Genomic DNA, 68,844 nt, shown 5'->3' on the forward strand with positions numbered 1-68,844 from the left:
TACCTCTCTATCTTGAAATTGTGCAGTTTATTATTCTACATTAGGCTAACCCATGCTTCTTAAAGAAGCAGTGAATCTGACAGACCTGCATGACCTTGGCCAAGTTGCTTTACCTTTCATTTCTCATTGCCCTCATTATACATCCAGGTGTATACAACAGCCCAGAATGGCTGTAAAACTAAATGGAATGTTTGGAATAGATGCTTGGAACCTTCTTGACACATTCTAAGTCCTCTGTAACTGTCTTCAGAAGATCATGTTTCGGACCTACTCTTACATGTGTATCCTCTGCTCGACAAGTTGATCCTCACTTGTGATTTAAACTCTTAGTCTTACACAGATAACTTCCAACTTTAGACTATAGGATGGGCCTCTTATTTGAATTCCAACACTGCTTTTCCAAATGTCTCCAGGATTTCCTCACTTGAATTTACCTAGACCAGTTTCCTATGTGATGTATTTATCTAAAAGATGCATGCCTGAACACTCAGCATTATTCAAAAAGTGCATATTCTAGAAAACTTTCTTCCAAAGAATAAACATAATTTAGAGAAGATGAGTTATGGATTTTGTTAGGCAGAGGCAGATCAGAGGGCAGCCGAGCGTAGGGATGGAGCAGGAGCTGATTCACAGTCACCCGTGACATCTCTGTGATCTGGGAGTGGATAAACTTGAGGAGGCAGGGGGCTAGAAGAAAAAAGACACAGATGAGAATCAGGGGCCCTATCATGGGTAGGACCCAGGTGGCTAAGGGGCTTTGGAACCAGCCGGAAGGAGAGTTGTCCTGGAAGTGTCCTGCATGTAGTTCTTCAGTCAGCTTAGTCAGGGTCTGTATGTTTACGTTTTGCTACTCCGGACTCATTGATGTAATAACAGCATTCTTCCCGAAGGAATATACAGGTTCCTCCTTTTTCTGCAGTCAGAAGGTCTGAGGCGCGCCGGTTCTGTAGGGCTACTTGGGCTACTGATGTCACTTGTCACTGTAGGGAGGCTAAAAAGAGGCAGTAGTAGACTCCAGAGCTAACTGGAGCTTGTCATTAAAGTACTGAGCAGTGACCAGACTGTTCCCGAGGGCCCCCCAGTGAGGCCTACCTAGGTAGCGATACTCACCTCTAACATGATAGGGAGGAAGGCAGCCCAGCGGGTCCAGGGATGGGATGGAGGGAGCAACCAGTGAGCTCTGACTCTCCATACAAGGTTAGTTGAGGAACTACTGTGACCACGAAGCAAGGCCCGGGGTCAGAGGAGTTCATGCAGTTCCTTAAGGTGCCGTTGCACCAAAAGAAGGTACCCGGGCTGGCCTTGGTGAGACTGGCTGCAGTGTGGTATGACAGTCTCTCCCGTGGCAACCCCATAGGTGCTGACATCTTGATTACATCTGTCTGGGTTCCACTGGTTGTAAACAAAACAGACATAGGGTCAGCCAGTTTTGGACACTGACTGGATGTCGACAGCCATCTGGATCTTTGTCTGACATCTGAACAGAGGGCAGTCCTGAGATCCTACCTGCCAGGTGACTTGTTTGCTGTTCTGGTGGTGGGTTTCACAGACCTTGAACCTCCACACATAAGCGGGTGGGGGTGGGTGTAGGTTGCACACGGCAGGGAGGAGAAGGAAGGAGGAGGGGAGGGCGGTTAAGGCAGACCTCAGTGGGGCCCAACACCTCACATTTATAGATGTCATGCTGCTCCGGGTTCCTCTTGAGTCTGGAGAGGCGGTGCCAGGACAGGTCGCCAAGCAGCTTGGCCACAGTGGGGACTGTGAGGATTACAGTGTGAAGTCCCATCCACCTAGCCTCCAAGGCTTGTGGTTGTAGGTTCTTAAGGAGGACCGAGTCACCAGTGTGAAGGGCTGGACTTGGGAGTCCTGGTCGGTCGGCTCTGGCTTGGGCAGAAACCTGTTCTCGTGTTCTCAGAGCAATTGCCTGGTTAAAGACAGATATGGGAGATACGTACACAGGGGAGGGGGATCAGTAAGAAGACAGTGGTTGAGCAAGAAGAGCCAAAAGGGCTCAAGAAAGTGGGGCTCCTTGGTGTAGCTGGATTTGGTCAGGGCCATGGGCAGGAGGTCCGGCCAGGAGCTGCGAATTTCTAGAGAGAGTTTAGTTAGATGGTTCAATAGGTTGGAATTGAGTGGCTATGATGAGGGTTTGAGCCAGTGACAGATATCCAGCAGGATGTAGAGGAGGAGGGATTGATGTTGGAGACTAGATGGAAAGTTGTGTTGATGAGAGTGGGCATAGGAGTAGGTCCAGGGTTCGTAAATAGAGAGTGACATTAGAGGATTTTCCATCCAGACAGTAGAATTGATGACTCCTTCATCATTCCATGTCCATTTCACCTGAAAATATGAAAAACCTGAGCAAAATTGGAGGGTCCCTTGCCAGGTAAGAGCCTGTGAGGAATGATGGGTCATCCGGTCCTGGATGGTGTCGCCGAATCTTCTTCAGGGATGGTGGGAGGCACTTGGTGAGCCTGAGAGAGGTAGGTATTGCAGCGAAAGTGGGAGAAAATGTTAGAATGCGCTGATATCCAAGGGAAAATGGAAGGAGCAGTGGAAGCCAGGGACCTGGAGGCTGGAGAAAAGGCGGAGAGAGGGAGGGAGCAGGTCGCGCAGCCTGTTCCCAGGCCTCTAGCCGCTTGGATTTTAAAACTGCCGCATTTTTCCTTTGGGGAGGGTGGAGGGGGATGGGGCGAGGTCAGAGCCGTTTTCAGTTCAGAGGAGGGGACAGTCGTGGCAGAGAGAAGGAGAAAAGGCATTCATGGTGAAGGCTGAGCTAGGCGAAGACTGAGCTAGGTGAAGACTGAGCTAGGCGAAGACTGAGCTAGGCTACTGTGGTCTGGGACAACTGGGCCCCATAACGGGACGTATGGCAGTGGGGAATCGGTGTCCCTGTAAAGGGAGGGGGCCAGGAGTGGGAGGAGCAGGGAAGCTGAAGGGCTCAGAGTGGGCTGCAGAGTGGCCACTAGGATGGTGAGGATGTCTCGTCCTAACAGGGGCATGGGGCAGGCTATCATCAGGGAGGCAGGGAAGGGGTCCAGTGGCCAGAGGGCAGGTGGATTTGCCGTCAATACCCATGTCTGAGATCTTGGAAGGATAAAGGGGCCCTAAAAAGGAGGGCAGGACAGAGAAGGCAGCCCCCGTGTCAACCGGGAAGGTGACCTGCTACCTTCATTGTGACCCGAGGCTCAGCGAGGGGATTGGAGTCATCGAGGCTGGGCTTCTTCAGTCTTCAGCCAGTTCCAACATGGCCAGCGGGTGGGTCCTGGACTGGAAGGGTGGTCCCCCCACGCTGAGGCGTAGGAGGTCCACCACTTTTCCAGGGACAGTCACTCTTCCAGTGACCATTTTGACCTCACGCCGGGCAGGGCTTGGTCGGAGCTCGGGGCCAGGGGAACTGCATTGCCCAGTGGCCTTCAATTCCGCATTTGAAGCATTCTCTGGTGGGGTGGCGTTCCTTTCGTTGCACCCCCACCGCTCACAGCCCCCTTAGGGCCATGGCGGCTGCCGTCCACCTCAGGGCCACAAACAACTAAGGCGTGTCTGCAGGTCTACCTCCTGTGGAAGGCAGGCCTCCCATTCTGACTGTGCCTGCTCCTCCAGGGCATTAAGAACCTTCAAGGCCATTTTTCACTCGATCTCGGACCTGGGTTTGAGGACCAATAAAGACCTTAAAGGTCGGGTTAGAGAGTGGGGGGCATAGATTCAGACTATGCCCTCAGTTCCTGGACTGGACTATGGCAGGGGTAGAATGGGCGCAGAAATGGAAGAGGCTGTTTTGGAGCTGACGTTCTTAGGATTTGGGCTCTAGGGGAGAAGGAAGCTTCTCGTTAAGAGGGTCTGAAGAGAGCACAGCTGCAACCTCTCGCAAAGGGAACTGGCCGGCCACCTGTGAATTAAAGTGCTGGCAGTCATGGTGGCGGAGTTTCAGCGGAGCGCACAGAGGAAGGCGGGCGGTTAGACCTTACAGAGGGCACTGCGTGGGGTACGGGTTACTAAAGCAGGCTGTAAGGAGAGGGGAGAGAGCGGGAGAGGTGGCCTGGGTGGGCTTGGGAGAGGTATTGGCAGTTGAGTTTAAAAGCCGCAACCTCCCAGGGGCAGAACGGAGGAGGAAGGACAGAAGGAAGGTAGAGCCTACGGACGCGTGTGTGCACCGACTGGGAAAGCAGGCAGGGGCGGCAGGGGACTTGAATTTCCCGGTCCTGCAGTGGCTACAGCGTTAGTGGCTTCGGCGGTGCGCGGAAGGACCGACTGGGAAAGACTGCGCGGCGGCGGAGGCGTGCAGGGGCGTGGGGTTGTGAAAGGCGGTTTGAGTTTTCGGCTGCGGTGGGGCAGGGGGGGGGAGGGGGGGAGAGGGGAGACGGGGTCAGTGGGTCGATGGAAGGCGTGGCTGGAGGAGAGTCCAGCAGGGAGGGAGGAGGGGAGAGTGTGGACGGAGAGGGGCACGAGGTCCGCGGGAGAGTGGGCGGCTTTCACTAGGGGAATTCGGGGGAGTTCTCCGGTGGAGGGGGTGAGGGGACGCGGAGACAATGGCGGTGCCGTCGTCGCGTCCCACACACAGCACATGAACTCACCCCCACATGCACCGCACACATGGCGCGGTGCAGGGACAGCCTGGAGGGAGGAGGAAGGGCAGAGCGAGGAGAGATGGCCGAAGGAACTTTGGGGGAGGGACGGGGACGCAGAGAGATGGAGAGAGGCTGAGAGAGAGACTGAGAGAGAGACTGAGAGAGAGAGACTTGGGCAAATTTCCCAGTTCGCTGGCAGAAATTACTGAGATCGGTGTGACGGTACTGGGGCTACAGAAAAAGGACGCAGGTCCGGGACAGGCCCGTGTTTAGCCAGATCGGTGAGCCGGCACCCTAGAGGTGTGCTCAGGTCAGGTTTGGAATTTGGATTCTCCCTGTGCAATACCCGTGGCCTGTAGCGGGGCTAAAGGCTGGTGTCCCAGCGGTTTAACCCACGCTACGGAGGGACGGAGGGACCGTGGGCGGGGTAGAGGCGTCCCTGCTACCCCCCCAGGTCCGGAGGAGCCTTCCTGGAAGGGTCCGGAGAGGCAATCTCTGACGTGGCCACGTTTTACGGACAGAGATGCCGGCGGGCGGCACGGGGCGGGGAGGGACTCACCGCTGATGCTGCCAAACTGGGAAAAGTTGCTGAGCTGAAGAGATGAGGTCCTGATGGGTCCAGAGCCACGAGGAGGGAGAGGCGGGCACCCAGAGCCGGGGAGGGACGGCCAAAGGGAGTGCTCGCGCCACCCGGGTTTCAAGGCACCAAATGTTAGGTTAGGTGGCTCAGGAGGCGGTGCAAGAAATAGAGTCCAGTGAATCCGAAAAGAAAGGAAAGGAAAAGGTTTATTCTGTGTCCTCAGGAGACCCACGTACCCCAAGGACAGGGCACATGGATTCACGCCAACAGGGAGGGGGGCGCTTTTTTTATACTGCGGTTGGGTGAGGGGCGGGGACATGAGCTGAGGAATTCTCTGCTGCAGGGAATGGGCGGAATATTCAGGACGAAGTTCTTATCTGTGTGGGGGTATGTGAATTCAGGGAGAAGAAGCTGGTATCTGTGTCTGGCACCTTGATCTGTGAGAAATTCCAGGGGAAGTCCATTATCTTGTCATGTCTGCATGTATCCGATCCTGGGCTCTCTCCGACCTAACAGATTTATTAAATTTACTTTGCTTATTGCACAATTTTTGCATTAATGCTGCTTTATATTTTTTCAAAATCATTTTGCAGAGTGCTCTCTCTTAAATTAAGAGCATTGCATAAGTCCCATTTATTTGCCTTCTTCATGGCTTTTTAATCACATCTAACTCGTGTACTAAAGTTATTGAATTTCAGGTATGTTTTTCAATACTTGTACCAATTAATAATAGTTGATGGATGTTAGGATAATACAAACATTAATTTCCCAAATAATCCTTTTTGTTAAATATTGCTAGGGTTGACACAACTCTTATCTCTGCATTGGCTTTTTAGGATCTTTTACCACCATCCCGAAAATGTTCATTTTTCTCTGTCATTGGGATGCCCATTTCCATCTTATCATTATGACTCTGACACCCTCAGGGACTACCCCACATTCACCAATGGCTTTAGTGTCTCTCCTCTCTAGCCTCAGCCAACTTCAACACCCCATGGCCTCCCTCCCAATCTCTCTCCCCGATCTTGCCTCCTCTACTGTTTCTTTGTTTCTGCCACCCTCTTGTTTCCATTGTCACACCCTCACAGAGCAGTTGTCCTCATACTGATGACAAATCTACCTTTGCTCTGCCCTTATTCACCTTTTCTTCCATCTCTCAGTCACCCTTGATCAGGTTAAACTGGTTGTTCAGCCTTACTCAGAACTTCAGCCTCTCTATTTTTATGTATTAGTTCACCCCTCAGACCCCTCCTGGTTTCACTTCCTTATCTGTGAGCCCCAGGCCCCAGTCAGTGATTTCAATGATAATCACACAAGCATCCTCTACGAGTCTTGACCTCTGTCCTCTGTACCACATGCTTTTCCAGGGCCCAACTCCAGCTGGACCTTTCCATTCCTGTTCATAGTCTGCCCTGTCCAACCGAAAGGCTTCCCATAGCGACGATGTTGATACCCTGACAAATGTTGCTTTCCATCCTCAGATGGTACCATGAGGCTACCAACCCTCATACACCTCATTTTTATTTTATTTCCCATTGCACACAATGGCTCATCCATACATTTGCTTCTCTCAAGTCCCTGATCACACTCCTACACCTTGACCCTCAATTGACTGAAACTCCCAGTTTCCAAACTAAAATAAATGTTTCCAAGTAAAAATTCCCTCCACTCCCCTCCAGTATATCTCCAAAGTCACCAGTTGTTTCTTTCTTCTCTCTAGCTCAGATTAGATGTCTTTCTCTTCTCTCAAGCTGTTGCCCCACCCTACCCCACCCCTCATCTTCCCTAATTAGTATGGCCTCCAGAACATCCTTTTTAGCCTTATATCAGCCTCACTCTTTCCATTGACCACGAAGACTATCACATAATCCCCATCCAAAAAGGGACTCTCCGCTTGATTCTGCATCCCTTCCAAGCCACCTCCTTAGCCCTCTGCTACCTTTTACTATCAAACCACCTTTTAAAAAATGCTTAATTATTTTTTTAATGTTACATGCCCACTAAAGAAAACTTGGAAAATACTGAAAAGCTGAAAGAATAAAAATAAGTGCATCATTTAGTCAGTCCTATGTCTCAGACAGAGACACTGAGCATTTTTGTATTATATTCATTTTACCTCCCAACCCTACTCTATAGAGGTGCTTTATGAAACAGTATAATTATCCTGCATTTTCAGTGGTCTATCCAGCTGATATGCTTGTAACTTAACATTAAAACATAGACATTTCTGTCACTATATAGGCCCCGCAAACGTAATTTGTAATGACTAGTCAGTATTCCAGCAAATGGACATACCATAGTTTACTTAACCATTCTCCTATCATTGGACATTTAGGTGGTTAACACCTTTTTACAGTTGTAAGTGGCATGGCAATTGTTAACCACAAGGCAACAGGCCCAAAATGGAGTTACTTATGTTAAGCCCCATGTCACCAAACCAAGACAACTTACTTACAGTTTTGGCTCTCCCAAAAATGAAATCTTAAATTAATCAGTCAGGAATCTCCTGATGAGTACTAGTTAGGTAATGTGCCTGGTAGACCACTGCCATCCCTAAAGGAAAGTAAGTTTGCAATAACTAACCTGCTCTTTTGCGTAGTATAACTTCTTTTCTCACTCCTTCTTGCTTATAAAAGTCTTCCATGTTGTACAGCTCCTTGGAGCTCCTTCCTATCTGCTAGATGGAATGTTGCCCGATTCAGATCAGTTTTTGCTTAAGTAAATGCAAAAATTTAAATACGCCTCCATAAAATTTTTAATACAATAATTTACTATTATGCATAAAATTTCCAATACTTATGAATCTTTTCTAAGAGTAGGGTCTCAGAAATAGAATATTCCAAAGTGACTATTTTAAGATTATCAGTATTTATTGTGAAACTAGAGGCCCAGCGCATGGATTCATGCACCGATGGGGTCCCTTGGCCTGGTCTGCGCCCTCTCGCAATCTGGGACCCCTCAGGGGATGTCAGAGAGACAATTTCTGCCCAATCCCCACAGGCCAGGCTGAGGTACCCCACTGGTACACAAATCTGTGCAAAGGACCTCCAGTACGCATATAAGATCTTTGGTTAATCTCTTCCCGCCTTCCCCCTTCCCTCTGAAATTCATCAGTCTGTTCCATGTTTCCATGCCTGTGCATTGACTGTCTGCCCCCTGGTGGTCAGTGTGCATCATACCTATTGGTTGAATGGTCCCTTAGGCTTTTGTATATATAGACTAGAGGCCCTGCTCTACTTTCTATTTGGAGCCCTGTCTCTGTTTCCATCTCCTCCAGCCATCTATAAAAAGTTAGGGTCCCTGGGATTTTCATCTTGGCTCTTCTCACTTTAGTTTCTCCACTTGACAATCTTATCTATTCCACAACTTCAATTGACTGACTGTTCTTATTCCATAAAATTATCTCCTTCTGTTGTAGTTTTAATCTCCCCCTCTCTAGTGACCCTAAACCCTCAGCATATAAATGTCCTCAAGTCTCTTCCATTTTCTTTAAGAGGCCCTTCCTCAATGCTATATTCCTATTTCATGTGTTGTTCTCTTCTATTTGCAGCCAAGCTTTTAGAAAATAGTGGTCTTAATTCCTGAATTCCCATTTATTTTATTTTTTAATTTTCTTGTTGCCTGGCCAGTGTGGCTCTGTGGTTCAGCATTTACCTATGAACCAGGAGGTCACAGTTCTATTCCCAGTCAGGGCACATGCCTCAGATTCAGGCTCAGTCCCCAGTAGGGGGCATGCAGGAGGCAGCTGATAGATGATTCTCTCTCATCATTGATGTTTCTGTCTCTCTCCCTCCCCCTTCCTCTCTGAAATCAATAAAAATATATTTAAATTTTTTATTATTTTCTTATATGTACACAGCTAAGATTACAGAATTTGGGATGAGTTTGAGGTTAGTAACAAACTACATCAATGGAGTTAAATATTTTTGTGTGTTGAATGGGCTCACTGGCCACAGCCCTTACCATGTTCAGAAATGAGAATGGAAAATACTAGCAGGCTTAATTCATACTAGGATTCATTACATTATGTCATTTGGTGCGGTATTATGTTTGTTTCACTCTAATTTCAAAACTATAAATTTTGCACTCTTTTAACCTGGCCTTAACCCAAGTGGTCTCCTTTTTCTTTTAACTGCAGTTTGGTTTTAATCTCCACTGCTCCACTGAAACTATTGTTAACAAAGGCCACCTGGGACCTCCTGGGTGCTGAAGCCAATGGACACATGTTTAGCTTTTTATTTTTAAAATATGTTTTATTGATTTTTTTTTAAAGAGAGGAAGGGAGAGGGATAGACAGTTAGAAACATTGATGAGAGAGATACATCAATCAGCTGCCTCCTGTACACCCTCTACTGGGGTTGTGCCCGCAACCAAGGCACATGCCCTTGACCGAAATCCATCCTGGGACCCTTCAGTCCGCAGGCTGATACTGAGCCAAACTGGTTAGGGCTAGCTTTTTATTTTTGTTCAAGTTCTGGGGTCATCTGACCTTCTGATACTCCTTTCCTTTTTGAATTCAATCCTTCCTTGTCCATGAGCCTTTCTCCTTTGTAGCCTTCCAATCTCTGACTTTTTCTATTATTTTTTAGCTCATTTTCCCTCTGCTTGTCCCTTAAATATTAGTTTTTTCAGAGTTTCACCTTGATAGTTATCTTATTACCTTACCTGCCTCCCAGAGTGAGCTCATCACTGTTGTGGTCTTTAGCCTCCATGTGGTATTGATGATGATCTACTCATCCCCTTTAAGCTTCAGGTCCATAATTCCAGCACCTATTATAAATCTCCACTTAGAGATCCATCAGCCCTTCAAATTTAACAGTCCCAAACTCGGCTCTCCATCTCTTCCCTTTCCATATTGGCTCCATTCCTTTGAGAGCAGCACAACTCCACAGCCCAGGCATAGAGCCTGAAACCTTGTGGTTATTCTGGATCCAGCTCTCCTCCACACTGCTGTTTTGGATGGGACATTGGGTCTTTCTTTTCTACATCTCAGATCCACCCCTTCCTCTCTGTTACTTCTGTCTCTGCAGCTGCACCACCTCTGACAGGCCCCCCTCCCTCAGGAATGTGTCAGGAGTCAACCAGAGGAGGTATACAGGGGATTGGCTTAGGCAACAATACCCACGTTATTGTGGCAGCTGGGTAAACAGGATTCTGTAAGGCTGTCACTATCTGATCCTGTAGCCTGAAGTCCACAGGGCAGGTGCTCAGGAAGAGAAGATCAATGTGAAGTGGTGGGATCGAGAGCAGGCTGACCCCACAAGTATGAACTGGAACTCCATGAGGACAGACTGACACTGTTTGTTCTTTTGCCTCTGACTCTGGTGATGAGGGTGTCCTGCAGAAGTTGGCATCATTCATCACTGCTACTTGGAGAGATCTTTCTGACAACCAAGTCTTTAAAACCCTTCTGTGATTCCCCAGTGCTTTAAGAATACTATGCAAATCCTTACAGGAGGGAGGGCTCCCAGGTCCCTGACAGCCTACTTCTCTGGCTTGGTATCTTGTCATTACCTCTTCCTTCCCTTTTTGTCTTCTAATCTACACACACACAGACACACACACACACACACACACACACACACACTCAAGTGGCATAAAACTACAGTAGAAAAAAATTAACCATACTATTTGGGGCCTGGTTTATTTAAATTTAACAGTACTTCTAAAGTTTAGATATTTAGTTCCAATAGAGGGGAACAATTGAAAAATTATCTCACTACCTGTTAAACTATAGAAAAAGCTGAGCATTGTCACAAATTATGAGTCACAAGCCAAGCATTCCCCATATCTCAGGGAGATTTCAATAAAGGAGCATGGCCCTATGCTCCTATACAGGGCCCTGTTGTCATTGGTCATTTGCAACCATATGGTGTCTGTTAACTGCCACATGGCACTGAAGCAAATGATTATCCAGTTGGTACAATGAAAAGGATTGAAAAATAGGCACTCACTTAAAAAGCCTTTTTTTAGAACATTTCTGGGTTTGGATTCATTGATGCTTAGATTCCTGGTATAATTCCCCTGAATCTGCAAGCTCCCACTTCCAGGTCTTGAACTGTGATTCCCTCTAGCCTTTCACACTTCTTGGAACTAACTCCTATTCACTCTTTAAAGCTTATCTAAGATGTTAAACCTGCTCCAGGAAATCTTTACTACTTCCTATTGCCCCCTCTGTCTGCCCAGGCCTAGGGCAAGTGTTAACCCCCTAGACTTTCTTGTGGTTAGACTTATCACACTGTATTGTAACTTGCTCCTCAGAGCAAGGAATATGTTTTCTTAATTCTGTATTTCCAGTGTCTAGCATTGTGCTAGTCACAGAATGACTTTACTCACTGGAGAAAAAACTTACCATATTAGTTGAATGGAGGAACCTCCTTCTAACCCTCCAAAGTCCTGATCTATCTGTCCACTGAGGAGCGGAGAAACCAAGCTTGGGACATTCAAGTGAAGATCACTTGCTAGTGTTTTATACACTGCTGTGAACACTATTTGTTATAATTTGTTTGGAGGGCAATGTGGCAAAATATTTAAAAAACCTGAACATTAGGAATTGTCTTTGACCCAGGAATCCCATTTCCAGGCATTTGTACTAAGGAAATAATTAAGGGTGTGAGCAAAGATTTAGTTATAAGAATGATAATGGTAGCATTATTTATAACAGCAGGTATTTGGAAACAATCTACACATCTATCAAAGAGAATTGCTTTGAATAATTGAACCAGCTGTCAATGGACAACTATGTAGTAATTAAAAATTAAGTTGTACCAGTGGATTTATATGTTAAGATGTTCATGATCTATTGTGGGATTTTAAAAAACAAATTAGCCCCAGCTGGTTTGGCTCAGTGGACAGAGCTTCAGCCTATGAACTGTAGGGTCCCAACTTAGATTCTGGTCAAGGGCACATGCCTGGGTTGTGGGCTTGATCCCCAGTGGGGGCATGCAGGAGGCAGCTAATCAATGATCCTCATCACTGATGTTTCCATCGCTCCCTCTTCCTTCCTCTCTGAAATAAAAATATATTTTTTAAAAAGCAAGTTACAATATAGTAGGTATAGTACTATGCTATTTTATATATAAGTGCGCATGATATATTCATAGAAGAAAATCTAGAAGGATATCCATCAACTATTAACAGTGTAATAGAGAGAAGGAAGATGGCTGCCGATGGGAAGGCAGACTGCAAGATAGTGCGTGAGTGAGAGAACGAAAGGAGAGTGTGTGGTCGCACAGGGAGTGTTAGTTCCTGAGTTGAGGGACAGCTATACTCCAGGGGACTGTGCGGGGATTGCAGGATGGGGTTCCCCTGACGGGGCAGCCTCCACTGCTGCTGAGATTCCTCCTAGAGCGACTGGCTCTGACACCATGCCATGATGCCCATGATGGAGGCCATGCCATCTTGAAGGGGAGAGTGGATGTTTTTGGAAGCCTGAAAATCCAGGGAATCTACAACAATGGCACCCAGCGAACAGCTGGGAACCCCGGAACACCGGTCCCCAAGCTGCGCAAGCAGCGGATTCTGAGGAGCTCTGCACCCCCTCACAGAAAGGTCAGATTTCACCTGGGATAAGGTGAGGTCTGTGGTCCAGGCAGGAGAGAGAAATGCCCACGGCGGGCGCGGCATGATCCGCTGGCGTGATCCGCGAATGTGGAATGGGATCCACAGAGGTGTTAACAGAAGGAAACTCTAAAAAGCAACCCATAGCTGAACTGGGCGAAAAAGGGCAGCCTAAAAATTTTAACAGTGTGCTGGCTGCTTAGACCCAGGGGGAAAAAAGACTGCACAGACTTGCACCGCAGCGCCGGAGTTCGCGCACTTACTCTGGCTCTTTTTTTTTTTTTTTTTTTTTCCCTCTTTAAATCCTTTCTTTTGATTACTAAGCCCAATACATAGGATCACCCAATTGGGGCCACTCTAAGAAACTGCAGGGGAAAGTTGTTTTTGTGGAACCTGGGGATCAGAGCGGGGAATAAGGATCAGAGAACCAGCTCTGGGGCAGCCCATTCCCCCAAACCAGTATTAAGTGTGACAGGGAAAACAAAATCTAAACACTAGCTAGAGAGGACCTATAGACCCGGAGGTCAATCCAGAAACACTGCCACCCAGGGGTTGAATCACAAATTGACTCTTGTGTAAATATAAATGAAGGAGCGTAAGAAACGAAGAAATACTGCCTGCTTGAAAATCAGGATGGTGGCCTACAACACAGAGGAGCAGTGGAACACAGGGAACTTCAGTACTAACCTGACTAAGAAACAGGTGTGCAAAACAGAACAGTAGAGGAAGTGAATGACCTTCACTACTGCACATTTTTACTTTTATGTTTTTCACCTTTTACTTAAGAAACTAATTTTTTTCTTTTTCCACACTTGATTTTACATTTTTAATTATTACATTTTTATTTTTAATCAGTATTATTACTACTACTATTTTTACCTTTTTTAAAAGTGTCATTTTATTTTCTCTTTATTTTATTTTGGGATTAGTGTTCTGCAGTCTATTTTAATTTTTCCTTTAGCATCATTTTACTCTATCTCCAACACTCTCTTCCTCACTTTCCCCTTTTGTTGTCCTGTCTCTCTTACCCTATTCCTGCTTTACATTTTCCCTATTCCTTCTTTTTACTCCCTGTTAAAATTTCACCCTACTTATATATCTAATTTCCAATCCCTTGTTCTAAGTCCATACATACCTCTCTCTTCTCTTTCTTCACTATCCAAAGTTTTTTTCTCTCTGTCCTTTTCTTATTATTTGCTTGATTGTTGATTATACTGGGTTTTTTATGCTTGTTTGTGAGATTGTTTCAGTTTTTCTTTTTGTTTTTTTTTGGTTTGGTTTAGTTTGTTTTTTTTGCTTCTGTTTTCCTTCGCCTTGCTTGATATTAGTTGTTGTTTGTAGTTTGCATTTATCACTAGGTATTTGTTGCTGGCATTTGTTGGGATTAGTGGCTGTTCTATTGGAGTTTTCTCCCCATATAAATAGTTTTTCCCCTCTCCTTTTATAATCTCTTTCTTTTCTCTCTTACTTTTTTTCATTTACCCAATTTGATTTTTGCACTCTTTCTCTCCCCCACCCCCTTTTATGCTCTTCTTCTTTCTTTCTTATCCCCGAATTCTCTTTTCTCTGGTGGTCACCTTTATTTGGGGTTATTAGTATCATGAATACATTTGTGTTCAGTGCCTTGTGCGTTGTGCCTTGTTGTATTGTATTTTGTGCCTTTCAATCAACTCAGGAGAGAGAGAACTACATAACCAGACACCTGGAGAAGAGAGATCCTGGGGAGACAAAGAAACAGCCCACAAATGAAAGAAAAGCAGGCATAACCAGAAAAGGAAGTAAATGAAATGGAGGCAAGCAACCTGTCAGAGAAAGAATTCAGAGAAATGGTCATAAGGTGGATGAAAAGAATGGAAGACAAATTCAACAATATGTGTAAGAACTAAGAGGAAATGAAGAAGAACCAAGAAGCAATGAAAAATGACATCACTGCTATAAATAACTCAATAGAAAGCATCAACAGTAGAGTAGAAGAAGCAGAGGGCCGCATCAGTGAGCTAGAAGACGAGGTAGAAAAAAATACCCAAACAGAGCAGCTTCTAGAAAAAAAAATTAAAAAGCAGGAGGAGAGCCTAAGAGAACTTTGAGACAACACAAAATGAAACAACATCTGCATAATAGGGTGCCCAAAGGAGAGGAGACTGAGCAAGCAGTAGAAAACTTGTTTGAAGAAATAATGACAGAAAACTACCTCTGATATAGGGAAAACTCACACAAATCCAAGAAGCTCACAGAGTCCCAAACAAAATGAACCCCAAAAGACCAACGCCAAGGCACATTATAATTAAATTGGTAAACACCAATGACAAAGTAGGAATCTTAAAAGCAGCCAGAGAGAGACAGAAAATTACCTACAAAGGATCCCCCATCAGACTAGTGACTGATTTCTCAACAGAAACACATCAGGCCAGAAGGGAATGGAATGAAATATACAAAGTTATGCAAAAGAAGGGTCTGAATCCAAGAATACTGTACCCAGCAAGGCTATCAACCAAAATTGAGGGTGAAATCAGGAGCTTCACAGACAAAAAAGAACTAAGGGAGTTTATTACCACCAAACCAGCAATGCAAGAAATGCTAAAGGGTCTGCTGTAAAAAGAAGAAATAGGAAATGAAGAAGGAACACAGGGGTAAAGAGTAAAAAATGGTGACAAACAAGTACCTATCAATAATAACTTTAAATGTAAATGGATGAAATGCCCCAATCAAAAGACATAGGGTAACTGAGTGGATAAGAAAACATGACCCATATATCTGATGTCTACAGGAAACCCACCTCAGAAAAAAAGACACACACAGACTGATGGTGAAAGGATGGAAAAGGGTTTTTCAGGTGAATGGAAACGAAAAAAAATTTGGGGTAGCAATACTTATATCTGACAAATTAGATCTCAAAGTGAAGACCATGATGAGAGATAAGGAAGGCCACTTCATAATATTAAAGGGAGCAATTCAACAAGAAGAAATAACTCTGGTAAACATATACGCACCCAATACAGGAGCACCCAAATACATAAAAAAACCTCTTGAGGATATCAAGGGAGAGATTGACAGCAATAGAGTTATAAAAGGGAACTTTAATACTCTACTATCACCATTGGACAAATCCTCTAAACAAAAAATCAGCAAAGAGACATCAATCCTAAATAACTCACTAGATCAGATGGAATTAATTGACATTTTCAGAACATTTCACCCCAAAGCCACAGAATATACATTCTTCTCAAGTGCACATGGGTCATTTTTCAAAGATAGACCATATATTTGGTCACAGGCAAAGTCTTTTCAAATTCAAGAAGATAGACATCATATCAAGCATCTTCTCAGATCACAATGTCATAAAACTAGAAATCAACTACAATAAAAACAATCCAAAAAAATCAAACAAATGGATACTAAATAGCACGCTATTAAACAATGACTAGGTTACCAGAGAGATCAAAGAAGAAATAAAAAACATCATGGCAACAAATGACAATGAAAACACAACAATACAAAATCTATGGGACACAGTGAAAGCAGTCTTGATAGGGAAGCCCATAGCTCTATAAGCCTACTGCAAAAAACAAGAAACAATGGTAATAAATTACCTAACTCTACAACTCAAAGAGTTAGAAAGAGAGCAACAAGAAAAGCCCAGTGTAAGTAGAAGGAAGGAAATAATAAAGATCAGAGCGGAGATAAACAACATAGAGATCAAAAATACCCACAAAACAACAATACAAAAGATCAACAAACCCAAGAGCTGGTTCTTTGAAAGGATAAACAAGATTGATGAACCTCTAGCCAGGCTCATCAAGAAGCAAAGAGAGAGGACCCAAAGAAACAAAATTAGAAATGAAAGAGGAGAAATAACAACAGACCCCACAGAAATACAAAGGATTGTTAAAAAATACTATGAACAACTCTATTCCAACAAACTGGACAACCTGGAAATGAAAATATTCCTAGAAAAATACAACCTTCCAAAACTCAATCAGGAAGAATCTACAAATCTCAATAGGCCAATAACTATGGAAGAAATGGAAGCAGTCATCAAAAAGCTTCCAGAAAACAAAAGCCCAGGGCCAGATGGATTCACAGGGGAGTTTTACCAAACATTCAAGGAAGAACTAAAACCTATCCTCCTCAGACTATTCCAAAAAATTCAAGAGGAAGGCACACTTCCAAGCTCATTCCATGAAACCAGAATCACCCTAATAACAAAACCAGATAAAGACAACACAATGAGAATTACAGGCCAATATCCCTCATGAACATAGACGCCAAAATCCTCAACAAAAATCCAGCAAATCGGATCCAGCAGTACATCAGAAAGATCATACGCCATGACCAAGTAGGTACATCTACACAATGAAATACTATGCTGCTATAAAAAAGAAGGAATCTTACCATTTGCAGCAGCATGGATGGAACTGGAGAGCATTATGCTAACTGAAATAATCCAGGCAATAAAAGAAAAATACCACATGATCTCACTCATTTATGGAAAATAAAGAACATTATAACCTGATGAACAAAAAGATAGATACAGAGGCAGTAAAGCATCGAACAAACTGTCAAATTACAGCAGGAAGGCTGGGGACTATTAGGGGGGGGGTGGGAAGAGATCAACCGAAGAACTTGTAGGCATGCATATAAGCGCAACCAATTGACACAAGACACTGGGGGGTGGGGTGGGATGAGGGCATGTTCCAGGGGTAGGGGAGGCTGGGGTAAGGTCAATGGGAAAAAAAAGGAGATATGTGTACTACTATTTGTAATATTTTAAACAATAATAAAAAAAACACATACAAAAAACCCCCCAAAAACCCAGTGTAATAGAATATTATCATTTTCCTTCTGTTCTTCTAATTTTTTCTAAATATACATAAATTGCTTTGATAATGTTCTTTTAATGAGAAAAATGTTTAAGCAACTTGTATTTAGTTATCTAAGCTCTCCACTCAGCTCCATAATAGGCATAAATACTTTTGTATCAAAAGGAAGAAGATAAAAATGCCCAAGTATTAAGACTTATGATTGGGTGGGCACGTATCACATGTATGATCACAGTTAGTCCTGTGAAATGTGCATGTTATCTCCATTTTTATTGATGAAAAAACTGTCAGAGAATATAAATTGCACCTGTGCTTGAAGTCACACAGCTCTAACAGAACCCGTCCAACAGGTCTACCCAACTTTCCACTACACCACACAGCAGCGGTCCTTTTTGGAGTGCCCACCTCTAAGACCAGTGCCTACACTGAGAAGGGTAAAAAGAAATTAGTCTCTGATGTTATTGTCCTCTGATGTAAGCCCACCAGAGGCCAAGAACCCTTGTACTAGCAGAAACTGGGTCAAAGTTGTGGGGGTGTATATTGGTTTTGCACTGTGGTTAATGAATAGTAGTCTATTTGAGTATTGACCCAAGATCCACAAAGAAGAAGGACAAAAAATACCACATACTCACTGAGAAGAGCACTGTAACCCAGTGCTGGGTCAACCCTTAGCTGGATGTATTGTCTCGGGCAGGTCACCTAATTTCTCAAAACTGTGGTTATTTCAATTAAAAGCAGTGGGTATTGGCCTGCCCATCTCTCAGGACACTTCAATCTCAAATGCTCTTCGTATGTGTGATAAGATATACATCCCATAGCCTGTAAAAAGGGCATCTTCTTACAAGAAGGGGAGAGAAACACATTTCCAGTGCCTCAAATACTTCAGTTTCACCAACCCTCAGAGAGTTTTTTTTTTTTTCAACCAAAAACCTTGTATGCATATATGCATAACCCATGGACACAGAGGTGATATAGGCCTGAGGGGGGCGGGCTAAAAGGGGTCAATGGTAGAAAAAAGGGACATATGTAATATTTTCAACAATAAAGAGTTTTTTTTAAAGAGAGAGAGATTTTCTTATTCTTATTTTCAAGATGAGGAAACTGGTTCTTAGAAAAGTTACAGGGCCAATTTCTCAAGCTTTTGAGCAGCTTCCTGTGTGAAACTTACAACCAGTACTGCCAAGATACTGCTTAGAGTCACCCAGAACTTCATTGTGTTTTGAAAGTAAAAAATAAATAAATAAATAATCAAACTTTGTGAACATTGAAAAGTGCAAGGTCGCCCTGAGTGGTTTGGCTCATTGGATAGAGAGTCGGCCTGCGGACTCAAGGGTCCCAGGTTCGATTCCAGTCAAGGGCAAGTACCTTGGTTGCAGGCACATCCTCAGTAGGGGGTGTGCAGGAGGCAGCTGATCGATGTTTCTCTCTCATCGATGTTTCTAACTCTCTGTCCCTCTCCCTTCCTCTCTGTAAAAAATCAATAAAATATATTTAAAAAAAAAAAAGAAAAGTGCAAGGTCATGCTCATAACAAAGAAAATAACTTTAGACTTGTTCTCCCTTCATTTTCTACTAACCAGAAGATACTAGTGTGGTGTGGAAGGGGCAGAAAATGTTAAATTCCATTCACTTATTCTGCTAACCCGTCCTTGTATTCTCCTCCCCAGCCCCCCTTTCTCCTCCCCATTCATCTTTACTCTAATAGTACCAACAGGAATTGCTCAGGTCAGCTGATAAGTGGTAATTACCAGCAACAGGCATAATTGAGGTGTTACATCTTGGAGGACAGAGCCCTCATTCCTGCCTCTAATGCACTGCACACAGGCTTAATTGGTAATTGTCTCTTTGTGCTCATAGCTGAGCTTCCCCTGAAAGAAAATTTGCCAGGGCTGCAGCCCTCCATGAGAACAGGTCATACCATCACGTTCTGGTTGTTAGTTTGGCAGATGTTGCCACACTGGGGGTATTAGAAAGCACACATTGCTTTGTGTGACACAGTCATCAAATGGGAATGAAGATGCCTCCCAACAAGACATCATGGGGATTAAGTGTAAGTACCTGGATTCAGCAGTGCTGGCACGCAGTAGACTCTTGGCACTGCTGTTTCCCTTTCTCATGTATGGGCAGTATCGGTTAGAGTAGAATTTAACAATAAATCCGCCCATTGGGAGTGAAACCCATGAGAACCAGTACCTCTGGGTGAAGGAAGACATCTGAAGGGAGGCCACACCCTCTGAGTTGGCTTCTGAAGGTGTTGATGAGGTAACTTGGCAAGTGCCCAGGTCTGATCCAGGTGCTGGGCAGCTCTTCAGAAAGAGACTGCCCCTGATTAAACCTTTGACCTCTGCCGAGGACCCCACCTGTCATGCAGAAACCAGGGTGTGCCTGGCAGTGGAAGCCACTGATGAAGGCTGTGGCTCAGCCAAGTGCATTGTTGCCTGGTGTTCTGAAGTGACCATGAAGCCTGATTGCTGGATATAAAAGGGTGATCTGAGAGGAAGAACTTGTCCAGCCTGGCTCCGGAGACACTGGAGAGGCATTCCCTCCCCAGTGTAAATAAGCCACCAGGCTTCTGCTTTATACATAAGTTGCTTGTGCATAGGGTTGGTGTGAGTGACCCTGCATTCTCAGGAAAGCCTGACATCCTGGGCATCTCTTCATAAACCAGCACTGGGGCCTCCACCCTCCTTCATGACTATGAGTATGAGACGTATCTGTGGAGATCCTACCTGCCTTCCCGTCTCCTCTTATCTTTTAGATTCTTTCTATTAGATTCTCTTTGGTGAGATGCTGAAGGCAAACTGTGTTCCAGGTACTTTTGTGTGGGATCCCATCTTACCTTCACATCCATCCTATGGATTATCTGAGGCCTCAATTTATCAATGAGGAAGCTGAGATTCAGAGAGAGAAGCCTTTTGTCACACAGCTGATGAGTGGTAGAGCTGGGATTCTAACCCAGGTTTATTTGAGCCCATAGTCTCCACTTTAGACCACACCACCACAGGGATTCTTGGAGGAAATCCCATTTTTGATGTTATAAGGTAGATTTTCCCCAAGGAAAAAGAAAAAAATATATATATATCCTCACTGAGGATATGTTTTTATAGAGAGAGAGAAAGAGAGAGAGAGAGAGAGAGAGAGAGAGAGAGAGAGAGAGAGATATTAATGGGTTGCCTACTGCACGTGCCCTGACTGGAAATCGAACCTGCAACCCTCTGATGTACAGAACAAAGCTCCAACCAACTAAGCCATGCATCCATGGCATCCTAGGAATATTGTTGACACTAAAAAATGCGCTCGAAATATTCTCAGTTTTTTCATACATTACCTAAATATGATTGATAAAAGTAAGAGTATCCAGATGTAGGATACTTTAGGAGACAGACTGCCAAAAGAGGCCTGCGGCTACTGGGTGGATTGGCAGTGACAAATACCATCCAGTTTATATAGGAGACAGTGAGAAGGATTGACAGGACAGAAGGTAAACTATGTAATTCACATTTATTGCTTTTACTTCTCCTGCTCCCACTTCTCTGGTTACCCTCCCTGCCTTGCTCATCAGGCATACTCCTATTCATCCCGCAAGCCGCAGATAGAATGTAACCTCTTCTGAGAACTGACTTCCCCAGCATAGCTAGTTCCTCCCCCTGTTGCTTTCTTGGTACTCACTCACTGAGGGCAAGAACTAGGCCTTCCTCTCAGAAGCCATATAGGCTAGACACTAACCCTGGCTATAAGACCGTGGGCAAGCTCCTTAACCTCACTGCTCCTCAGTTTTCCTCATCTATAAAATGGGAACAACAGTGGTACCCTACAGCCCTGGGTTGGTTGTGGACCTTAAATGAGAGAAGGAAGACAGGCTTTAGCACAAGGCTGGGCACCTACTGAGAATTCATCAGTGTTATTTATTATATTTGTAACACTGGGCCTTGGCAGCATAGTGAGTAGATGTTCATTCAGGATGTGGAAGGAAGAAAGATAAAGGAGAAAGGGAAAGAGAGAGAAAAACCAACCAGCTGCAGAGATCATTTCTAACCAGGTCAGAGGCAGCCTGATATTTTGGAGCTGTGGCTGCTGCACAACTTTCCTAAGTACACACCCCACCATCTCAGGTCAAGACTTCATTCCTGTATTTCTAACTCCCCAGAGACCTAATCCCAAGTGCCACACCCACCCAGCTCTGCAGCAAACAATGCCTCACGTGGCTGACCTGTGCTGTTCTGAAACCAATCCTAAATCGCTGCCCTGAATCACACCTGCCAGGAGGAAAATCAAATCCCTGCTTCTCCTAATCTGACTCCATTCAGGTCGACTGGGGAAAGGCGGCCAGCAGAGTCACCTGGGATCTGCATTGTGGGAGACGAGGTAAATACCACAGGAGCAGTCAGAGCACTGATGGCAGACAACATCCTCAGGTGTCTTGTGTGCCAGGGCTTGCCAAGCACCTAGAATTGTTTTTTCTGTGGCCAGTCTTTATAGCAGCCTCAGGAGAAGGGGCTCCTGCCGCCTTCCTTTGACAGGGACAGCCGTGGGCAAACGACGGCCTGCGGGTCGGATCCTGCACGCTGGGCTATTCTGTCCGGCCCGTGGAGCCGAAAGAGCGGAGGGTTCTCTTGCTCTTCCCCTCCGCTCCTTCACCAGCAGCAGTGTTAACATGGCAACGTCGGGAAACATGGCCGCAGCTCCCTCTTCTGAGTCCAGTTTAAGAACCCATTGTGGCCCTCCAGTCAAAAAGTTTGCCCACCCATGGACAGGGAGGAGCCTGTGCAGTGTCATCGGGTGGCCACCTATGACTATGGACCACTATAAACGAGACTAGAACAAATCATGGTATGTGGTAGTATGAAACAAAGAATGTAAACAGAGAATGTGTGTGTGTGTGCATATATATATATATATATATATATTTGTTGTTAATCCTCACTTGAGGGTATTTTCTCATTAATGTTTAGAGAGAGTGGAAAGAAGGAGGAGAGACAGAGAAAGGGAAACATCAATGTAAGAGAGACACATTGATTGGTTGCCTCTCCTAGGAGCCCCAACTGGGGCTGGGAATTGAGCCTGCAAACAAGGTAGCTGCCCTTGTCTGGAATCAAACCTGGGACACTCCAGTCCACAGGCTGATGCTCTATCCACTGAGCCAAACCGTCTAAGGCTCATTCATATTTTTATATTTATTACAGATTGAAATGATAATGTTTTGAATACATCAGGTTAAGCAATATATTACAATTATTTTTATCTGTTGCTTTTCACTTTTTTTTTTTTAAATATGTTTTATTGATTTTTTACAGAGAAGAAGGGAGAGAGATGAGAGTTAGAAACATTGCTGAGAGAGAAACATCAATCAGCTGCCTCCTGCACATCTCCTACTGGAGATGTGCCCGCAACCCAGGTACATGCCCTTGACCGGAATTGAACCTGGGACCCTTCAGTCCGCAGGCTGACGCTCTATCCACTGAGCCAAACCGGTTTCGGCAGCTTTTCACTTTTTGAATGTGGCTGGAAACCACAGGGAAAGAGGAAATATGTACCCTTCTTTCTACAAGTGAGTGTAACTCTGTGTGTGTGTGTGTGTGTGTGTGTGTGTGTGTGTGTGTGAGAGAGAGAGAGAGAGAGAGAGAGAGAGAGAGAGAGAGAGAGAGTACATGTATTGGGAGTACTGCTGTTTGATGGATAGGAAGCTAAATGTTATAGCATACCCAGTGTGTCAGGCCCCCTACCAAGCAAATGGCAGAAGTGAAATTTAAACCAAGTCTGTCTGACTCCAAGGCTGGCCTGTTCCCTCTGCCACCGCACCCAAGGCTCCCATGCTTCACAACCTAGAGCAGTGGTTCTCAACTTTGGCTGCACATTAGAATCACCTGGGGATCTTTTTAAAATCCTGATTTCTGGGCCTCATCCTCTGGAAATTCTGTTTCTTTGTTACTAATGTTATGGCCCCACCCCATAACAAAGAAACAGAATTTCCAGGGAATGAGGCCCAGAAATCAGGATTTTAAAAAGATTCCCAGGTGATTCTAATGTGCAGCCAAGGTTGAGAACCACTGACCTAGAGGGAAGCTGGGCTCAGATTGTTTGAGACTGGGCTGAAACTCTGATCCCTGGGCAGTGCTGTACAAGTTCCATTGTATTGGATTTGAGGAGTGATATCTTCGGGAAATGGACAGGTAAAGAGAAAGGCAGGAATGCCCTCCTGTCAGAATTGAAAGGGCTCTCAGCAGTTGTGTGTTCTGCACCTGACTTCACAGGTGAGGAATATGGGTTTCAAAAAGCTTATACCAATTGCCCTTGGTCACAGAGTTAAGGGTCGAATCAGGATCTTGAGTTAAAGTCTGTTTTACTCTCCTATAAGTGTTTAATCCCCCTTTAAATTTTTTTTAATTTTTAAATTGAATTTATTGGGGTGACATTCTATATAATAAAAGCCCAATATGCTAAGTGTCTGGTTCAACCAATCAAAGTGTAATATGCTAATGATATGCTAAGATCTCTCAACTGCTCACTATGACGTGCCCTGACCACCAGGGGGCAGACAGTCAACCGGTCAACCAGTCGCTATGATGTGCACTGACCACCAAGGGGCAGATGCTGCGACCTTTAGGTTAGCTTACTGCTGGGGTCTGGCCGATCAGGACTGAGCTACATGGGCTGGACACACCCTGGAGCCCTCCCACATCTCTCCCTGACCCCGATCGTGCCCCAATGGGGGTTCCTCAGCCTGGCCTGTACCCTCTTGCAATCAGGGACATCTTGGGGATGTTGGAGAGCCTGTTTCAGCCTGATCCCGCAGGCCAGGCCAAGGGACCCCACTGGTGCATGAATTCGTGCACTGGGCCTCTACTTGGTTAATAAAATTATACAGGTTTCAGGTGTACCATTCTATAAGACATCATCTGTATATTGCATTGTGTGTTCACAACCCTAAGTCAGGTCTCCTTCCATCCCTGTTTATCCCCCCTTTAACCTCTTCACCTCCCCCCACCTGCCTTCCCCTCAGTCCCACCTTTCATTCTAGTCGCAGTAATGGCCTTCACCAATGCACAATGCACATTTGATGCATTTCCTCAGGCCTTAGACTGTCTCCTCCCATTTGGGCCCCTCTCCAATCTTGTATCCAGTGCTTCCAAACCTTTTTTCATACATCACTTCAGCCCTGTAAATGTTTGTTTACTCACTGGCTGCAAATTTTTGTTCAACCCCAGAATTTTAACATCTAGTTTCCATGCCCATTTCTGGTTTTCACACTCATTTTCATAGTATTGCTCCTATTTGAAAACACTGCCTAACACCTATCTCTAAGAACCTGTGCTCATTAGATTTGGGTTTTTAAATCAAGACTCTAAAACTGTTTATTGGCTTGCAGAAATTAGTTAGGAACTGTATCTTATTAATCTAATTAGTCTTATTAACCCTTGATTACAGAGAGCCTGTCACAGTTCCTGGCATTGTAGATGTGTTCAATAAGTGCCTGTAGAATTTTAAGTAATTACTATAATTACAACAAAGCTACCACTGTGTGCCAAGTGTGTGTCTAGCCCTCCATGTACATAATATCCTTTGAGGTGGGTTCCATGATGAGCCCATTTTACAGATCTGGCTACTGAGGCTTTTATAGTGTTTAAGTGACTTTCCAAGTTTATTAGTTGGTAATTAAAAGAGTTACAATTAGGCTACTGCTATAATGCTTGGTTTGATAAAAAGAATTCTAAACTAGAAGATTTCTGTACTGGTTCTACTACTAATTCAGTTATAATTTTTGTTTATGCACTCCACCTTCATACACTTCAGTTCTCTTAGATGACACATGTGCTGATTAGATTTACTAAATTCCCACTAAGGGTACTTTCAGTGAGTCTATTTATATATATACTGCCACCAAATGACCTACAGTTATCAAAAGTTAACCATGACTTGGTTATCAAATAAGAAAAACTATTTTCCACTCAACTTTTTAATAAAAATTTAAATTGTATCATAGTAGCTATTACAGTAATCCTAACTAGTGACACAAATCATAACATTTAAGTTTAGTGCGAAATTAAAGTTTTAAATAAACATAGATAACATTAAATGCCTTGTTTATGTTTAGTTCATTGTTATCAGCCATGGTTTACCACACTCTGAATTTTGGTTTAGGCCAGTCACTTTTTTCCCCCCCAAATCCATTTGAAATATCTTCATTTCCAGACAGCAATCCTTATCAACTAGTGCAATAATTCCCAAACTGTATTCTGTGGGTTAGTAATAAGTATCACAAAGACATCTCTTATAGTCAAATAATGTAGGACATTGAGGTATAAATAGATTTCTTCACCTCAAAGCTTTGGAGAGCTGTTAACATACAATACGTGTTGAGATGCTTTAAGACTATACACCTGTGAATGCACCAGTTCCCAAACCTATCTGAGCACAGAACACTCAGGATGGGGTGGGAGGTGGGGGTGAGGCTGGGGTGAGAGTGGAGTGGGGAACACATTTCATGGACTAGGGTTTTATGGAATAACTTCTGTGATATTTTAATCTAGAAGCTTCATCCAGTTTTGGCTCTTTTCTCTTATGACAAAATATCTCTGATGTGTGTGGGTTTGTGTGTGTGTGTGTGTGTGTTTACATGCAATAAACAATATCTCAAGAAAAACGATTTTAAATATAATGTTACATGCAATAAACAGCAATTATTCAAGAAAAATGATCTTACATATAATATTATCTGCAATAAATATTAATATTTCAAGAATAAAAGGATTTTAAGTATAATAATATTACCAAAACTGTACTAACATAGTATGATACCACAAAAATTTCAGTAAATATTAAAAATCTACAAATAATAGGATTACTTCTATTATATTCTAGAATATTTTTTCCCCTCTGGCTCTATTTTTGTTCGTCAGTTTATGTTGTTCATTAAATTCCACAAATGAGAGAGATCATATGATATTTATCTTTCTCCGACTGGCTTATTTCGCTTAGCATGCTGTTTTTAAAGCCTATTTTGTCGGATATGATATTGCTACTCCAGCTTTTTTTCTTTTCCATTTGTATGGAAAATTTTTTTCCTTAACTTTCATCCTGTGTATGTCATTTGCTTTGAGGTGAATCTCTTATAGACAGCATATAGTTGGGTCATGTTTTTGTATCTATTCAGCTACCCTACACCTTTTGATTGAAGCATTTAATCCACTTACTTTTAGGGTTATTATTGAGAGGTACTTATTTACTAGTATAGCCATTTTAATTCTGTATGGCTAGGTTTCTCTCACAGTTTTTTTCTTCTCAGCAATCCCTTACAGCAATCTCTTTAGCATTTTTTATAATGCTGGCTTGGTGGTGATGAACTCCTTTAGCCTTTTTTTTTTTTTTTTTTTTTTTTTGTCTGGGAAGCTCTTTATTTGACCATCTATTTTGAATGATAGCCTTGCTGGATATAGTAATCTTGTTCTCAGATTCTTGCTTTCCATTACCTTGAGTACTTCATGCCATTCCCTCTAGCCTGTAGAGTTTCTGATGAGAAATCAGGTGTCAGCCTTATGGGAATTCCTTTGTAGATAACAGTTTTCTTTTCTCTTGCTGTCTTTAAGATTCTCTCTTTGTCTTTAATTTTTGGCATTTTAATTATGATGTGTCTGGGCATGGGTCTGTTTTGGTTCTTCTTGTTTTGGGTTCTCTGTGCCTCCTGAACTCATGTGATGTTTCCTTTACCAGGTTAGGGAAGTTTTCTACCATTATTTCTTCAAACACCTTCTCTATTCCTTTCTCCCTTTCTGCCTCTTCTGGCACACCTACTATTCTAATATTGTTACGTTTCACATTGTCCCACAGCTCTCTTAAGCTTTCCTCCTGTTTTTTAATTGTTTTCTTTTCTTTTTGGTTCTCTAAATGAGTGATATTTCCAACTCTGTCTTAATTCACTATTTCAATCCCCAACTTCCCTTAATCTGCTGTGTATTCCTTCCAACGTATTCTTTATTATTGTTATGTCATTCTTTATCTCAGACTATTTTTTTTTCATAGTTACTATATCTTTTTTCATACTGTTGAGCATTTTTAACATCATTACTCTGAACTCTATTTCAGATAAATTTCTTATCTCTGCTTCATTTATCTTTTCTTCAGGAGAATTTGCTAGTTCTTTCATTTGGGGCTGTTTCTTTGTTTCCTCATTTTAGTTGTCTGTTTGGGTTTGTGACTGTGTATTAGGTAGAGCCTCTACACCTCTCAATCTCTACTGCGGGACAGTGTTAAATGCTGTTTCTGACAAACTGAATCAGGCAAAGACACAAAGCCTCCAAAGACCGCCCCTCTCTACACAGACTAATAAGATTCCGAAGTGAATTGCCCGCAGGCAATTGTGCTCAGGTGTGGCAAGAGTTTTTTCAACAGGGTGGGGCAGTTGCTTCTGCCTGGAGGCTAATTGTTACTTTTAATCTCTTAAGTGGCCTCAGGGCAAGGTGTTTTCCAATAGGGCAGTGGTTCTCAACCTTGGCTGCACATTAGAATTACCTGGGAATCTTTTTAAAATCCTGATTTCTGGGCCTCATCCTCCGGAAATTCTGTTTGTTACTAATGTTGTGGCCCCACCCCATAACAAAGAAACAGAATTTCCGGAGGATGAGGCCCAGAAATCAGGATTTTAAAATGATTCCCAGGTGATTCTAATGTGCAGTCAAGGTTGGGAACCACTGCAATAGCGTGTGTTGATGAAAGGGCGAGTCATCGCGGGGCCTGACCACGCTGCTGGTGGCCTTGGGCACCGACTCCCCAGCCCACGGCGGGAGCCCGGCACAGGCTGCCATCCGCCCGCCGCCCCCGGACCCATGTGGCAGCAGCGGCAGTGGGGCAGGGCGCGTGCCCTCGCCCGAGGAGATGGAGGACGTGGACTTCCTATCTGGGCTGGAACTGGTCGATCTGCTGGACCCCCGGCAACCGGACTGGCCCCTGGAGCCCGGGCTCAGCTCGCCCTGCGGGGGGGGGGGGGGGGGGGGCTAGGACTGCGCCCTCCATCTTGCCCTGGGTCCTCCATTTTTGGGGCGGCCGCCATGTGCTCAGGAGAGTGCCTTCTTCCCGGAAGCCCAGGCCCCTGCTGGCCACGCCCAGGATTTCTTTAAACTAACCAATGACAATCAAGGGACGTGCGTGCCAGAGAGATGACCACATCCTGTGTAACAAGACCTGACTTGCGCCTGGCCAATCGGCGGGGCCCACAGTCCCCTCCCCTGCCCTTACTATAAAACCCACAATCCCATCAGGCCTCGCTCTCTCTCAGCCACTGGGCTACCGTTGCATCGGTGAGTGTGGTCGGGGAGCCGAACTAGTTCGAAATGAAGGACTCTTTGCTTTTGCATTGGACTGACGGGCTCCCTGGGGGTCCTGGGAACCTTGAAATCTGGGCACAACATTGACTGTCTTCTACCCAGGCAAGGCAGATGTCTCTGTGGGAAAGATGTCCTCTGCTGTGTGAGGGAATGACTCAGCCCAGGAAACTTGGGGTGTCTGCCTTCTGAGCTCTATCCCCCGAGTCCTCAGTCCTGGGTTCTGCTCTGACAGCTCCAGTCCGCTTCACCCTCCCTCTGTCAGAGCACCAGGTGGGTGGCTCCACGGGGAATTTTTGTGCATTGGCCCTTTAAGAGGGTGCCCAACCCTTCAGCTGCCACTCCCTAGCAGACAGCACCCCACTGCTTTTCACAGCCAGATGGTGATGTAGGTACCCTTCTCCTTTGGTGTTCTCTGCTGGAGCCCAGCTTCAGGATTAGATCCCAGAGTTCTCAGTGGCTTCCTTGGCAGGAACCAATTCCAGCATGTGATAATTTCAAGAGTTTCATCAAAAGGTTGATGAGACTTGGGTACTCAACAGGGTTGAGTCACACATGTAGTCACCTGTTGGGAATGGCTAAAGGCATTTCCCCAAACCTGAATAGGAAACTGATTGTGGCTCCAGACAGTTAAAGGGCATCTTAATCTACATGTTATTGCCTCCTACTGGCCAAACACCTGAACAACCTTGGGCTATTCCCCCATTCTGACAATGGACTCTGTACACTTTGAAACCTTGCCCTTTGAGATGTATTATCTCCACCTTGCCTTAGGACAAATTGTGTTAATAAAAGCAAGGGTCCTAGACAAGGAGGCACTCTTCAGTTCCTTTAGCTGAAGGTCCTCTGACCCCCAATGCCTTTCAAAATTATATCTCGTCTCCGGACTCTTTATTAGTCTCTGGATTCCTATGTCATCTACGCGCAGTGCCTTTTCCAGATTCCTGAACCCTTCTTGGTGCTGGGACATGAACCCCGGCACTCCCTGTGGGTTTTTTAAAGAGGAAGTTTTAAAAGATATTTGTGTTTTGTACAGTTCCAATCAGTAGAAACTTCCTGAACCCCAAGCAGAAGCTGAAAGAGAAAAGCAAGAGTCCCAACCTTGAGGCATTTACATTCCAGCCTACCTGTCAATCATTGTCTACCTCTTAACAATACTATTAGGTTTCAGTTTCCTTATGAGTTTGCTTCCACACAGCTCCATAAAAGGAAGAAAAAATTTGGCATATGATGCATGAACTATTGATATACCCCACACACACACTTTTTTTTTTTTTTTTTACTTAAATGAAGTCTTTGTTTTAAAAAATCTACATAGACCACTTCCTAGCCAGATCCCCAAAGGGCTTCAGTAATCTTATTGGTCTTTCATGTAGGTGATGTGGGGTTAGCAGCCGTGGGCAAACTACGGCCCGCAGGCCGGATCTGGCCCGATTGAAATGAATAAAACTAAAAAAAAAAAAAGACCGTACCCTTTTATGTAATGATGTTTACTTTGAATTTATATTAGTTCACACAAACACTCCATCCATGCTTTTGTTCCGGCCCTCCGGTCCAGTTTAAGAACCCATTGTGGCCCTCGAGTCAAAAAGTTTGCCCACCCCTGGGTTAGAGCCTTTTTTCCTGATCTAACAAGAATGGTAAACATGGAAGGCTAGGCAAGAAGTATGAATTCAACTAATACAATTGGTACCACAAACCATGACCCCAGGGTCCAAGCCTGGGGTAATTATTGGTGTGGCCAAGGACATTAGCTGGAGGGAAGGTGCTAGGGGAAATGGGAGAATAGGACAGTTTCTATATTCTGATTCATTTGGAACCTAGGAGACAAACCACAATCCAATCATAACCTCTTAGGAACCATAACCTGAGTGTTTATGATGATTTCTAGGGAAACGGTTAGGTTACGTAATTTTGCTTATGTGTACGCATGAACATGAGTTTGCTCAGCTGTCTAAGATTAAGACATTGGCAAATCCCATCCAAAGTGCTGACTCATGGAAATCCACATTTAGAGTTCAAGGAGATAAAATGCGACATTGTGTTTTAAATTCTGGTCCAAGGTTCAGATTGTGATTATAAAACTACTCAAATTGGCCTTGCAGAGTCCAATAAGTATCCCATCCTTGCAGCTCCACATACCGAACCATCCTGGTCTTGTTCCCCACAGAATGGGTCTACTCCGACTCCTGGTGCTCTGCACCTTGGCCCTGAGCTGCACCACTACATCTGTGCCCCTGAAGGTCCCCAGCCACTTGCCTTTCCTCCTTCGTGGCTGCAATGATGCAGATATGCTGGCTATGGCAGCATCTGTCCTGCAGGACATCAATGACGACCTAAAGGAAGGCTATGTGCTGAGCCTCAACCGAGTGAGCGCTGTCCAAGAACACAGACAGGCAAGTGACAATCCCCTACCTGGGGCAGGTGTTTGCACAAGCTGCATAGACCAGCCAGGGGGTAGACATCCAGGGACAAATATTAGCAGATGCTTTCCAACTTGGAAACCTGCTGAGAAGTCTCTGCTCCCCTCTGCTGGGTTGTACTACATGCTTTTACTGTTAACAGGAACAAGTGCTAATAGTATCTTACTCTGACACTTGACCAGTGTCCCATAGTCTATAAGACATCATCAAAAATATGATAGCCACTGGTTCCGCCATAAATCAGAAACATTTTTGACCTGTCTTTAGGGGTTTCTGCTTCATGTGGGCTGTGGTACATTTTTTCACCCCTTCCCACAGGATGGTCTGGGATCTCTGTTCTATTTCACACTGGACGTACTGCATACTACCTGCCATGTGCTCAGCAAGAAGCCGTGGAGGGACTGTGAGGAGAGGCACCTGCATGAACAGGTAAGTGTTTGTATCCCAGGAACTCTAGGGGAAAAACAGGGTGTCCTCTGTCTACAGGGTGAAGATTGCTCATTGTGTGCCATCTTTTATTTTTAAAATTTATCTTTATTGTTGAAAGTATTACAGATGTCTCATTCTCCCTCCCTGCCCCCCGCCGCCACATTTACCCCCTCTAGTCTGCCCCTGCCCCCTGCCCCCTGCCCAAGGCCTTTACCACACTATTGTCTGTGTCCATGGGTTATGCATATATGCATGTAAGTTCTTTGGTTAATCTCTTCCCACCACCTACCTAGCCCTGCCTTCCCTCTGAGATTCATCAGTTTGTTCCATATTTCTATGTCTCTGGCCATATATATATTTTTTAAATATACACTGAGTGGCCAGATTATTATGACCAGCCAGATTATTACCACCACCCCATCAGTACTTCATTGACACTTCCAAAAATGCTGAATATTGAAAACTTCCTAAGCAAATACTCTCAAGGTTTTATTATTATTTACATAGCTAATTCACTTAATTGTACTGGTGGGGTGGTCATAATAATCTGGCCACTCAGTGTTTTTTTATTGATTTCAAAGAGGAGGGGAGAGGGAGAAAGAAATAGGAACATCAGTGATTAGAGAGAATCATTGATTGGCTGCCTCCTGCACATCTGACACTGGGTTCCTCCTGCATATTCCACACTGGGGATAGAGTCCAAAACATGAGCATATGCCCTGTCTGGGAATTGAACCGGGACCTCCTGGTTCATAGGTCAACACTCAACCACTGAACCATGTGGGCCGGGGGGCCCTGGCCATCTTTTAAATATCCTTCTTTATAATCTCTTGACAATGGTGACCCTGTGGTTATTCCCATTCTATTTGACAAAACAGAGTTTAATTTGGGGGAATTTATGAGAGTCCCAATGGGGTTGTGATCCCCAAATTGTTTCCTAGTTCCAAGACCCTTCTGTAGGCTCGAGGCCTGTGTTTAAATTGTGAGAAGAAGGTCTGAGCTGTAGTGCTCTGGATGTGTGTTTAAGGAAGACTGTGGAAGCAGTAAAGGAAGAGCTTTTTATTTGCTTGGGTTTTTTGTTTGTTTTTTTTGCTTTTTTTTTGTTTTAATAAATACTAATATGAAGTTTGAGGCTGGGGAATGGAAAGGCTTACAGTTGAAGCTCTCAGAGGTGCTGTGGAAGAATTTTCTGGAATCATAGGACCTAAAGGGCCTGAGAATTGATCTTTTAAAGATGACAATTGAAGAGGCTTGGAAATAATAATTTTTATTTGTTCTCAATTATCCTGATTTATTTCCATTTATTGATATGACACTTTTGAGTACATGATTGTGTTTAGAAGTAAGCTATTTGATCAAGATATCTTTTCTTATCATGTAACCAGATTTCTCAAACTGCAGCTATCTGATTTTTTTTCATATTTTTTTTAAAATTTTTTTTACTTGCATAAAGTATTACAAAGAGCATTACATGTGTCTCCTTCTTGCACCCCCTCCCCCTTGACATTCCCCTGGCCCCCCTACCCCCCAGTGTCTTGTGTCCATGGGTTATGCTTATATGCATGCATACAAGTTCTTCGGTTGATCTCTTACCCACCCCTCCCAACCCTCCCTGGTCTTCCCACTGTAGTTTGACAGTCTGTTCAATGCTGCTCTGCTTCTGTGCCTATTTTTGTTCATCAGTTTATGTCTGATTTTAAAGAGGTGTTTCTGGGAGTCTCATTTACCCTGTTGTAAATTATATTTATTAAGGTTACACTAGCTGCTAAAACACATGCCCAAAAAGTATATACTGATTCCAACATGATAGAAGTTTATTTCTTATTCATATAAATTTAAAACAGAAATTCTTATTCAAGAGGAGGCTTTCCTCCAGGAATGACGTGGAGACCCGGGTTTCTTCCACATTTTGGCTGTAGACTCTGCCACCTTCAACTAATGGCTTCTGTGGTCACCATGCTCATCTACATCAAGCTATAGAAATAGAAAAGGCATGGTGGACAGACGGCACATTGGAGATCTTCATGAGCCATCTTGGAAGTGATTACAGCCACTTCTGCTCACCTTTATGTGGTTAGAACTCAGTTATACACAGTCACACCTAATTGGGAGGGAAGCTGGGAAATGTAGTATAGCTGTGTCCCAGGAGAAATTTAAATTGTTTGAAACTACCCCCTGGCAGTTTCTCACTCTCAAAGCCACCAAAATTGACCTTAAATTTTTCATTATTTAAAAATAAAATGTGCAGCCTGGCTTGTATGGCTCAGTGCTTGAGCATCGACTTATGAACCAGGAGGTCATGGTTTAACTCCTGGTCAGGGCACATGTCAAGGGTTGCAGGCTCGATCCCCAGTAGGGGGCATGCAGGAGGCAGTCAATCAATGTTTCTATCTCTCTCTCCCTCTCCCTTCCTCTCTGAAAGAAATAAAAATACATTTAAAAATAAAAAGTCCAATTTCATTTTGGGGGGTATTTTAAAAAGTCAGAGTTTGTACCATGATGTCATAAAATATGTTTGTTGGTTCCAGGTGTATGGCAAATGCAAAGCATTATATTATGTGAACATGTCACTAAGAATTCTTTATTTACCTGCTTATAACTGTACTCTTTGCCCAGGTAAGAGAGTGGTCTGAATTTGTTTATTTTAATGAAAGATGAAACAATGAATTAAGCAGGGCTATGCTCCTGTTCTTATTTCCTATTCATACCAAGGCCAGGTTCTTAATGTATCTGATACTTGCCTCCCCTGTGAAATTCAACTTGCACTGCTCTTCTTCCCATAATTAGTCTTCCTAAATTTCCTGCAGTAGTTTTATTCATGAATATTGAATTACATCCTAAATTTTTAGTCTGACATAAATGGGATCATCTCTACACTGGTTCCCAGGCTCCCTTTCTAGCTATCTCTGCCATTACCTCCCTGACTATATCACCTTTGTACTTCATTCAACTGAAAATTCCACTCTTTTCTGATACACATTGCACTTTCCAATCTCTGCATCTTGCTTGTACCTTTCCCTCTGCTGAGGATGCCCTCCCCTGGTACCCACACCCTTGTAACTTATATTTATTCTTTAAGGTCCACTGCCAATGTTCTCTATAATGTTCTCTATTCAGGAAAGGAACAAACTCTCCTGCTCTCATTCCTATGAAACTTTAACCTAACCACTCATGGAGCACAGACCATGCACTGCCTTGATTTGAAGTCTTCTATCTTATTTCATGCAGAATATTTTATACCTTCTTTCTTCCTGCTACAGCCTCCCCCAAGTTCCTAACAAGTGTAAGGAGTCCATAATATTGTTGAGCAAATGAACTAAGAATGAGGATGAAACTAATGACATTTCAAATATGCATATGTATTCATTCTGGATCCTTCTCTTTGGAAAACAAACATCCAAGGCATAGGGAAATTAGATATGGCTACTTGTCAAACTATTATGTGCATGTGCCTCCCCTGGTGGATCTTGTTCAAGTACAGACTCTCATTCCACAGGTCTGTGGTGGGGCCTGAGAGTCTGCATTTCTAACAAGCTCCAGGTCATAAGACTGTTGCTGGTTCCTTTGAGGGACAAGGCAACAAAACAAATGTTGTATTAGCCACAGTTGAAGCTTCCTGGTTGAGAAGATGAGCCTTACTTAAACTAGAGAACAACAACTAGTAAAACAGATCAGGACTCAAAAGTCACAGGTACCAGAGGTATGGGAGGTCAGAAAGTGACACATAGGGTTGGTGCCACGAGTGACAAACTGTGGATGTAACTCCCCCAAAGAATGGCCAAATACACTCATATAAATGCACGATTGATCAACTGTTTTGCTCTATAAAAACTTGCAGAGAAGTTCCTACCCTAACTTTCACACTAGTTTTGTAACCCCCAGTCAGAAATTCTGCCTGTACCATTAGAATGATTATTCTAGTCAATCATACAATGAGTTGGCCAATTTCTGGCCAACTTACATTTTTGAATCAGAGAGAGTGCTTGCACCTTTAATATGTCACTCATTTATTCACTCAATGAGCATTTGCAAAGCACTTACATTATCTTAGGTGTTGGAGACTAAGAAATGAATAAGACATACCAATAATAAGATCCCAACCTTTTAAGATACTCAGCTAGTTTACAGAGGCAATAATGATAGAAGGTATTGAGCTACTAATAGGGGGGAAGTTTTTTGTGTCAATATAAACACATATGTGTTTTGAAAAAAATTCCTAGCATAAATACATTTGTGTTAGGTGAAAAGAAATTTTGCTTAGATTTTTTAATACATTATTGAAGGAATACATGCTCATTGCAGAAAACTCACTGCTGATAGCTAACTTTCATTCCAGATAATGCCTTTTCCATGCCATCCTTTCAGAAACTGAATATGTTTTTTTATTTAATCTCTGCTTCTGCTGTGGTCATATGATTTATAGGATTAAAAACCATTAAGGAGCTTTATTTTTAAACTACTCTCTTTGGCATCAACAGTTTCTCGAAGAAAGATTCAGAATATGTGTCCTGACTGCCCCATCCCCGCTAACTTGTCAGATCCCAAAGTTCTGGAAACTGCCACAGAGACACTTACAAGTTTCAACAAGGACAGTGAATCAGGGCAATATTCTCTTGTCAAAGTCACCAAAGCTTCTAACCAGGTGAGGTGGAAATGCCCAGTTACACCAACAATGTCTCATGACTGTTGCTATCAATTTTTAAACTGAGAGGAGAATATTAAGGCACTTCTTTTGGTTATAATCCAATCTTTACTCCCTGCTTTGGTAGACCTGAAGCACATTCAATCAATTATGTTTCAGTTTCTAAGTTATTCCATGAAATTTCCACAAAAGTTGTGGGATTTGATTTTACCTCATTGCCTTTAAGGCATGAATGGAAATGGACTCAGAGTCTCCTTTGTTTATTCTACCCAGTTTCACTATTTACTGCTACATTCTCATATCTGATTGACCATGGATCTCATTTAGCAGGTCAGCTTCTGCTCCATGTTAGGCCTGGAGTGGATGTTGAGTTTTGTGGATTAGGAGAAATGGAGGCTCATCTGTATTTGAATTATGTTGATATCTATCATATAAAGAAATACAAATCTAAAAACAAAACTGCTTGAAGAAAATTAAGCTCACCCAAGGGAAGGTTATTAGAACCCATTCAAATCCCTAAAAGAGAAAGGAATGCTGATTATGTTTTCTAAATAACAAAATCATAATAGGGTGTTTGATCATGGTGGGAGTTACAGGGACAACAGGAGACCTGTGTTGACAATGACTCAGGGAATGTACGATTTCTATAAATATAATGCTGCCAAACCTCAGTTGTTTCTCTACATAGAGAGGTTTGATTTTTATTTCTTAACTCTTGTCTCATACCAGTGGATGTATGGCCTCTCCTACTTTGTGGAATATTTAATCAAAGAGTCACCATGTATCAAAACTGAAGCCAGCAGTTGTGGATATCAGCCCACTGACTCTGGGGTGAGTATTCCTGAATGTTTTCCTAATTTAAGATTTGTGTTCCCAGATCATCTATAAGTATGATTGAGCATAAATTATGTATGAGCTGTCAAAGACACTTTTCTTCTCCTCAAGGAGTAACTGAGTAATTAGAGGTTGTGGTGGCTCAGATGCAATAATATTTTATTGTAAATACAATTTTCATCAGCAATGTTATACCTTTGCAGTAAAAGATCATAGAGGCTTTAAAATATAGAGAAACCTTCTCAGTGGTTGATTGTGGTCCTACTTATATCTGAACAAATCCAGTTACATTTAGAATACAGTTTTATTTCTTGGGCCACTCCTTAAGAAGGACAAAGTCAAACAGGACGTCTTTGAAAGAATTCATCCAAGATGAAGAGGGTGCCTTGAAGCCTTCTGACATACCTGGTGGGAATGCCAGTTGGCACAATGTGTTGTAACACAATTGGACAAAATGACTCAAAGTCTTTTTCCATTTATTTACTTATCCTACCTAATAAAAGAGAAACATGGTAATTAGCCGTACCTCCCCTACCCTTCTCATTGGCCAATCAGGGCAGTATGCAAATTAACTGCCAGCCAAGATGGCGGCCGGCAGCCAGGCAGCTTGAAGCGAACATGAGCCTTGCTTGCTTCAGTGACGGAGGATTCCAACGTTCCCCGCCTGCCGCTGCCAGCCTCTGAGCTTGCAGTTTGAAACATTGTTACAAATATAGAAGCTAAACAAAACCCCAGAAACCTGCTTTCAGCCAGCCGGGATCTCAGAGCTGGAGTTGAAACAGTGTTTTGATTATAGAACCCAAACAAACCAGATACCTGCTTTCAGCAGCCGAGGCCTCAGAGCTGGAGTCAAGCCTCAGAGCTAAAGCTGGCCCAGAATAAAAAAAAAAGAAAACAAGGAGCGGTTGGGAGCTTCAGTCACCCGCCATCCTGAAAACAGCCCTCAGCCCCTCACCCAGACTGGCCAGGCACCCCAGTGGGGACCCCCACCCTGAAGGGTGTGTGACCAGCTGAAAACAGCCATCATCCCCTCACCCAGGCTGGCCAGGCACCCAAGCAGGACCCCCACCCTGATCCAGGACACCCTTTAGGGCAAACCAGCTGGCCCCAACCTGTGCACCAGGCCTCCATCCTATATAGTAAAAGGGTAATATGCCTCGCAGCACCGGGATCACCGGCACCGGGATCATCATGACAGGGGGTAGCGCCCAAACTCCCTGATCGCCCTGTGGCTCTGTGTGTGACAGGGGGCTGGGCCACAACCTCCCTATCTGCCCATTCGTGACAGGGGAAGGCACCCCAACCCCCTGATCAGCCCTGCTCTGTGTGTGACAGGGTGCGGTGCACACCCCCTCCCCCCCCACGGGCCCTGCTCTGTGTGTGATGGGGTAGAGCCATAACCTCCCCATCGGCCCTGCCCTGAGTGTGACAGGGTGTGGCGCCCCAACCCCCTGATCTGCCCTGCTCTGTGTGTGATGGGGGCGGTGCCCCAACTCCCCTATTGACCCTACTCTGTGATTGGCCCTGCTCTGTGGGTGACAGGGGGGAGCTCCCCAACCCTCTGATTGGCCCTGCTCTGTGGGTGACAGGGGGGAGCTCCCCATCCCCCTGATCGACCCTGCTCTGTGCATGACAGGGTACGGAGCCCCAACCCCCCTGATGGGCCCTGCTCTGTGAGTGACAGGGGGCAGCGCCCCAACCCCCTGATCGGCCCTGCTCTGTGCATGACAGGGGGTGGCGCTGCAACCTCCCCATCGACCCTGCCTTGAGTGTGACAGGGGGCGATGCCCCAACCCCCCAATCGGCCCTACCCTGAGCGTGACTGAGGCTGTCATCGCAACCTCCCGATCCGCCCTGCTCTGTGCATAACACGGGGCGGCGCCCCAACTCCCCAATCAGCCCTGCTCTGAGCCCGACCAAGGGCTGCACCTAGGGATTGGGACTGCCCTCTGCCACCCGGGAGCAGGCCTAAGCCAGCAGGTTGTTATCTCCCGAGGGGTCCCAGACTGCGAGAGGGCACAGGCCGGGCTGAGGGGCCCTCCCTACCCCCCAAGTGCACAAATTTTTTTTCACCGGGCCTCTAGTTTATAATAACAGCTTTATTAAGACATAATTCATACACCATTAAATTCACCCTTTTAACCTATACAATTTAGTGACATTTTAGTGTATTCTCAGAGTTGTGCCACTGCCATCAGTATTTAATTTTAGAATATTTTCATCAGTTTCCAAAGAAACTCCATACCCATTAGCAATCACTCTCCTTAGTCCTTTACTCATGCCCATGGAATCCACTAATCTATTTGCTATCTCTGTGACTTTACCTTTATCTGAACATTTCATATAAAGGAATCATACTGTATGGCCTTTTCAATCTGTCTTCTTTCACTTAACATTTTTAAAAAATATATATTTTATTGATTTTTTTCAAGGAGGAAGGGAGAGGGATAGAGAGTTAGAAACATCGATGAGAGAGAAACATCGACCAGCTGCCTCCTGCACTCCCCCCCCCCCCCCACTGGGAATGTGCCCACAACCAAGGTACATGCCCTTGACCGGAATTGAACCTGGGACCCTTCAGTCCGCAGTCCGACACTCTATCCACTGAGCCAAACCGGTTAGGGCTAACATAACATTTTTAAGGTTTATCCATTTTGTAGAATGTATGAGTGCTTCATTTCTTTTAATTATCAAATAATATTTAATTGTAGGTATATACCACATATTATTGATTCATCAGTTGATGGATATTTGGGTTTCCTCATTTGAGCTATTATGAATAATGTTGCTATGAACATTTGTGTACAAGTTTTTATGGATACATATGTTTTCATTTCTCTTGGGTATATACCTTGGACTGGAATTGCTGGGTCATATGAGAACTCTATGTTTAACCTTTTGACTAACTGTGAAAAGTGACTGCACCAGTTTTATAAACCCATCAGCAATATAGGAATGTTCAATTTCTCTACACACATGCCAATGCTTATTATTATTATCTGTCTTTTTATTATAGCCATCTTACTGGATATGAGGTAATATTTTATTTTGGTTGTTATTTGCATTTTCCTCACGGCTAATGATGTTGAGGATCTTTCAATGTGCTTGCTGGACAATTGTATATATTCTTTGGAGAAATCTATTCAAATCCTTTGTCCATTTTAAAATTGGCCTATTTATTTTTTATAGTTGATGTGTAAGAGTTCTGTGCATATTCTGGATACAATCCCCTCATCAGATATGTGGTTCTCAAATATTTTTTCCGTTGTCTGGATTGTCTTTTCATTTCCTCGATGATGTTTTTTGAAGTACAAAGTCTTTAATTTTGATGAAGTCGTAGTTGTCTATTTTTTCTTTTGTTGAATGTGCTTTTGATGTCATACTTAAAACACCATTGCCTAATCCAAGATCAGTAAGATTTATTTACTCCTATGGATTTAGCCAATGGTTTTATAGTTTTAGCTCTTATCTATGACCCAATTTTAGTTAATTTTTGTATATGATGAGAGGTAGGAGACTCAACTTTATTCTTTTGCATGTGGATATCCAGGTGTCCCAGCACTATTTTTTGAAAGGACTATTTCTTCCCCCATTTAATTGTCTTGCATACTTCAAGAAGATCAATTGACCATAAGTATAAGGGTTTATTTCTATACTCTCAATTTTTCCCCACTGATCTATATATCTATTCTTACACCACTACCACTCTATCTTAAATATTATAGCTTTGTAGTAAGTTTTAACATTGGAAAATGTGAGTCCTCCTTGCTCTCATTCAAGATTGGTTTGGGTATTCTAGATTCCTTGAATTCTTACAACAATTTTAGGATCAGCTTGTTAGTTTCTATTTTTAAAAAGGCAATTGGAGCCCTGGCTTGTGTAGCTCAGTTGGCTGGAGCATCATCATGTATACCAAAAGGTTGCAAGTTCGATTCCTTGTCAGGGCACCTACCTACTAGTACATTGTGAGTTTGATCCCCAGTTAGAGTGTGTACAGGAGGCAATTGATCAATGTTTCTCTCTCATGTAAATGCTTCTCTCTCTCTCTCCTTTTCTCTCTCTCTCTCAAATCAATAAAAATATGTCCTTGGGTAAGGATTAAAAGAAAATGGAGTTGGTTATTTGAGAGGGATTGGTTGCATTGAATCTGTAGATCAATATGGGAAGTATTGTCATCTTAACAATATTAAGTCTTCCAATCCATGAATATGGGATGTCTTTCCATTTTTTTAGAACTTAATTTTTTTCAACAATGTGTTGTAGTTTTCTGTGTACAAGACTTTTATTTATTTGTACACCTAAATATCTTATTCACTTTGATGCTACCATCATATATTTGTCTTCTTAATTTTATTTTTGGATTATTCATAGCAAGTTTATAGAAATAAAATTGATTTTTATATATTGATCTGTATCTTGTAACCTTGCCAAACTCATTTATTAGTTCTAATAGTTTTCCAGTAGATTCCTTAAGATTTTCTATATATGTGCAAGATCATGTCATCTGCAAATAGAAATAGTTTACTTCTTCCTTTCCAATCTTCATGCCTTTATTCATTGATTTGACTAATATTCCTGGCTAGAACTTCCAGTACAATGTTAAATAGAGGTGGGGAGAACAGATATCCTTATCTTATTCCTGTTTTTAGGGAGGGAAGGATTCAGTATTTCATTATTTAATATGATGTTAACTGTAGGTTTTTCATAGATACTGTTTATCAAGTTGAGAAAGTTTTCTTCTATTGTTAGTTTGTTGAATATTTTTATCAAGAGAGAGTGTTAAAGTTTGTCAAATGCTTTTTCTGTGTTAATGAGACAATCATTTGATTTCCCCCTTTTAATCTATTAGTATTATATATAGCAATGATTGATTTTTCTATATTAATACAGTCTTGCACTTTGGGAATGAATCCCAATTGATCATGGTGTACACTACTTTTTACATGTTGCTGAATTCCATTTGTCAGTATTTTTAAAAAGATTTTTATCTATATTCATAGGAGATACTGATCTATAGTTTATTTTTGTGTTGTCTCTGCCCTATTTTAAATATTAGTTTAACATTGGCCTCATAGAATGAGTTGAAAATTTTCTCCTATTTTATTTTGGAAGAGTTTGTTGGTATTCATTCTTCTTTAACTGTTTGGTAGAATTCACCAATAAAGCCATCTGGGCCTGGGCTATTCTTTGTGGGAAGTTTTTTTTTTGGACTAATAATTCAATCTCTTGTTATAAGTCTACTCAGATTTTTTGATTTCTTCTTTAGTGGATTTTGGTAGCTTGTATCTTCCTAGGAATTTGTCTATTTTGTCTAAGTTATCTAATTTGCCAGTATAGTTGTTTACGGTATTCCGTTTTTATTTTTGAAGGATCTAAAATAATGTTCCCTCTTTAATTCTAATTTTAGTATTTTGAGTCTTTTTTGGGGGGTCAGTCTAGGGCTTTGTCAATTTTATTGATCTTTTCAAGGAGTCAACTTTCAGTTTTGTTTATTTTCTTTGTGTTATTTTTATCACCTCGTTTATTTCCTCTCTATTCTTTATTTTTGCCTTCTTTGTGTTTGCATTGGGCTTATTTTACTCTACTTTTTCTAGTGTTCTAAGGTAGAGCTTAGGTTATTGATTTGTAATCTTTTTTCTCTTTTCTTTTTTATAAAACATATATTTTTGTTTATTTTAGAGAGGAAGGGAAAGGGAGAAGAAAGAGAGAGAGAGAGAAACATCCCTACTGGGGATCAAACTCATAACCTGGGTATGTTCTCTGAGTGGGAATCGAACCAGCGACCTTTGAATACCTGGAAAGATGCTCAACCAACTGGCCAGGGCTCTTTTTTACATCTATAAATTATTTTTGAAGGAATTTTTTTAGCTTCATCTCAACAAGTTGTGTACATTGTGTTTTTGTTTCCATCCATCTGAAAGTATTTTCCAGTTTTCATTGTGATAGCTTCTTTGACAAATTGGTTATTTAGAAGTATGCTACTTAATTTCTATATATATATATATATGAAATTCCCCAATTTTCTTCTGTTATTCTGTTTCTAAAAACATTTCATTGTGGTTGGAGAATGTACTTTGAATGATCTTAATTCTTAAATTTACTAAAGTTTATTTTATGGTTTATAATAAGGAATATCCTGGAGAATATTCTATGTACACTTGAGAAGAATGTGTATTTTGCTGTTGTTAGGTGAAGCATTTGGTAATTGTCAGGGTTAGTTGGTTTATAGTGTGGTGTAAAATTTCTGTTTCCTTGTTAATATTCTGCATAGTTGTTCTATCCATTATTGAAAGTGAGGTTTCAAACTGTTATTGTTGAATTTTCTACATCTTCCTTGAATCTGTTAGTTTTGGCTAATGTACTTTGGGGCTTTGTTGCAGGTCATATATATGTATAGTTGTCATGTTTTTCTAATAAATTGACTTTTTATCATTATAAAATGTTTTTCCTTCTCTCTAGTAACAATTTTTGTCTTAAAGTCAATTTTGCCTAATATTTGTGTAATCATTCCAGCTCTCTTTTGGTTACTGTTTACAGTGTAAGTTTTTTCCATCTTTTTACTTTCAACCTATGTGTGTTTCTCAAAAGCCTTTTGCAACCAGTCAATTGAATATTCTCAATTTTGTCAAGGAATAATTGGGAAAACATCTTCAGCCTATCTTGTGGAATCTCTCTTTCCCACTTGTCAATGACTTCTTGGGCAGATCTCCTAACTATCTGATTATTTTCAAAAAGAGAAACAATTTCACTTAGGTAATTAAGATTCACTTTCAGGTACTGACTGTTCAGTCAATTCTGAATCAACAAGAAATCTCACATTTAATACAAAGTTTTCCCATTCCTAGAGCTTAAGACCTGATGTGAGGAAGGGATCAAAGTCTGTCCTTTGATTTTTTCTTTTCCTCCTGCAATCTTTTGCTTAATTCTGGATCTTCCAAGTTCAAAGAACAATGAGAGAGGAGTAGAGAAGAGAGTACCGAGTTTTTTTACACAACTAAACCTACAGTTGTAGTTTTCTCTTGGTCTACACTGGCTTTCTATGAAACAGGCTCCAGTGTTGGTTCTCTCAGATGGTACAACTGTGAGTTCATCCAGAGGTCTTTTCCTAGTAGGATGATGTTTTCTCCAGCTGCCTCCTTGGAACTGTCCCTTCTTAGAGCCCCCACAAAATTTTACTATTAAATGCCCTGTATTTGAAAGTCCCTTCAGGTGGGCACATTCAAAAGAATACTACATATGACATTTGCTTGTCCCATGTAAACTTCACAGATTTTTACTATCTCAGACAGTGGAAATAGGCTTCCCTTGCTGCCCTTTCTTCTTACCATGGTAGGCTGCTTTACCAAGATCCTCTCTTAGAATGCTCTAAGAGAGAAACAAATCCCTATCTCCATAGCGCATATGTCCCTAAACTCTAGGATTCACACATCAAGCATGCCTTCAAACTCCCTTTTTGTGGTCTGCTTTAATTTCAGCACCAGGTAGGCCTAGGAAATATGATAGCTCAGCAAATCCCAGGCTGAGTGGGAGGGGCCCGGCTCTACTTGGTACCAGTACCTGCAGTCTCTCCAGCAGGTTCACTCAGAGCCCTTTCCCTATGTGACTTGGTGATCAAGAGGAGAAGGGAAGGGCTGAAGCACCATTCCCCAAGAACTTTCCACATTAATGGATTTTCCCCGCTCTGAAGAATTTCTAATCTTCTCTTCATATAGTCTGGAAGATGGGTGATAGAGTAATATTCAGGCACTCACTTTAGACACATTTTAGTAAATTCAATGTGAATACTGTATTCTTAAAATTCTTTAGAAATTGAGGCAACATTTTATTATAATATTCTATTTACACTTGAAAATGTCTATCCTCTGTGACTCTAAAATTTCTCTTCCAGTAATTTACCCTAAGAAGTTAATTAGGTATATATGAAAAGATATAGCTTCAATGTTTAAACAAAATAAATGAGATACAATTTAGTGTCTAACAAAAGAGAACTTGTTAAATAACAGAGGAATACTAGGTAATCATTATAAAGATCATAGAAGCCTGGCCTGTGTGGCTCAGTGGTTGAGCATCAATCCATGAACCAGAAGATGGTGGGTTTGATTTCTAAACCCCAGCAGGGGGTGTGTAGGAGGTAGCCAAATGATGATGAAGTTTCTCTCTCATCTATGTTTCTATCTCTTCCTCTCCCTTCCTCTTTCTCTAAAATCAATAAAAACATATTTTTAAAAAGATCATAGGCTCGAACCAAGATGGCGGCATAGGTTAATGCCGGAGTTTGCTGCCTCGAACAACCACTTCAAAAATACAACTAAAAGACGGAACGGACATCACCCAGAACCACAGGAAGGCTGGCTGAGTGGAAGTTCTACAACTAGGAGGAAAGAGAATAAATAGCATACCAAGACTCAGAGGAGGCGCAGTGCTGAAGTCAAATACTAAGGTGCAGAGTGCATGCAGAGTGGGCTGGTGGCTGAGGGTGCGGTTGGCGTTTTCAATTGGGAGCTCCAGATCCGGGCGAGTCTTTAGGGACCCAGACTCAAACGGGAGAAGCCGGACTGTCTGGCTTCGGTCGGAACTCGAAGGCAGCTTTCTCTCCGAGGTTTGCAGAGGTTGCTGGGACTCAGAGAGGCAGAGCCCCTGGGGAAGGGACTGAGAGCAGCCATAACTGCTCACTCCAGCCCACCCTGTTGATCCCGTGAGACCCACCCCGCCCAAGCCCTGCACAGAGGCATTTGCCAGATAGCCTCAGGCAAAGGCTAGATTAGCACCTCCCTAGAGGACAGAAGTTCTCTCACTGCAGACACAGCTGACTCTCACAGCCAGTTGGCCTGGAGGTCAAATCCCCGCCAGTGATACCTACAACAATCTAGGCTTAACTACAACAAGACTGCGCATAAAGACCACTAGGGGTTGCAACAAGAAAGCGTAAAAAATGCGGAGACAAAGAAACAGGGTGCAGATGTCAGAAATGGAAGATATAGAGCTCAAAACCACACTTTTAAGGTCTTTCAATAATTTTCTAAAAACTGCCGATAAATGTAGTGAGATCCTCAAGAAATCTAATGAGACCCTCGATGTTGTGATAAAGAACCAACTAGAAATTAAGCATACACTGACTGAAATAAAGAATATTATACAGACACCCAACAGCAGACCAGAGGAGCGCAAGAATCAAGTCAAAGATTTGAAACGCGAAGAAGCAAAAAACACCCAACTGGAAAAGCAAAATGAAAAAAGAATCCGAAAATACGAAGATAGTGTAAGGAGCCTCTGGGACAGCTTCAAGCGTACCAACATCAGAATTATAGGGGTGCCAGAAGATGAGAGAGAGCAAGATATTGAAAACCTATTTGAAGAAATAATGACAGAAAACTTCCCCCACCTGGTGAAAGAAATAGACTTACAGGTCCAGGAAGCGCAGAGAACCCCAAACAAAAGGAATCCAAAGAGGACCACACCAAGACACATCATAATTAAAATGCCAACAGCAAAAGACAAAGAGAGAATCTTAAAAGCAGCAAGAGAAAGAAACCCAGTTACCTACAAGGGAATACCCATATGACTGTCAGCTGATTTCTCAACAGAAACTTTGAAGTCCAGAAGGGAGTGGCAAGAAATATTCAAAGTGATGAATACCAAGAACCTACAACCAAGATTACTTTATCCAGCAAAGCTATCATTCAGAACTGAAGGTCAGATAAAGAGCTTCACAGATAAGGAAAAGCTAAAGGAGTTCATCACCACCAAACCAGTATTACATGAAATGCTGAAAGGTATCCTTTAAGAAGAGGAAGAAGAAGAAAAAGGTAAAGATACAAATTATGAACAACAAATATGCATCTATCAACAAGTGAATCTAAGAATCAAGTGAATAAATAATCTGGTGATCATAATAGAATCAGGGACATAGAAAGGGAATGGACTGACTATTCTTGGCGGGGGAAAGGGGTGTGGGAGATTCGGAAAGAGACTGGACAAAAATCGTGCACCTATGGAAGAGGACAGTGGGTGGGGAGTGAGGGCAGAGGGTGGGGTGGGAACTGGGAGGAGGGGAGTTATGGGGGGAAAAAGAGGAACAAATGTAATAATCTGAACAATAAAGATTTAATTAAAAAAAATCATAGAAGACTATTCAATGCCATAAAAGGATTTTCACAACATATTATTAACTGACAAAAGGGGGTTATAAATAATATATAAATTATAATCCTATTTTCTAGAAGAAAAACGATATATATGCACAGGAAAAAAGATTAGAAGAAAAGAATTCATATCTTTCTGTGAAATTATAGGTCTTTTTATTTTCGTTCTGTTTATCCATATTCTAAATAACTGTTACATGTGTAATAAGAAAACAAAATTATTTTATTTTTGAAATAAAGAAAAGTTGAAGGAGCTGAGAGTGGGGTTTTTTTCTGAGAAGAGTGTTAACGTGAAAGCATTCAAACCTGTAAAGAATTTTTGTGAGTTTATTTAAGTCAAACTGTCCACAATTCCTGAGAAGCAGAGTCTCAAAGGTTTTGGATAATGCTCAGGAGAATGGCAGTTTTTCACTTTGTTTTATACATTACAATCAAAGGAGGAGATGTAAGTGGGTTACATAAAATCCATTGGTGATAGATTAGGGAGGTGGGAGAAAACAAAGCTGTGGGGGAGGGAACCCCTGAGATTGAATAAAAGGTAAAAGTAAATTGATAGATACATACTTCTTCTTTTTTTTTTTTCTTTGCTATACATACTTCTTTTACTTAGTTGGGTACAGGATAGTTAATGTCAAAAATTATACTTTTTTTTACTTAGGTGGGTACAGGATAGTTTACAGTTAACAATTAACATGATAACAATAACAATGAAAGAATTTATGGTCTCTGTCCTTACAATTATCCCATTGATAATTGTAAACAGTTGGTTGTGCCCTGAGGGGTCTGGAAAAGGGGAAGATACAAGTTACCCTGACATTTTAGGTATGTTATCTTAAATGCAAAAAGACAATAGGCTCAGTTAAGGTAAAGATTGACCTTTGTCAGGAAAGATATTGGCCTAGGACAGTGATGGCGAACCTATGACACACAAACTCATTTTTTTGGTTGATTTTTCTTTGTTAAATGGCATTTAAATATATAAAATAAATATCAAAAATATAAATCTTTGTTTTACTATGGTTGCAAATATCAAAAAATTTCCATATGTGACATGGCACCAGAGTTAAGTTAGGGTTTTTCAAAATGCTGACACACCGGGCTCAAAAGGTTCGCCATCACTGGCCTAGGACATGACTACCCACTGTAAACTGCCTTTAGTTGAAGTTTTAATTTCAGACCATCCTTTGTGCTTACTTTAGATCTTTGAGTTTGCAAGACCGCCATGCAGGCCTTCCCTGAGTTTGTCAGATTAGCATGTGGCCCCTTTCCTCCACAAGAGTTAATTTAGATGAAACATACATAAAGGGCTGCTCTATATGAGAGTTGAGAACAAGTTATTTAAGTGACCCAAGGGTAGAAATAGGGCCAAGAGGTACACAGTCTATAGACACAGATTTCCACTTTGTATAAAGAATTTTCTAATAAAGTTTGTTCCTCAAGAAGTTTTATTTTATTTTATTTTTAAATTTTATTTATTGTTTAAAGTATTACAAATAGTACTACATATGTCTCCTTTTTTGTCCCCCCCATTGACCTTTCCCGGGCCTCCCCCCCCCACGCCCTCACCCCCCTGTTCCTCCCAGTGTCTTGTGTCCATTGGTTATGCTTATATGCATGCATACAAGTCCTTCGGTTGATCCCTTACCTCCCCTGCCCCGCCAACACTCCCCAGCCTTCCTGCTGCAATTTGACAGTCTGTTTGATGCTTCTCTGCCTCTGTATCTATCTTTTTGTTCATCAGATTGTAATGTTCTTTATTATCCATAAATGAGTGAAATCATGTGGTATTTTCTTTCACTGCTTGGCTTATTTCACTTAGCGTAATGCTCTCCAGTTCCATTCATGCTGCTGCAAATGGTAAGAATTCCTTCTTTTTTATGGCAGCATAGTATTCCATTGTGTACATGTACCACTGTTTTTTTCAATCCATTCATCTGCTGTAGGCCACTTAGGCTTTCCAAATCTTAGCTATTGTAAATTGTGCTGCTATGAACATAGGGGTGCATATATCCTTTCTGATTGATGTTTCTCTTTTTTTTTGGATATATTCCTAGAAGTGGTATGACTGGGTCAAATGGAAGTTCCATTTTTAAATTTTTGAGGAAATGCCATACTGTTTTCCACAATGGCTGTACCAGTCTGTATTCCCACCAGCAGTGAAGGAGGGTTCCTTTTTCTCTGCATCCTCTCCAGCACTTGTCATTTGTTGATTTGTTGATGATAGCCATTCTGACACGTGTGAGGTAATACCTCATTTTTATTTTGATTTGCATCTCTCAGATGATTAGTGACTTTGAGCATGTTTTCATGTGTCTCTTGGCTTTCTGAATGTCCTCTTTTGAAAAGTGTCTATTTAGGTCCTTTGCTCATTTTTTAATTGGATTGTTTATCTTCATTTTGTTAAGTTGTATGAGTTCCCTGTAAATGCTGGAAATTAAACTGTTATCGGTGATAACATTGGCAAATATGTTCTCCCATGCTGTGGCTTTCTTGTTGTTTTGTTGATGGTTTCTTTTGCTGTGCAGAACTTTTTATTTTGATGTAATCTCATTTGTTTATTTTCTCCTTAGTCTCTCCTGCTCCAGGATCTGTAACTGTAAAGATATTGATATGACATATATCTGCAGTTTTTCTGCCTATGGAGTCTTGTAGGATTTTTATGGTTTCCTGTCTTCCATTCAAGTCCTTTAGCCATTTTGAGTTTGTTTTTGTGTATGGTGTAAGTGGTGATCTAGTTTCATTTTTTTGCATGTATCTGACCAAATTTCCCTGCACCATTTATTATAGAGGCTGTTTTGACTCCATTGTATGTTCTTGCCTCCTTTGTCAAATATTGAGTATAATGGCTTGGATCAATTTCTAGGTCCTCTATTCTGTTTCATTGATCTATATGTCTGCTCTTGTGTCAGTACCAGGCAGTTTTGAGAACCATGGCTTGGTAATATAGTTTGATGTCTAGTATTGTGATCCTTCCAACTTTGTTCTTCTTTCTCAGGACAGCTGTGGCTATTTGGGGTCTTTTTTTATTCCAGATGAATTTTTGGAGAGTTTGTTCTAGATCTTTGAAATATGCCATCGGTATTTTAATAGGTATTGCATTGAATCTGTACATTGCTTTAGGTCAGAGATCCTTAAACTTTTTAAACAGGGGGCCAGTTCACTGTCCCTCAGACATTCCACACATGCGCACTGCAGGCCCGGGACAAGTCAGCTGCTAAGCAGGACAGGCAGCGGCAGCAAAAACACCCAGCGAGCCGGATAAATGTTTTCGGCGGGCTGCATGTGGCCCGCGGGCCATAGTTTGAGGACCCCTGCTTTAGGTAGTATGGACATTTTAATGATGTTGATTCTACCAACCCATGAACATGGTATGTTCTTCCATTTGTTTATGTCTTCCTCTATCTCTTTTTCAATGTCCTGTAGTTTTCCAAGTACAGGTCTTTTATGTCCTTGGTTAAGTTTTTTCCTAGGTATCTGAATTGTTTTTTGTGCAATGGTAAATGGGATTGCTTTTTTAGTTTCTCTTTCAGTGAGTTCATTATTGGTGTATAAAAAGGCCATAGATTTCTGGGTGTTGATTTTGTATCCTGCTACACTGCCAAATTCATTTATTAGGTCTAGTAGTTTTTTGATGGAGTCTTTGGGGTTTTTTATATATAGTATCATGTCATCTGCAAATATGGACAGTTTTACTTCTTCTTTTCCAATTTGAATGCCTTTTATTTCTTCTTGTCTGTTCTCTATGGCTGGTACTTCTAGTACTATGTCGAACAAGAGTGGTGAAAGTGGGCATCCTTGTCTTGGTCCTATTCTTAGGGGAAATGGGTTTAGTTTTTGCCCATTGAGTATGATGTTGGCTGTAAGTTTGTCATATAGGGCTTTTATTATGTTGAGGTAAATCCCTCTATTCCCACTTTGCTGAGAGTTTTTATAGAGAAACGGTGTTGGATTTCATCAAATGCTTTTTCTGCATCAATTAATATAATTATGTGATTTTTGTCTCTCAGTTTGTTTATGTGATATATTACACTTATTGATTTGCAGATATTGTACCATTCTTGCATCCCTGGAATAAATCCCACTTGTTCATGGTGTATGATCTTTCTAATGTATTGCTGAATCTGATTTGCTAGAATTTTGTTGAGGATTTTAGCATCTATGTTCATCAAGGATATTGGCCAGTAGTTCTCTTTTTTTGTGGTGTCTTTATCTGGTTTTGAGATTAGGGTAATGCTGGCTTCATAGAAAGAGCTTGGAAATGTGCCTTCCTCTTAAATTTTTTGGAATAGTCTGAGGAGGATAGGTTTTAGTTCTTCTTTGCATGCTTGGCAGAACTCCCATGTAAAGCTGTCCGGACCAGGGCTTTTGTTTGCTGGGGCACTTTTGATCACTGTTTCAATTTCTTCAGTAGTTATCGGCCTATTCAGGTTTTTTGATTCTTCTTGGTTGAGTTTTGGGAGCTTCTATTTTTCTAAGAATATGTCCATTTCATCTAGGTCAGTGATTCTCAACATGTGGGTTGTGATCCCTGTGGGGGTCAAACGACCCTTTCCACAAGGGTTGCCTAAAACTATCAGAAAACGCATATATAATTACATATTGTTTTTGTGATTAATCACTATGCTTTAATTATATTCAATTTGTAACAATGAAATTGGGGGTCACCACAACATGAGGAACTGTATTAAAGGGTCGCGGCATTAGGAAGGTTGAGAACCACTGGTTTAGAGGATTTGTCCAATGGTGATAGTGGGGTATTAAAGTCCCCTACTATGACTCTATTGCTGTCAATCTCTCCCTTGATATCCTCCAGAAGTTTTTTTTTTATGCATTTGGGTGCTCCTGTATTGGGTGCATATATGTTTACCAGAGTTATTTCTTCATGTTAGATTGTTCCCATTAGTGTTATGAAGTGGCCTTCCTAATCTCTTGTTATGTCCTTCACTTTGAGATCTAATTTGTCAGATATAAGTATTGCAACCCCAGCTTTTTCTTCATTTTCATTCTCCTGAAGAATCTTTTTTCATCCCTTCACCATCAGTCTGTGTGAGTCCTTATTTCTGAGGTGGGTTTCCTGTAGATAGCAGATATATGGGTCATGTTTTCTTATCCACTCAGTTACCCTATGTCTTTTGATTGGGGCATTTAATCCATTTACATTTAAAGTTATTATTGATAGGTACTTGTTTTTCACCATTTTTATTCTTTATGCCTGTGTTCCTTCTTTGCTTCCTATTTCTTCTTTTTACAGCAGACCCTTTAGCATTTCTTGCATTGCTGGTTTGGTGGTAATATACTCCCTTATTCCTTTTTTGTCTGGGAAGATTCTGATTTCCCCTTCAATTTTGATTGATAACCTTGCTGGGTACGGTATTCTTGGATTCAGACCCTTCCTTTGCATGACTTTGTATATTTCATTCCATTCCCTTCTGGCTTGATGTGTTTCTGTTGAGAAATCAGTCACTAGTCTGATGGGTAGGTAACTTTCTGTCTCTCTCTGGCCGCTTTTAAGATTCTTACTTTGTCATTGGTGTTTGCCAATTTAATTATAATGTGCCTTGGTGTCAGTCTTTTGGGGTTCATTTTGTTTGGGACTCTGTGAGCTTCTTGGATTTGTGTGAGTTTTTTCTTCCCTATATCAGGGATGTTTTCTGTCATCATTTCTTCAAACAGGTTTTCTACTCATGCTCAGTTTCCTATCCTTCTGGCACCCCTATTATGCGAAGGTTATTTTGTTTCGTGTTGTCCCTTGGGCTCTCCTCTTGTTTTTTAAGTTTTTTTTTTTTCCTAGATGCTGCTCTGTTTGGGTATTTTTTCCTACCTTGTCTTCTAGCTCACTGATGTAGTCCTCTGCTTCTTCTAGTCTACAGTTGATGCTTTTTATTGAGTTCTTTATAGCAGCAATGTCATTTTTCATTTCTTCTTGGTTCTTCTTCATTTCCTCTTGGTTCTTACACATATTGTTGAATTTGTCTTCCATTCTTTTCATCCACCTTATGACCATTTCTCTAAATTCTTTCTCTGACATATTGCTTGCCTCTATTTCGTTTACCTCTTTTTCTGGTGATGTCTTCTTTACTTTTATTTGTGGGCTGTTTCTTTGTCTACCCATGATCTCTCTTCTCCGGGTATCTGGTTATGTAGATCTCTTTCTCCAGTATTGATTGAAAGGCACAAAATACAACACAACATACACAATGCAAAAGGCACTGAACACAAATGTATTCATAGTAATAACCCCAAATAAAGGTGAACACCAGAGTAAAGAGAATTAGGGGAGAAGAAAAAAAAGGAGTTCAAAATGATATTGAGAAAAGGAAATAAAGTAAGAGAGACAAAAAAAAGAGAATAATAAAGAAGGAGGGAAAAAAACTATTTATGTGGGGAGAAAACACCAATGGAACAACCACTAATCACAAAAAATGCAAACAACAAACACCCAGAGATGAATGCAAACTACAAACAAAAGCTAATAACAAGAAAGGAGAGGAAAAACAGAAGCAAAAAACAAACAAAAACAAAAAACTTAAAAAGAAACAATATCCACAAACAAGCACAAAAACCCCCAATCTAATCAACAATCAAGCAAACAACAACAATAGGACAGAGAGAAAGCAAGGCAAAACAAAACAAAATAAAACAAAAAACCTAGAACAAAACAAAACAAAAAAACAATAACAACCACAAATAAAAGGGAAGAGAGAAAAAAATTTGGCTAGTGAAGAAAGAAAACAGAAGTATGTATGGACTTAGAGCAGGGGATCAGAAATTAGATATATAGTAGGGTGAATTTTTAACGGGGTAAAAAGAAGGAATAGTGATAATCTAAAGCAAGAATAGGGTAAGAGAAACAGGACAACAAAAGGGGAAAGTGAGGTAGAGAGTGTTGGATAAAGGTAAAGTTGAGATAGAGCAAAATTATGCTAAAGGAAAAATGAAAATAGAATCCACAGCACTAATGCCAATATAAAATAAAATAAAGAGAAAATAAAATGACACTTTTTAAAAAAGGTAAAATAGTAGTAGTAATAATAGTGATTAAAAATAAAATTATAGTAATTATAAAGGTAAAATCAAGTGAGGGAAAAAGAAAAAAAATTCGTTTCCTAAGTGAAAGATGAAAAAATAAAAATTGTGCAGTAGTGAAGGTCATTCACTTCCACTACTGTCCTGTTTGGTGCACCAGTTTCCTGTCTGGTAGTCAGGACAGTATTGAAGTTCACTGCATTCCACTGCTCCTCTGTGTTGTAAGCCACAGTCCTGATTTTCAAGCAGGCAGTATTTCTTTGTTTCTTATGCTACTTTATTTGTGTTTACATAAGAGTCAATTTGTGATTCAACCCCTGGCTGGCAGTGTTTCTGGATTGACCTCTGGGGCTATAAGTCCTCTCTAGCCAGTATTTAGATTTTGTTTTCCCTGTGGCACTTAATACTGGTTTGGAAGATTGGACTGCCCCAGATTTTGTTCTCTGATCGTTACTCCCCTCTCTGACCCCCAGGTTCCACAAAAACAACTTTCCCCTGCAATCTCTTAGAGCAGTGGTTCTCAAACTTCTGGCCCTTTAAATACAGTTCCTCATGTTGTGACCCAACCATAAAATTATTTTCGTTGCTACTCCATAACTATAATATTGCTACTGTTATGAATTGTAATGTAAATATCTGATATGCAGGATGGTCTTAGGTGACTCCTGTGAAAGGGTTATTCGACCGCCAAAGGGGTCGCAACCCACAGGTTGAGAACCGCTGTCTTAGAGTATCCCTAATCCAGTGATCCTATGTATTTGGCTTAGTAATCAAAAGCAAGGATTTAAAGAGAAAAAAAGGGCCAGAGTAAGTGTGTGAACTTTCAACTTTTACCCTCTGGCACTGTGCGCAACTCTGTGAACGTCTCTGTGCATGTCTTTTTTCCCCTGGTACTAAGCAGCTGGAACACTGGTAAAATTTCAGGCTGACTTTTTGTGCCCAGTTCAGCTATGGGTTGATTCTTAGAGTTCCCTTCTGCCAGCAGCCCTGCAGATCCCCTTCCACATTCGCGGATCATGCTAGCTCCAACAGCCGCAGATTTTGTGGGGCGCAGACTTCTCCCGAACCTCTAGATCCCTTTGTGCACATTTCTCTCTCCAACCTGGATCACAGACCTCACCTTTCCCTAGGCGAATTCTGACCTTTCCATAAGAAGGTGCAGAGCTCACCCGAGTCCCTGTATTCGTGCTGCTTGAGATCCGGCGTTCCTGATTTCGCAGCTGGTCCCTGGGTGTTGTGGTTGTAGAGTCCTGGGATGTATAGGCTTCTCATAATAGCCACTCTCCCCTTCAAGATGGTGTGGTCTCCACGGCACAGCTGGTTGCTCTGGGAGAGATTTCAGCAGCAGTGGAGGCTGTCGTTCAGGGGAGCCTGGTCCAGAGGTCCCCAACGGTCCCTTGGAGTATAGCTGTTCCTCACCCACAAATATACACTCCACGTACGTCCACACACTCTCCTTTCATTCTCTCACTCACACACTATCTTGCAGTCTGCCTTCACGTTGGCAGCCTTATTTCTCCTCCTCCTCCTCAAGAAATTTAAAATTTTCCATCATTGGAGGCAATTTAGACTTGTTTAGATGGTTATCTGGAGAGATAATCTATATATATAAAAGGCTAATATGCTAAGTGTTCCTTCCTCTGTCCAACTGGCCGTTATGATGCTCACTGACCACCAGGGGGCAGACACTGTATGCAGGAGCTGCCAAGCTGCAGTGACTTGGCAGCAGCGGTTCTTGGGTGATGCACTCTGAAACCAAAGAGGAGGGAACCCAATTCCTCATGGGGCTGCGTGATTCCACCTTTGGCTGTGGGTTATGTTGGTACTGGGGAACTGTCAGCCCCAAATCTGGTTTACTGCACACTTGCTTTTGCGTTCCACACCCTGTACAACAGCAACTTTGCAGAGTGCCCTCTTGTACTCCAGAACCCCTCAGGGGAAGTTAGAGAGCCAGTTTTGGCCCAATCCCTGCAGGCCAGGCCAAGGGACTCCACCTGGTGGAGGGACCCCACTCATTCCTCAGACTTTCAAGCCATGGTGCCACCCCAGCTGCAGCTGGCCAGGGAAGAACCACAGGAAGTTGGCTCCAGAGCGTTTTTGGCCCCTTTTGTTCAGTTCCACCCTGTCAGCCAACTTGTAATTAATTTGCTTTCAGAGTGCACGAATCCATACACCATGTGACTAGTCTAGAGATAATTGGCTCAGAACCTACCTATTGCATGGTAGTAGCATATAAATGTTGTTTGGCTGTTTGTGCACTCAGGCAGAAAGCAAGTTGATTTCCATTTATGATCATTGATAATTGTAAAACTCAAACAATTTTGTATCTTCTCTCTCTCTCTCTCTCTCTCTCTCTCTCTCTCTCTCTCTTTTTTTTTTAGCCTGTTGGTATTTGCAGAGGTACTCTGCGTCGAAGATTTGAAGTAAAGCTTGTCAATATAAATTGTGACTTCTTTCAATCACAGGTATTTTTTCATTCTAATTGTTTATCTTTCTGTGAAGAAAAAAAGCCGAATATCTATGTTTTAACTCTCCCTACCTCATCCTCTCATTTTATTTTCCTAAGATCCATGATCACCATTTTATTTAGGCTGCCCTGAGGTCACACCCATAGGCTAGCAGCTAGCTAGTTAAAGACCTGTCACTCTTTGTTTTAGTCCCAATGAGTTCCTGCAGAATAATTAAGACTTTCATAAGTAGGGACCTCTGAGCTTGGATGGCTCAGGCCCTGAGAACTTAAATTCAATGTCCCAAAGACCCTTACCCTGAACTGATGGGAGAAGTTGTTTCCATGGAAATAGTTGGTCCCATTCCAGAATTATTTATTGAGCACTTAATATGAGACAGCCTGATATAGTTGAAAGGGTGGTTGAGAGAGGCCACCTGGATTCCAGTCCTGCTCTGCTACCTATGAGCTAGGTGACCATGGGAAAATTCTTACCTCTCTGAGTCATGGTTGCCTCATCTATGAATGGGCTTGCAATGCTTACCTCATTCAGTTTCTTGTGAGAAATTAGTGAGAAGACCTGGATAAAGGGTGCTGTATTGGGCCTGGCAGAGCATAAACAATTAGTAATGGTGCTATTGCTGTCACACTAGGAGCAGGGAGACAGCCCACTAGGGACTTTGAATAAGCCATTTAAGTCCTCTGGATCAAGCTTGCTATCAAGCCTCTACCAGTCCTGGTTCCTCCTGGCCCTTATGTGTTTTGCTTTATAACCCTTTTAACCAAAGGCCCATTCCTCTAGCTGGCTCCCCTTGAAACATTCCATCAGAAAGGCATAGAACAGCTTAGCCTGGTACCAGCCACAGAAGAGATTTCCCTAGAGAACATTCCCTTATTGAAAGCATTTTTATTTCAGGCTCTCACCCCTAGAAGGAGAAAATTCGCTGTTTACCAGAGAAACAAAAAACCTACACACTCACCCTCCAAAGATGTGCTAAGAGGATCTGTCCAGTCCCTTCCTGAGATGGATGATGAAGAATCTCAGGAAACGGATCCTGCTGAGGCCTTCCCTGTGCACCTGGATCTAACCACAAATCCCCAGGGAGAACCCCTCAATGTTTCCTTCCTCTTCCATGGGCCTATGATTAAGAAGCTGTTAGTCCTACCTTTCCCCAAAGAAGAACAGCGCTCTGCTCAGTGTCCTGGAAAAGCCTCCATGAGCAACCCTATTCTTCTCCCACCATGAGAACCAAATAGAGGATTCCATGGGAATGTGGTACCCTGCAGGAGATGAGTGGTAGTGGGGAAGGGAGACAGAGAGACAGAGGATTTGAAAATAGAGAATAGGTAATAAAGTGTGTCTTTTTGACTCTTCTTGGACTCATCATTTTGACTGGAAGTGGAAGTGAGACCACACCCTCCACTTGTACATTGAGCTGCATGTCTTCTGAGCCATCCCAGATATCAATCCATGAATACTTGCTTCCTATGTCCTCCACCTTTCCCTTTGTAATGATTTCTGACTTTTAGCCAAGTGTCTCTGATGCAAGACCTGTGATACTTAGGAATGCCCTCCTCTATCAGAGCAAGAACATATTGTTATTCTTTTGATCAAAATGAGATAAAAATTGAAGGACACCAAGAGACTGAGATTCATCACATAGTTTCATGTTCCTTCTACTCCATAATTATTTCAACACTAAATATTGGTCAGATATTGTCTGCACAGCCTTCACCCTGAAGGTGGACTTTCTTTTTCTTACCTGTATAAATAGTCTCTGAGCCCAGAACTTGATAAAGTCACTTAGCAATGGGGGTAGAAGGAAGAAACAGTTTCCTGTGGCTAAGCCTGGAGAGAATCAGATAGTGTTCCCAAGTTCGGGAGTTTTCTAGCTTATTTAATAGTTTTGCTCAGAGAATAAATTAAGAGTCCAAATAACATTCATTCCCAATTTTCCCCCTTAAAAATATATAAAGAGATGTAGAAAACATATAATATTATGTACATGTATTTGTATATGTATATGTATATTGTGTTTATATATGATACAGATAGGCACACACATATACCTTTTTTTAATTTAAATTTTTTTTAAATTAAATCTTTAGTGTTCAGATTATTACAGTTGTTCCTCTTTTTTTCCTCATAGCTCCCCTCCACCCAGTTCCAACCCCACCCTCTGCCCACCCCCCCTCCACTGTCCTCATCCATAGGTGTAAGATTTTTGTCCAGTCTCTTCCCGCACCCACACACCCCTTTCCCTCCCCCCCACCCCAAGAATAGCCAGTCCACTCCCTTTCTATGCCCCTGATTCTATTATATTCACCAGTTTATTCTGTTCATCAGATTATTCACTTGATTTTTAGATTCACTTGTTGATAGATGTGTATTTGTTGTTCATAATTTGTATCTTTACCTTTTTCTTCTTCTTCCTCTTCTTAAAGGATACCTTTCAGCATTTCATGTAATACTGGTTTGGTGGTGATGAACTCCTTTAGCTTTTTCTTATCTGTGAAGTTCTTTATCTGACCTTCAATTCTGAATGATAGCTTTGCTGTGTAATGTAATCTTGGTTGTAGGTTCTTGCTATTCATCACTTTGAATATTTCTTGCCACTCCCTTCTGGCCTGCAAAGTTTCTGTTGAGAAATCAGCTGACAGTCATATGGGTATTCCCTTGTAGGTAACTGAATGTTTTTCTCTTGCTGCTTTTAAGAGTCTCTCTTTGTCCTTTGCTCTTGGCATTTTAATTATGATGTGTCTTGGTGTGGTCCTCTTTGGATTCCTTTTGTTTGGGGTTCTCTGCGCTTCCTGGACTTGTAAGTCTATTTCTTTCACCAGGTAGGGGAAGTTTTCTGTCATTATTTCTTCAAATAGGTTTTCAATATCTTGTTCTCTCATCTTCTGGCACCCCCATAATTCAGATGTTGGTGCGCTGGAAGCTGTCCCAGAGGCTCCTTACACTATCTTCATATTTTTGGATTCTTTTTTCTTTTTGTTTTTCTGGTTGGGTGTTTTTTGCTTCTTCGTATTTCAAATTGTTGACTTCATTCTTGCGATCCTCTAGTCTGCTGCTGGGAGTCTGTATAATATTCTTTATTTCAGTCAGTGTATGCTTAATTTCTAGTTGGTTCTTTATCACAACATCGAGGGTCTCATTAGATTTCTTGTAGATCTCATTAAGTTTATCGGCTGTTTCTAGAGAATTATTGAAAGACCTTAAAAGTGTGGTTTTGAACTCTATATCCAGTAGTTTGCTTTCCTCAATTTCTGTCATTTGTGTCATTTTCCTTTGTCTCTGCATTTTTTATGCTTCCCTGTGTTGATACAGTGGTTTTCTGTGCTAAATGTCCTCTAGGGCCCAGTGGTTCAGCCTCCCCAATTACTTGAGGAGGACACTCTTGGTGCACCCCCTTGTGGTCTTTGTGCACAGTCTTGTTGTAGTTAAGCCTTGATTGTTGTAGGTATCACTGGGAGGAATTGGCCTCCAGGCCAATTGGCTGTGAGAATCAGCTGTGTCTGCAGTGGGAGAACTTCTGTGCTGGAGACACCCATCTGGGGCAAGACTTGCTTCAATGGGGCTTTGGTGCTCACTGAGTCTGCCCCCTGAGTGTGTCCTTTATGTTTCCATGGAGCTGCAAACTGGAATTTCCCACTCTGACCTCTGGGCTTCCTGGCTCCTGGATATCTAGGGATGTGCTAATCTAGCCTTTGCCTGAGGCTATCCAGCAAAAGCCTCCCTGCAGGGCTTGGGCAGGGTGGGTCCCAGGGGATCAACAGGGCGGGGCTAGCAGTTATGGCTCCTCTCAGTCCTGCCCTCAGAGGCTTTGTTTCTCAATGTCCCGGTAATTGCTGTAAGCCCCTTGGTGAGAAAGCTGTCCTCAAGTTCCGACTGCTGCCAGACAGTCCCCCTTCTCCCGTATGAGTCTGGGTCCCTAGAGACACACCCTGAACTGGAGCTCAGAGCCTGAGACCCCCTCCCGGTTGAAAACGACAACCGTGCCCTAACCCGCCAGCCCGCTCCGCATGCACTTCTGCACCTTAGTATTTTACTTCCGCACTGCGCTTCCTCTGAGTTTTTGTATGCTTTTCTCTTTCCTTCTAGTTGTAGAATTTCCACTCAGCCAGTCTTCCTGTGGTTCTGGATGATGTCTGTTCCGTCTTTTAGTTGTATTCTTGAAGTGGTTGTGCTAAGCAGCAATCTCCAGTGTTTACCTGTGCCGCCATCTTGGTTTTTCCTCCCAAAGTAGGTCTGGTCTATCTTAAATTTATAGCTGTATATAAAATTTTTCCACCACCATTATTTTAATCTATTTCTACACATATATATCTAATTTCTGCCTTATGTATTTTAACTTCTTGCTTCTAGACCAGAGGTGGGCAAACTTTTTGACTCGAGGGCCACAATGGGTTCTTAAACTGGACCGGAGGGCTGGAACAAAAGCATGGATGGAGTGTTTGTGTGAACTAATATAAATTCAAAGTAAACATCTACACTAATAAAAGAGAAAAATGGTAATTGGTGTACGGCGCTACCCTTTTCATTGGCTAATCAGGGCTATATGCAAATTAACTGCCAACTGAGATGGCAGTTAACTGCCAACAAAGATGGCGGCTAATTTGCATATGTAGGCACAATGCAGGGAGGCGAAAGAGAAAGCAGGAAGAAGCCCCCTGCCACTGACAGTGATAGGAAACCCAGGGGGGAGCTATGAGGTGGGGGGCAGGGCAAAGGCGCCCCTGGGGCCACCTTTGCCCTGTCCCCCAGCCATGATCGGAGAATCAGGCGCCTTTGCCGCCCTGGCCAGGGGCAGAGCGGGAGATCGCGGGAAGCTGGGAGTCCCCTGCCCAGGCCTAATGCCTCGGCCAGAGGCGTTAGCCCTGGGCAGGGGCGGAGCCTGCAACCGCGGGGAGCTGGGGGTCCCCCGCCCAGGCCTGACACCTCTGCTGGAGGCCTCAGGCCTGGTCAAAGGGCCGATACGGTGATTGGTGATCGGAGAGTGATGAGGGTCAACTCCTCTGGCTGAGGCATCAGGCCTGGGCGGGGAGCTGGGGGTCCCCTGCCTGGGCCAGAGGCATCAGGCCTGGATGGGGGGCGGAGCTCGGGATTGGAGGGATATGATGGTCCCCTTGCCCAGGCCTGAAGCCTGGGTCAGAGGCATCAGGCTTGGGCGGGGGGTGGAGCAAGCGATCAGAGGGAGATGGGGGTCCCCTGCCCAGGCATGATTCCTGGGCCAGAGGCCTCAGGCCTGGGCGGGGGACAGAGCCAGTGATGGGGGGAGATGGGGGTCCCCTGTCCAAGCCTGACACCTCTGGCAGAGGTGTCAGGCCTGGGCAAGGGGCCAATCAGGCAATCGGAGAGTGATGGGGGTCGACGCCTCTGGCCGAGGCATCAGGCCTGGACAAGGGGCAGAGCCAGCAATCGGAGGGGTCTGGGGGTCCCCTGCCCAGGCCTGACGCCTGGGCCAGAGGCATCAGGCCTGGGCTGGGGGCAGAACCAGTGATGGGGGGAAATGAGGGTCCCCTGCCCAGGCCTGACACCTCTGTCAGAGGCGTCAGGCCTGGGCAAGGGGCCGATCCTGCGATTGGAGAGTGATGGGGGTCAATGCCTGAGGGCTCCCAGTATGTGAGAGGGGGCAGGGTGGACTGAGGGACACTCCCCCCCACAAACACACCCAGTGCACGAATTTCGTGCACCAGGCCCCTAGTCATTACATAAAAGGGTATGGTCTTTTTTTTTTTTTTTTTTTTTAGTTTTATTCATTTCAAACGGGCTGGATCCTGCCCACGGGCCGTAGTTTGGCCACGGCTGTTCTAGACTATATCTTTATAAAAATAAAATTATCTTCTTTACTACCATCATGAGATTTTTTGGTTACCCTGAATTTTACTTTGTCCAATATTAATACTCTAGATCCTTTTTCTGTTTATATTTGCTTCATATAGTTTTGATCATCCGTTATGTGTAATCTACCTTTATCTTTTATATTACAAGACTTTATTCTTGAAAATGTAATACATTAATTTTGTTTTTAACTTAATACAGAAGTCTTTGCCTTCCTCTTTTTAAAAATGTTTTTGTTGATTTTTAGAAAGAGAGGATGGGAGAGTGATAGAAAGTTAGAAATATCAATGAGAGAGGAACATCATTGACCAGCTGCCTCCTGCATACCCAAATCTGGGGATCCAGACGGAAACCTAGGCCTTGTGCCCTGACCAGGAATCTAAATGTGACCTCTTGTTTCCTGGGTTGACACTCAACCACTGAGCCACATGGGCTGGTCTGGAATTCTTTGTCTTTCTAAAAGAAATTTTACCCATTCAAATATGTTATTTGTAAAAAATATTTTTATTGATTTAAGAAAGGAAAGGAAAGGGCAAGAGAGATAGAAACATCAATGAGTGAGAGAACCATTGATCAGCTGTCTCCTGCAGAACCCACACTAGGGATCAAGCCTGCACCCTGGGCATATGCCCTGACCAGGGATCAAACCTTGCTCAATCACTGAGCCTTGCAGCCTGGGCTATATAATTATTATTTCTACGCTAGGTATTCTGGAATTTCTCAGTTCAGTTGATAAGTGGAAATTACCAGCAACAGGCATAATTGAGGTGTTACATCTTGGAGGACAGAGCCCTCATTCCTGCCTCTAATGCACTGCAGACAGGCTTAATTGGTAATTGTCTCTTTGTGCTCATAGCTGAGCTTCCCCTGAAAGAAAATTTGCCAGAGCTGCAACCCTCCAGAAGAAGAGGTCATACCATCACGTTCTGGTTGTTAGTTTGGCAGATGTTGCCACACTGGGGGTATTAGAAAGCACACATTGCTTTGTGTGACACAGTCATCAAATGGGAATGAAGATGCCTCCCAACAAGACATCATGGGGATTAAGTGTAAGTACCTGGACTCAGCAGTGCTGGCACACAGTAGACGCTTGGCACTGCTGCTTCCCTTTCTCATGTATGGGCAGTATCGGTTAGAGTAGAATTTAACAATAAATCCGCCCATTGGGAGTGAAACCCATGAGAACCAGTACCTCTGGGTGAAGGAAGACATCTGAAGGGAGGCCACACCCTCTGAGTTGGCTTCTGAAGGTGTTGATGAGGTAACTTGGGAAGTGCCCAGGTCTGATCCAGGTGCTGGGCAGCTCTTCAGAAAGAGACTGCCCCTGATTAAACCTTTGACCTCTGCCGAGGACCCCACCTGTCATGCAGAAACCAGGGTGTGCCTGGCAGTGGAAGCCACTGATGAAGGCTGTGGCTCAGCCAAGTGCATTGTTGCCTGGTGTTCTGAAGTGACCATGAAGCCTGATTGCTGGATATAAAAGGGTGATCTGAGAGGAAGAACTTGTCCAGCCTGGCTCCGGAGACACTGGAGAGGCATTCCCTCCCCAGTGTAAATAAGCCACCAGGCTTCTGCTTTATACATAAGTTGCTTGTGCATAGGGTTGGTGTGAGTGACCCTGCATTCTCAGGAAAGCCTGACATCCTGGGCATCTCTTCATAAACCAGCACTGCGGCCTCCACCCTCCTTCACGAATGTGAGTATGAGACGTATCTGTGGAGATCCTACCTGCCTTCCCGTCTCCTCTTATCTTTTAGATTCTTTCTATTAGATTCTCTTTGGTGAGATGCTGAAGGCAAACTGTGTTCCAGGTACTTTTGTGTGGGATCCCATCTTACCTTCACATCCATCCTATGGATTCTCGGTGGCCTCAATTTATCAATGAAGAAGCTGAGATTCAAAGAGAGTGAGAAGCCTTTTGTTACACAGCTGATGAGTGGTAGAGCTGGGATTCTAACCCAGGTTTATTTGAGCCCATAGTCTCCGCTTTAGACCACACCACCACAGGGATTCTTGGAACAAATCCCACTTTTGGTGTTATAAGGTAGATTTTCCTGAAGGAAAAAGAAAAAAAAAATATATATATATATCTCCTCACTGAGGATATGTTTTTATTGAGAGGGAGAGAGAGAGAGAGAGAGAGAGAGAGAGAGAGAGAGAGAGAGAGAGATTAATGGGTTGCCTACTGCACGTGCCCTGACTGGAAATCGAACCTGCAACCCTCTGATGTACAGAACAAAGCTCCAACCAACTAAGCCATGCATCCATGGCATCCTAGGAATATTGTTGACACTAAAAAATGCGCTCGAAATATTCTGAGTTTTTTCATACATCACCTAAATATGATTGATAAAAGTAAGAGTATCCAGATGTAGGATACTTTAGGAGACAGATTGCCAAAAGAGGCCTGAGGCTACTGGGTGGATTGGCAGTGACAAATACCATCCAGTTTATATAGCAGACAGTGAGAAGGATTGACAGGACAGAAGGTAAACTATGTAATTCACATTTATTGCTTTTACTTCTCCTGCTCCCACTTCTCTGGTTACCCTCCCTGCCTTGCTCATCAGGCATACTCCTATTCATCCGGCAAGCCGCAGATAGAATGTAACCTCTTCTGAGAACTGACTTCCCCAGCATAGCTAGTTCCTCCCCCTGTTGCTTTCTTGGTACTCACTCACTGAGGGCAAGAACTAGGCCTTCCTCTCAGAAGCCATATAGGCTAGACACTAACCCTGGCTATAAGACCGTGGGCAAGCTCCTTAACCTCACTGCTCCTCAGTTTTCCTCATCTATAAAATGGGAACAACAGTGGTACCCTACAGCCCTGGGTTGGTTGTGGACCTTAAATGAGAGAAGGAAGACAGGCTTTAGCACAAGGCTGGGCACCTACTGAGAATTCATCAGTGTTATTTATTATATTTGTAACACTGGGCCTTGGCAGCATAGTGAGTAGATGTTCATTCAGGATGTGGAAGGAAGAAAGATAAAGGAGAAAGGGAAAGAGAGAGAAAAACCAACCAGCTGCAGAGATCATTTCTAACCAGGTCAGAGGCAGCCTGATATTTTGGAGCTGTGGCTGCTGCACAACTTTCCTAAGTACACACCCCACCATCTCAGGTCAAGACTTCATTCCTGTATTTCTAACTCCCCAGAGACCTAATCCCAAGTGCCACACCCACCCAGCTCTGCAGCAAACAATGCCTCACGTGGCTGACCTGTGCTGTTCTGAAACCAATCCTAAATCGCTGCCCTGAATCACACCTGCCAGGAGGAAAATCAAATCCCTGCTTCTCCTAATCTGACTCCATTCAGGTAGACTCGGGAAAGGTGGCCAGCAGAGCCACTTGGGATCTGCACTCTGGGAGACAAGGTAAGGACCACAGGAGCAGTCAGAGCAGTGATGGCAGACATCGTCCCCAGGTGTCCTGTGTGCCAGGGCTGTGCCCAGCACCTGGCATTGTTTTTTCTGAGGCCAGTCCTTATAGCAGCCTCAGGAGAAGGGGCTCCTGCTGCCTTCCTTTGACAGGGAGGGGCCTGTGCAGTCTCATCGGGTGGTCATCTGTGACTATGGACCACCATAAACGAGACTAGAACAAATTGTGGTATGTGGTAGTATGAAACAAAAAATGTAAACTTTCTCATATATATAGTTGTTGTTAATCCTCACCTGAGGATATTTTCTCGTTAATGTTTAGAGAGAGTGGAAAGAAGGAGGAGAGACAAAGGGAAACAGCAATGTGAGAGAGACACATTGATTGGTTGCCTCTCCTACACACCTCAACTGGGGCTGGGAATTGAGCCTGCAAACAAAGTAGGTGGCCCTTACTGGAATCAAACCTGGGACACTTCAGTCCACAGGCTGATGCTCTATCCACTGAGCCAAACCGGCTAAGGCTCATTCATATTTTTATATTAATTACAGATTGAAATGATAAGGTTTTCAATACATCAGGTTAAGCAAAATATTACAATTAATTTCATCTGTTGCTTTTCACTTTTTGAATGTGGTTGGAAACCACAGGGAAAGGGGAAATATGTCCCCTTCTTTCTACAAGTGAGTGTAACTCTGTGTGTGTATGTGTATGTATATTGGGAGTACTGCTGTTTTATGGATAGGAAGCTAAATGTTATAGCATACCCAAGTGTAGTAAATATTAAAAATCTGCAAATAACAGGATTACTTCTATTATATTCTAGGATATTTTTACACCTCTGGCTCTATTTTTGTTCATCAGTTTATGTTGTTCATTAAATTCCACAATTGAGAGAGATCATATAATATTTACTTTCTTGGACTGGCTTATTTCACTTAGCATGATTCTTTCAAAGCCTATTTTGTCGGATATGAGTATTGCTACTCCAGCTTTTTTTCTTTTCCATTTGCATGGAAAATTTTTTTCCATCCCTTAACTTTCATCCTGTGCATTCTTTTGCTTTGAGGTGGGTCTCTTATAGACAGCATATAGTTGGGTCATGTTTTTGCATCCATTCTGCTACCCTACACCTTTTGATTAGAGCATTTAATCCACTTACTTTTAGGGTTATTATTGAGAGGTACTTATTTACTAGTATAGCCATTTTAATTCTGTATGGCTAGGTTTCTCTCTCAGTTTTTTCTTCTCAGCAATCCCTTACAGCAATCTCTTTAGCATTTCTTATAATGCTGGCTTGGTGGTGATGAACTCCTTTAGCCATTTTTTATTTTTGTCTGGGAAGCTCTTTATTTGACCATCTATTTTGAATGATAGCCTTGCTGGATATAGTAAAATCTTGGTCTCAGATCCTTGCTTTCCACTACCTTGAGTACTTCATGCCATTCCCTCTGGCCTGTAGAGTTTCTGATAAGAAATCAGGTGTCAGCCTTATGGGAACTCCTTTGTAGGTAACAGTTTTCTCTTGCTGCCTTTAAGATTCTCTCTTTGTCTTTAATTTTTGGTATTTTAATTATGATGTGTCTGGGCATGGGTCTGTTTTGGTTCTTCTTGTTTTGGGTTCTCTGTGCCTCCTGAACTCGTGTGATGTTTCCTTTACCAGGTTAGGGAAGTTTTCTACCATTATTTCTTCAAACACTTTCCCTATTCTTTTCTCCCTTTCTGCTTCTTCTGGCACACCTGCCATTCTGATATTGCTACGTTTCACATTGTCCCACAGCTCCCTTAAGCTGTCCTCCTGTTTTTTAGTATTTTTTTTTTCTTCTTCTTTTTGGTTCTCTAATTGAGTGATATTTCCAACTCTGTCTTAATTCACCATTTCGATCCCCAACTTCCTTTAATCTGCTGTGTATTCCTTCCAACGTATTCTTTATTTGTTATGTCATTATTTATCTCCGACTGTTCTTTTTTCATAGTTACTATATCTTTTTTCATACTGTTGAGCATTTTTAACATCATTACTCTGAACTCTGTTTCAGATAAATTTCTTATCTCTGCTTCATTTATCTTTTCTGCTGGAGAATTTGCTAGTTGGGTTGTTTCTTTGTTTCCTCATTTTGGTTGTCTGTTTGGGTTTGTGACTGTGTATTAGGTAGATCCTCTACACCTCTCAATCTCTAGTGTAGGACAGTGTTAAAGGCTGTTTCTGACAAATTGGATCAGGCAAAGATGCAAAGCCTCCAGAGACCGCCTCTGTCTACAGCAGTGGTTCTCAACCCTGGCTGCACATTAGAATCACCTGGTAATCTTTTTAAAATCCTGATTTCTGGGACTCATCCTCCAGAAATTCTGTTTTTTGGTTACTAATGTTCTGGCCCCACCCCATAATAAATAAAAGATTCCCAGGTGATTCTAATGTGCAGCCAAGGTTGAGGACCACTGGTCTATAGACTAATAAGATTCTGAAGTGAATTGCCCCTAGGCAATTCTGCTCAGGTGTGGCAAGAGTTTTTTTCAACAGGGTGGGGCAGTTGCTTCTGCCTGGAGGCTAACTGTTACTTTTAATCTCTTAAGTGTCCTCAGGGCAAGGTGTTTTCCAATAGGGTGATTTGACTGTCTTCCACCCAGGCAAGGCAGATGTCTATGTGGGAAAGATGTCCTCTGCTGTGTGAGGGAATGACTCAGCCCAGGAAACTTGGGGTGTCTGCCTTCTGAGCTCTATCCCCTGAGTCCCCAGTCCTGGGTTCTGCTCTCATAGCTCCAGTCCGCTTCACCCTCCCTCTGTCAGAGCACCAGGTAGGTGGCTCCACCGGGAATTTTTGTGCATTGACCCTTTAAGAG

The 68,844-nt window shown here is 42.6% G+C and overlaps 1 protein-coding gene across 1 annotated transcript; it reads left to right on the top strand.

Annotated features, from left to right (window-relative positions):
* Nucleotides 1-31,013: 31,013 nt before the first annotated feature.
* LOC308515206 (fetuin-B-like) lies at nt 31,014-58,030 on the top strand (the record flags this gene model as incomplete). Its single annotated transcript, XM_081085770.1, has 7 exons — nt 31,014-31,238; nt 31,584-31,694; nt 34,223-34,310; nt 36,173-36,336; nt 37,066-37,167; nt 56,720-56,803; nt 57,740-58,030. The coding sequence occupies 7 exons, from the start codon at nt 31,014-31,016 to the stop codon at nt 58,028-58,030; spliced, it is 1,065 nt and encodes a 354-aa protein (XP_080941896.1).
* Between the last annotated feature and the right edge of the window lie 10,814 nt (nt 58,031-68,844).

Source organism: Myotis nattereri (genome assembly GCF_964212035.1).
Source record: "Myotis nattereri genome assembly, chromosome: 3".
In the NCBI taxonomy this organism is placed as follows: Eukaryota; Metazoa; Chordata; class Mammalia; order Chiroptera; family Vespertilionidae; genus Myotis; species Myotis nattereri.